Source organism: Triturus cristatus, chromosome 3_2 (assembly GCF_964204655.1).
Source record: "Triturus cristatus chromosome 3_2, aTriCri1.1, whole genome shotgun sequence".
Taxonomy (NCBI): domain Eukaryota; kingdom Metazoa; phylum Chordata; class Amphibia; order Caudata; family Salamandridae; genus Triturus; species Triturus cristatus.
The window spans coordinates 403,474,068-403,546,156 of NC_140584.1; the positions used below are offsets into that span (position 1 = coordinate 403,474,068).

Genomic DNA, 72,089 nt, shown 5'->3' on the forward strand with positions numbered 1-72,089 from the left:
CTAAAGCTTGGACCCCACTGGCAGTACAGATTACAGCCTTAACTCTGAGATATGGGGTTAGGGCTTGTAATGGGCGAACCAATTCTGACACTCCGAGCAAACCGACGTTCAACCGCAAAGGCAGCGAATCAAGATTAGATTACATTCTAGTGCAACTATCATCTTGGACACATGTCATAGATTTCAGGGTCACCGATAGAGAAGACAGTGACCATAATGCCCTGGAATTGGATTTTCTCCTTCCTGGACTAGATCTCGGGGAATTAGAATCACCCAAAACAAATCCCGATCTAGTCCTCGAAAGCAATAGGAGAAGAATCAAGTGGGAAAAAATCGCAGCAAGTTCAACCAAGCTCCCGCAGTTTTATAAAAATGTTATTCCTATTTTAGAGAACATGGCGTTTTTAAATGATGAACCAACCAGAGGGGATACCCATAATCAAATCTGGTTGAACCATGAGGAAGTCGTAAAGAGTCTGTCTACAGACTTATTTATTAATGGCCCACGGAGGGGGGATGGAAGGAATCAGTGCATATGGTATAACGCAGCGTGTCGCAAAGCCAGGAGTGAACTATTATTGAGTATTAAGAACGGTAAAAATAGGCTGGAAATCCGAGCTAGGCGACGCGAATTTAAAAAGCTGGTTGTCAATGCAAAAACAGATTGGGAGCAGAACAAGTGGGAGGAACTTGCTAGCTCCCTAGCGTCTATGGACTCACGGAAGTTCTGGCGAACTGTTAACCTAGGCTCCGGGGAACTTGCACCGGCAATAGAGCCAAATATTTCTGCAAAGGCTTGGCAGGAACATTTTCAGTCTCTGTATACAGAGGAGCCAGGCCACGGGAGTTCTGAAACCATTCCGTCGCCGCACTCTGTGGAAGGGGACCCCTTCTCACTTAGAGAAGTCTGGGCGGCCATAATAGGCTTGTCAACGGGAAAGGCGCCCGGTCTGGACGGCCTTCCTGGCGATCTCTACAAACAGGAGCCGGACATATGGGCCCCTTATCTCCTAATGTTATTCAATGCGATTCTAGGGGGCATGGAGGTCCCCTGTACTTGGCTTGGCGCAGAGGTGGTCCCGATCTTTAAAAAAGGCTCGCCCCTGCTCCCATCCAACTACAGGCCCATCAGCCTAATAGATGTGTCGCAGAAACTCTTCGGGAGGCTCATTTTAGATCGTTTACAGAACTGGATAGACGAAGCTGCTGTCATGAGTCCCTACCAGGCAGGTTTTAGGAAAGGTGTCTCCACCATGGATCAAATTTTCCGCCTCAATCTTATTTATTGGAGGACAGCATTCGTCGAGGGCGGCAGCTTGTACACAGTATTCGTGGACCTGCGGGCCGCCTTCGACTTGGTGCCCAGATCCAAACTTTGGAGCGTTCTGTGTGACCTGGGTGTTCCACCAGAGATCCTGGCTATTTTGATCAAACTGCACCAGGATAACTTTGCGAGGGTCAGATGTGGCAGGGCGGGGGGTTTAACTGAAAGATTCCCCGTTGACGGGGGGTGAGGCAGGGTTGTGTACTTGCGCCCACCCTATTCTGCCTCTTTGTCAACGGGGTAGTCGCTCATCTGTCTAAGCTTAAAGACATTGATGCCCCCAAATTGAATGGCAGCAGGGTCCCCGCCATAATGTTTGCGGATGACACCCTGCTGCTGTCCAAATCCCCCATGGGTATCCAACGGACAGTGGATGGGTTTTTGGAATTTTGTACTGAGAGGGGCTTAGAAATCAACGCCTCTAAGACAAAGTTTATGATTCTAAACCCTACCCCCTCATCACGCCCAAACCCTCTCCTGGGTATGGTGCGACTGGAGAGGGTCTCCACATTTGAATACCTTGGGGTAACCCTGAACGAGAAGATGACATGGAGCACACACACGAATAAGGCAAACCTGAAACTAACGCAGAAAGTGGGGGGCATCTCAAGAATGATGGGCAAATCCATATATCGCCCACTCGGCCCAATAATACAGATTTATAAATCTCAGGCTCGAGGATCAGTTGTCTATGGGGCAGAGCTTTGGGGCCATGTTCCTGTAAAAAATCTAACATCAACAGAGAATAAATTTCTCAGGCAACTAGTGGCCCTCCCCTCTAGCACCCCAATGTTTCCCCTGAGACTAGATCTAGGTCTAAGGCCAATCGCTGAGGTCTTAAGTTTGAAGCCCCTAGCTTTCTGGCGACGAATATGGAGTAGCCAGGACCTCGGTGACTACAGATGCGAGCTCCAGGAGTTCCTGGCCTTACCAAACGCCAATAACATTCCCTGGCTAAAATATATAAGGTACACTTGTGAAGGTTTAGGCCTCCCGGAACTATGGACTCACCCTGCTAATTCCAGTAGGAGGATCTCTCGAAAGGCACTCACACAACTTTATTTTCAATCAAAGTTGACCACTGACATAGCAAATACACGTGCGGGATCTTTGACCCATACATTTATTCAACTGAAAGATTCTTATCATTTGGAAATTGTATTAGATGGTATGGGTCCTGTGTTGACAAGAAAACTTTACTTACAGTGGAGGTATGGCTCCCTACCTTTGAGGGCTTTTACTAGTTCCTGGTCCTGTACTTCTACGACAGACCAGTGCCCTGCCTGTATACATTCCCGGGAGAGTGATTTGCACGTGGTCCTTTTTTGCAAAGCCTATCGAAGAGCAAGGAGGCTCTTGCCTATCCTTAAGAACATGGACTTTAGGAATTACCGCCCTGCATTCAGAATCCTTAAAACTGACCTGTCACCCCCGACTGTTTTCGCTGTGGCAAAATATCTAACGGCCATGTGGCATGTTCGGTCCCGCATTCTGAAAGTGGGGGGTATTGTATGATCCTTAAGATACTGGTTTATTAATTCTTGTCCTCTTTAATGCTTCACTCATGGGCCTTTTCTGTTGAAAATTGAATTGTAAATGAATTTGTCTAGTGTATTGGAAAATTTTATTTTTAAACAATTGTCATATATTTGTATCTTTGATGATCAAGATGATCGAGAATAAAGATTATTGATTGATTGAGAAGTAGTCAGCGAATTCCATGTGTATGCAAGGATGTTTTGTTCTCACGTTTCAGTTGCAGGTGGAAGAAGCTGCCTTTGTTAGTTAGAACTAACGCCTTTTGTTTTAGGAGTTAGGCATGGAGGAGATGTGCAACAATGTAAGCAACGAATCGATAATTGGGAGCCTGTGAACATTTTTGCATTTTGTATTAGGGAAAGTGCCCAGAGGGAGGAAAGGCAGAAGAAGGAAGGAGACAGGATGAGTTAGGATAAGGGGTTCGAGGATTGATTTGGGAAGAGAATTTTAGAGCGAACTCTTTAGCTTTAGTCATCTGGTTTTCATTGTGAATGTGCTTCTTAGGAAGTCTTCACAAGCTGACACCTTTTTACTGACTTTGTATGGGAGATGCTAAGTAGGGATGTCACCTTAGAGATAGTGTAGGGATAGTCTAATGTTTTTTCATTTTTAGAGACAGATGAAGTCGGACTTAAATGTTGGAGCAGTCCTCGATTGTGTTCTATTTTTAGAGTTGTTCATTCTTTTCATGATCCACTGGAGCAGATAAGTCCGTAGGTTTGGTTTTGTATTAGTTCCTATGTATTTCAACAATCTCGTCTTGAGGTGCTTGTATATTCAGTTGTTTTTGGCATTGTAATAAACCCCCTAAACTGAAGTTGGAGTCTGTGGTCTTTGAGTCCTGGTTAGCACTGGAAAGTTAATTGTGGTGATGTACTGTTTCTCCCCTTTACACTTCAAAGCAGGTAAAAAGAGACATCGAGCTAGGGTTCCTTTTTAAAATTTCCGTAGTGGAACCCAGCCTTATCATGCCCATAAACACAGGGAATAAAGGCTCGAGCCAGGGTGGGTCCAACTGCCAACACAGCACTGGAAAGCACTGTCCCAAAAATAATTATTAAAATGTTACCGAACTGGGACAAAGCCATCCAAAGTATTCTACAGATTATATCTGGATGGTTGAAAGTTGTAGACATATCCTTTAAAAGTTCTCGTGGGCTCAATGTGTATTAACAGATTCTCCACAAGTCTGTTGTGGCAAAAAATGAAGTGACAGTGACACGCAAGCAAGAAAGGTTGACTCAATAAAAGATTTATTGGCGAAATAAACAATACATAAATTAGAAATACATAGAGCCCAGAAGACACATTCAGATCCCAACCACTCTGCTTAATGTCTCACTAAATGTTCTAACATAAAAATGTTGCATGTCATAGTGGAACATCACTTTGTCACAGCTGCAACAAGAAACTACATATACATCACACACTAAATAAAGCTGAGATTAGATATCTCGTATCTCAGTACCATGCTAAAATGTACTCACTGGGACCAGGATCTGTGTTGGTAGCAAGTTTCTAGCCAGTATGTGTAGCAGATTCCAATATATACCACTGGAATTTCAAAGTTTATCTAAATTTGTCTCTCAAAGGTTACAATAGCAAGCAGTGAAGGGTTACTCAATGAGGTGATAAAAGGACTAGAACTTAAAACACAGTATGATTAGTAAACACATTCAATAAGCTCAATATCTTTAACATGTCCTGACTTAAAATAGGGGGTTTAAAATAAAACACCCAAAAATGTGATACTCCTACTCCCCAGCAGCCCAACAAAGATCTTCCAATGTCTCCACACATGCAATGTGTCCTGCAAACTGGTCCCTAAGAGGTCGTCATCATAGTGTCTACAAGAGGTGTTTGTAAAGAAACAGCAAGAAGATTATGTGTAGGCAAAACCTTGAGCGCATTTAAAGCTCCCCCCTCCCTCCCTTTTATAATACCGACCCGTCAAGAAAATACACATGACAGCAACCGATACAAAACAATGTAAAGGGACTATCAGAGTTAGAGACAAAACAGAAGGAAGATTATTTGAAGAGTTTGTTTCCGCTCACAATAAAAGAATAGGAGTACACGGCTTGACCTCACGTAGGCGCGTCAGAGGTCAGATGACGCATACGTCGGGCGACGGCATTTTCAATTTTGGTAGCGCGGGATAGAATTTGTGCTTCCTGAGAAGTTGGGCTGTGGCACTGCTAAAGAGATATCGGCATTTTTTGACGTTCATGCTGCGCGCTCATACCCCGGAGGAAGAAGAGAGACTGACGGGTGAGCGAGCTTGAAACCCCACCAGGGCTGACACCGACAGCTAAGGGCTAGTGAGGTGAGATCTTTGGGGAAACAGCCCTTCACCACCAGGAGCGCCCAAGGGTAATGTGAGCGTAGGACGGAACATGACTTTACGGAAGCAGGGCTTTTTCTCGCGTTTCTCATTCCATTCGCCAGTGCTCATCAGAGTGTTTTTTTCCCCCCGTGTGTCTTGGGAGTTGTAGTTCTGCTAATCGCACTCTCATGTCCAACAAGTTCCGCGACAATTTCGGATTTGATGAGCTGCGCCCACATGGATCCGATTAAGTGATCGCTCGGTGATCCCCTTTGCCTGAAACAATTTACCCATTAGAAACTCTGTTTAACTCTGCTGATACTCATTTATTACCATGATTACATTTCATATGCATGCTTGACGTACAGTCTTCCAATCCCATTCAAACTAACATTGACAGTCTTCTTGCACACGTAATCTCAACCTATTATGCAACTCGGAATCTTGCTTCTCCAAAGGGCATTCCATCTTAAATGTAGGCAGCTACCTAAAAGAACGGGCAATATTGCCGTAATTTTCGAGCGTTAACTAAAACATGCAAACGTTTTTCCATTGTGCCTTTTGCCACTTTCTTAATGTGGTCTTGTTAAGAAGATTCACGCTTGGATGGAGTAGAAAGATTCCTTTATTAACATTACCAACACATGCTCCGACAGGGGAGGAGCGAATGACGACTTGCTAGATCGGCGATCAGCTGTCAACTGTCAAGGAACAGTTGGACAGCTGATGACCTCACTGGTATGGTGTCCGCGCAGGGACACATGGGTGGCAAACTAGAACGGTGTCCCGAGTGGGACATAAGAGGAACGTAACACATCTTCCCCCTTTGCAATCAATGTTAAAGTCTGAAAACTATGGAAAGGTTAACAGGTCTCTGACAAGGTGAGGTTCACTCACAAACAAAGTCTTTGAGCTTAACCAGTGCTCCCAACAACCTCCCTGCACGTGTTCTGCGGACTTGTGGTGAATTCCCTTCAAGCGGTGTAGGTGGCAACTTGCGCCGGTTTCCCTTAACAGCCTGATTTTCGTTTATTGTTATTGATGGTTCCATGGTGGTTCTTGTGTTGCTTCTTCCCACAGTCTTGGGTGTTGTAGGGAACTCATAGTCAGACTCGTAGTCCGAAAAGTCTATGGTTGTCTTGTTGTCTTTGGCAGCTGTACATTGATTATCCATGTAGATTTCTGGACCGGGATCCTTCTTGGATTCTGATTCAGTGTTTGCTGGATACTTGTGTGCCGACAGTGCTGAGAAATGCCACACTCTTCCGTCGCTCAAACGTGCTGAGTTACCATAAACGTACCTTACAGTCAAAGGAGGGGTATATCTATTCTGTGTTTTCCCCACGTGACCACTCCTCCTCACCTTGACAAGATCTCCCACTTTGATTTCTACATTTTTGCAGCCGTGTTTTTTGTCATAGTAATCTTTTGTTTTGTGCTGGGCTTGCATAAGTCTCTCTCGATTGCACTGGCTGACCACTCCACTCTTTTGGCTGCATTTATCCACCCCACATTGTCTTTTGATAGTGGAGTTCTACCGCGCATAAGTTCAAATGGGCTATGACCCGTGGTGTCACTTGGTGTAATGCGGTAAGCCCACACAGTTTTTAACACTTCTTGTTTCCAGTCGAGATTCTTGTTCGCAGCCAATTTGATAGTGCCCTTCAACACTCTATTAAATCTTTCGACTGCACCATTGGCAGCGGGGTGATACACAGATGTGGTTTTATGTTTAATATTGTGTTTTTGTATATAATTTTGAAAAATGTGAGACATGAATTGTGCCCCATTGTCACTAATTATTTGCTTGGGTAGACCTTCCCTTGAAAATGTCTCATCCATAAATTTCACAAGGTTGTGTGCGTCTGGCTTGCTGGTTATCTTTACTTCTGGCCATTTACTGAAGTGATCTTTAATTACTATCACATACCATTGTTCCTGCGCTTCAGTAATGGGGCCCATCACATCAATCCCTATTCTTTCCCACGGCATGGTGGGTGAGGCAATGGGTTGTAATGGTGGTCTGAATGTGACTTGAGATTTGTCTGCGTCCATGCACAATTTGCATTCTCTGATAGCTCTTTCAACGTCTCTGCTCACACCAGGCCACCAGTACATGTTTTTTACCCTGCTTTTCGTCTTAGCAATACCTAGATGCCCTTCATGGCATATTTTAAGAATTTCGGTGCGTAACGACTCAGGTGGTATGAATCTTCCACTTCTGATCAAAAATCCATCCTCCTGGCACAATTCATTCTTGACTTCCCAAAAATGTTTTAGTTTTTCTGGTAGCCTATTCTTTGCTGGCCACCCCCCATTAATTTTTTCCATCACTTGAACGATGGTGTCATCTTTCTTCTGTTCAGCGAACCATTCATCTTTTCCAATCCGACTGTCTTCATCAAAAATGTTAGCAATGCACATTTCTTCATTTACCTCATCAGTCTGCTCCCTATTCTTCAAAGGCATTCTGCTGAGATAGTCGGCCACGACATTCTTCACCCCTGGTATGTAATGTACCTTGTACACAAAGTGAAATAAGCGTACAGACATCCTCGCCAACCTTGAGGATGCAGTGTATAATCCTTTGGTTGTCAGCACTTTGACTAGTGGTTTGTGGTCTGTGCACAGGTGGACCATCCTTCCCCAAATGTAGTGCCTGAAATGCTCCAGTGCCCATACACACGCAAGTGCTTCGCGTTCAATCACGGAATACTTTTCCTCCGCTGGAGTTAGTGATCGCGAGGCGAAAGCCACAGTGTTCTCATTGCCCCTGGAGTCTTTTTGGGTTAGGACTGCACCAATACCCTTGTTACTGGCATCAGTTGTTAAATAGTTTTGCAAGGTTGAATCATATCCTTGCAATGGTAACGCCGTGCACATGTCGTTCTTTAGGTTTTGAAATGCAGTTTCACAGTCCCTGTTCCATTCGAATTTGTTCTTAGTTTTGAGCTGTTGTCTAAGATCATAAGTTTTCAATGCAAAATTTTTGATAAATTTGGAGTAAAACTCCACCAGTCCTAAGAACGATCTTACTTCATCCTTGTTGGATGGAACAGGGGAATCCTTAATTGCTTGTAACAATTCCATTTTTGGGCTAATACCTTCACCAGTTATCTTATGGCCCAGGTAATTTACAGATTTACTTGCAAATTTGCACTTGGCATGTTCTGCGGTAAGACCTTTACTTTCCAAGATTTCGAGAACTTGCTCAACTCTTATATCGTGTTCTTCCTTGGTCTTCCCCATAATCAGGATATCATCCTGAAATAGTAAAATACCTGTTACTCCCTTGAAGACATGTTTCATAAGTCTTTGAAACATAGCTGCCGCTGAGGCCAAGCCAAAAGGTACTCGGGTGAACCTGAAACAACCCTGTGGAGTAATGAAAGTTGTCAATGACCTGCTGTCACGATGTAGAGGCACTTGGTGGTATGCGGCCTTCAAGTCCACCGTTGAAAACCATTTTATACCCTTGGTTGCAGCTAACATTTCGTTTATTTTTGGAAGTGGGTACTGTTCTACGACAATGTTCTGATTGAGGTCTCTTAGATCGACGCAGAGCCTCAATTTTCCGTTGGCTCGTTTGGCAATAACCAATGGTGCAACCCATTCTGAGGCATCGATTCTTTCAATAATCCCTTCGTTTAGAAGTTGATTCAATTGAGATTCTACCTCCTCTCTGATGGCAAATGGGATATTTCTTGCTTTATGTATTACGGGTGTGTTAATTAATTGGTTTGAGTTGTATTTTATGTTGATATCCTTTAAGCTCTCCTACAGTCCCACTAAATACTTTCGGGTATTTTTTGAGCAAGGAGTCTGCGTAGTTCTCGTCATCAAAAAGACTTAGAATGGGATCCTCTCTGCTTGGATCAAGGATGATTCCCAAACTTCCCTGATCCATCCACCCCAATACAGATGGACCAACTTCAGAAACATATAGTTTACTGTCAGAGTCGCGACTTTTGTATTGGAAATTGAGTCTCTTGTAACCACATACCTCAATTGGCTCTCCAGTAAATGACCTTATTTTTATATCTGGTTTCTCTAGGTCATTACCCAGTTTAGATTCAAACTTATCCTTCCATACTTGTTTGTTGACTATGGTGTACGGTGACCCAGAATCTGCCACAATGTCAATATTTATTCCTCCAATCGTCATGTGACAAATTGGTTTTCTTGTTCTGGTTATCTTTTCTGTTGTGTTTATTACATTTACGTTTTCGCCCCTTTCCTCATCAATATTTAGTACGTACATGTTAACGTCATCATAGTCATCTTCATTTTCGCTTGAGTTCCCACTGTACTCCATCATTTTAATTTTTTGCGGTTTTCTTTTGTTGCAAGCCTTTACATAATGACCTTTAACCCCACAATGCGTGCATTTAATTTCTTTGGCTGGACATTTAGGATCATTTGCCAAGTGAGAGGGACTCAAACATCGATAACAATGAATTTCGGTTCTGGTTTCATTTTTCTTGTACACTTTTCTATAGTTTTTTTGATTTACGTTGGTTTTGTTATAGTTCTTTTTCTCAACCACTTTCCCCACGACATCACCTTTATTTTTCTCTTTCGTTTCCGCCAGAACTGCCTTGGCGCAACGCCCTGTAAGTTCTGCCTTTCTGGCAATATCAATTATGTTCTGTAAAGGATACTCTCCTTTAGCCCACAGATTATCTTGTATGTTGGAATTAGATCCTTGCATTACTATCTGATCACGTATAAGTTCATCATGCAAGTCTCCAAAGCGACAATTTAATGCTAGGTTTTTCAATGCAGACACGTAGTCGTCAATAGATTCGTTGTCACCTTGTTTTCTGTGGAAAAATTTGTAGCGGTCTACTCCGACGCATACTCTGGGTTTATAGTACGTATTGAGGTCGTCAATGGCATTACTGAAAACGTCACCTTCATTTTCAGCCCTAATTTTTTTGTTTATAGCATTATACACTTTTATGCCGCCGGCCCCCAATGAATGCATGAGTAGCTTATACTTCCTTTCAGGTTTAACTTCGTCATCTTCTTCCAGTGTGGAAATGTAGTTTAAAAAATAATCTCTCCACTCTTCCCATCTGAGAACTGGCTCATCCCCTGCTCTTAAAAATGTCTCGGGAGGTGCGAGATTCCACACGTATCCAGATGCCATGACACTGAATTATGTAAAACTAGTCAGTCAGAGTATGACAGCAGAAGTGTAAGGCAAGTACACGTGAAGTAAGTTGGTGAGTGTGATCCTTAAAGTAGGAGATGTGAAATGCTTAAATGTGAAGGGAATCACAGTATCTGCCAAACAATAAAGAGCAAAAGGGATTTATATTGTACACAACATGCCAGTAGATATAGTCAATTTGAGGAATTTTGGGAAACACCTACTACTTGTGATGTTCAAATGGAATGTCCTGGTTACACCGTGTAAATCTTCCTCGAACGCGCGCTGCACCGGTGAAGGTTTCGTTGCTAAATTCGGTGCGCGCGTTGAAATTGACTAGAGATTCCAGGATCGTAGCGTAGTGCGTCGTAGGCAGGGCGATCGTCATCAAGGAACACTAGACAGCGTAATGCAGGAAGGAGGGTTTTCCAATATGGCGGCACGTATCACGTGGGAGCGTGATGACGTATGTAGCAGCTGAGATGCAAGTCTGTTGACGAATGACAGTTGACGGATGACAGTTGCAGCGGTTGAGTGAACCGTTGAATGCAGTCAATGAAACGAAGGTTCTCCTCACAATCACTCAGCTACTGCACGATTAGTAGATCAGACAGTTATAATATTGCCAAAATATTTTCTTAACGTGAAAGCGTCACATTGGCAAATATTCACCTCAGATGAAGCTGAATGTTCCTTGTAGTAGTTTATTTTCTCTCTACTGAACACGACCAAGATGTGAACAAAGTTCATAGAGATGTAAAGTTCTTCAATCACACTCTGTACTGGGTGAAATCCTGTCGAAATTCAATTAGTTTTAGATTAGAAAGTCCGATCCATGAAACTGCAAGCCTCTTGTCAGGAAAGTTTTTTTTTTCTTTATCCGACGAACGTGGGTTCCGTGTTGGCACTCGTCGCCAAGTTGTTAAGAAGATTCACGCTCTGATGGAGTAGAAAGATTCCTTTATTAACATTACCAACACATGCTCCGACAGGGGAGGAGCGAATGACGACTTGCTAGATCGGCGATCAACTGTCAAGGAACAGTTGGACAGCTGATGACCTCACTGGTATGGTGTCCGCGCAGGGACACATGGGTGGCAAACTAGAACGGTGTCCCGAGTGGGACATAAGAGGAACGTAACAGGTCTTCTCGAGTTCCACCTAGTTTCACATTTGTCTTCCATTCAAATTTCAACTACAGTTTTGCCAGGCACATTAAGCTTGCCCAAATACACTTCATACATCAACTTTCTGACAGATTAACAATGACTAGTCTAGCTCCACGTCTCCGCCATATTGTGTCCTTGACAACTCCTTACTTTCAACACGCAATAAGGGTCGAATTCTTGACTTCTCATATCACAGACCTTGACAATTGTGTTCACCACCAATTGAAGTTTGCTGGTCAAGATCGTTACCTATCCGATTCTTTGCATTTTTTCATTCTAATTTCCAGGTGCAAACCTGGAAACTCGACAATGTAAACCTTTCAGCTGTGATTAACACTATTTATGGAAATTACAGCAACGCTATTTAATTCATCACACTGTCACCCTCTGTAAATCGGAGGCCCCTTTCTAAAATGAGCCATCATAGTCCAACCACCTCCTCAGTGAACCGGTTGTCACTGCCAAAAGTAATTTAGGAACTCAAAATTCTCACTCAACTGAAAGCCCTGCAAAAGGAATACAGTATAGCAATCACGACTCCTAAAGCGAACACCATTCAAAAATAAATTGCTACTTCTCTGAGTCCCTTGCATTCTCATGTAAATATTCACGCAAATGCCTGCTTCTCTTTCAGTTCTGTACCGTCACAATCTGACTGACCTCAAATTCAGTAAATTCTTTTCTTCTTTAATAATCAACGCTATATAGAACAAAAGCATTCTCAACCAAGTGCACAACCACCAACTCTTTCCACAAACTGTTTTTGTGGTGCACCTAGTCCCAAATTTCCAGAGAATAGTTATCCAACATTATAAAACTACTGAAACCCTCAAGTTATTATCAAAACCTGCTTACTGCAAATATCAAAACGAACGTGCATCTTTTGAATCAATCTGGTGTTTGCTTTTCAGCGCATCATTCACAAAAGGAGTCTAATCCAAAAAGCCTAATAACTGGCCGAATCACTATTTTACTAGGGGGGGGGGAACATGTACCTCAGCCAGTTTGTGAGTTGACAGTCTACCTTGACTTGGCAAAGAAACTTTCATATCAAGCGATAGCACAACCACCATCTCCTTGCTGTTTTCTAATATGGGTTTCATGCTCACTCATATTTCTTGATCTATTATATATGAGCACAGTTGAGCACCACATTTTTAACTACAGCAGAATATGAAATTGTTTTTTCAATAAAGGGCTTGATTTTGTGTTTGAAAGGAGTTGTGTCTTTAGGATGGCAGATAACATTAAAATCCGCCATCCTGACTGTACTAAGTTTGTCGAATTTTGAGATGACCACTGGCTCAGCAGGCATCTACGTAGCCTGAAAAGAACCGCTGTCAAATTATTTTCTTCCTTTCGGAAACAAACTTCCAATGCTAGAGTTTCTTTCTGAAAAATAAAAAAGAAATGACCCCACCACTTTGAAATTTTCTACAAGAGTTTGGGGGGGGGTCTTTTTTTTTTTTTTTTTTTTTTTTTGTCCCTCATCACCAGGCTTTTCCTAGCAGTGAAACAGGAGGGAAAATATCAGTCCACAAAATATACTGGGCAATAGGATGGCTTTACTCGAAGTGCCCAATCTCCATCAGAAGTAAGCTTACGGCCTGCCTATCTCTAATTGAGGTGCACAGAATACCCTGTCTGTATACTCAAAATCTGTCCCGAAGACCTTAATCATTCTTTTCCATCGTTTCTCATTGTTATCAATGAGTGATGATTGGTAGCACATCTCATGCAGTTCATTAATGGTGTGTGGCATAAGGCAAAGACTCTATTTTAGCTCTAACCTTGTTTAACCTTCTCCTTGAACCACGCTGATCTTGAAACTACAGTAGTGCATGTTGGTTAACTTCTTGATGTTGAAGCCTCAGAAAAGAGTTACTTTTAATCTCACCCAACCTTAAAAACCAATGTGACCTGGCAATTCTAATTGAAGTCATGTTGGAAGGTTTCTTCCCGGCCCAAACAACCACAGAAAAGTAGCGGGGTTTTACTTTGGACAATGTTCTGTCATAGTTTTCACCCATCAACAAATTAATTGAAGAGCTCCTACCCCGATTATATTCCTTGCGGATTTTAGCAAGCTAGTGCTGGCAGATATCCCTCTGTCCTCTCTAACCAGCCTAAAAGCTCTTTTCCACTTAACACCCAGACTACTCTCGGAGGAAATTTGACCACTTCTCCGCAAATGAGAAAGGTTTAAATTGGCTAGGAACACCTTTTAAATCTCTTGATTTATAGAGTTCTCCACCTGAAAAACCCACCTCCTGTGGCCAACTTAGATTCTCTGACAGACGGCTGGGCCATAATAAGAACAGAGTCACTGGAAACTCTGAAATTCAAAACCTCCCAATCAATCTTTCGCTATGGAATTATACTGTCGCAGCAAAGAACTAAATCCCACACCCTGTCATCTAATGTGTATAAACTCCAGTACATTCCTTACCTTAACCCCTTCCTGTGCAAAACCGTTCGTAATCTTTGCCTTTTGTCTTTGGTGCTTGGACAAAGACTGTGAGACTGCATCATGTCAATTTTGTCAGTGCATTCACCTCAAGGCCTTGACTGATTCAGACCAAACTTCATATGGCTTCTCCGAAGGTTTTAGATAGTCTTTAAAGCATGGGGCAAAGTCTCCATCCAGTCTGTGGTTTAGGTGTTGTGCTATCCCTCGCCTTAGGACGGGGGCTCACTCGGAAGTGTCCATATGAAGAGAGGAGGCCTTAGAGACCCAAAAAGGACCACCATTATCATCATGCCAAAAAGAAGAGGAGAGAAGCATCATTTATCTACATCCTCTTTAGTGTTGATACCTGCTCTGTAATCTATCCAGCAGGTTAACTTCCTTTACCTGTTGTGTCAGTATCCCAAATGGAGGCTTTTAAGGAGGCTATGATGAACATTTTCAAAGCTCCTCCTTCTGAGCGACCGTTGATGATTTTGTTGATACCAGGTGCTTTGGTACTAGTGGGAAACAGTGATCCAGACGCCGCCTACCTGCTGTGTGACTTCCCTTGTCGCCCTGTGCTGCCGGGGGTCCTATTTCGTTGCTGCCATCGCTTCTGGGTGTCCTCTTGCCTTCTCCCCCCCCCCCCGCCGCTTCTACATCTACGGCCGAGAGCGGGGGGAGACTACAGACCCCAGACTCCACAGCGCGCCCTGACGTCACCTACGCGCCCGGAGGCGCACAAAAGCCAGCGACCCATTCCGCGTCGCGGGACGCGCGTGGGCGGCGCCGGGCTAAGCCCGGGCAAAGGGCGGGCCCTCTACGGCCCTCATCGGCAGGAGGAGGCAGGGGCTGGGCCAGAAACGCTACACGAGCCATCTCTATCATTATTTCTCAAGTAAGGCGAGCCTATACAAGACTTAATTATAGTTGTATTTATGTTTGTCTGAAATATACGTTATAATTATAACAAGCTATGCCTAAAAAACTTGGTGAAGCCCAACAAAACAAGATTAATAATTATCTTGTTCAGACTGTACAGAAAATTAATATGCAAAGGAGGGAGTCCTTGGGGTTGAGCCAATCTCCTGATTTGCTTTGTCTGTCTCCACCCATATTAGATACTACTCTGACAGATGAAACCATTACGCAAAATGCTTATAGCGCCACCACGTATGTTGATATCTCGCCCCAAATTATATCTGGTTCTCCGGATAAGGTAATCCCGGCCTTTGAGGGTTTACCCGCCGAGGGCAATGCAGATAACTACAGTGAAAATGACTTTGATCAAGATACACAGACTCAGGCCTCTGCTCTTGACCAATCTCCTCTAGGTCATGTAGTCAGACACAAGCAACATTGTACAAAGGTTCTCCCTAAGCGGGGTGGTTTACGATCAGGGACAAAGCGGAAGAAGGCTATCACCCCAAAACGCATACAAGTGACTCACGCTGAGGATCATCCTACTTGTCTTATTGAAGAAGCTCTTCTTGATAAAATTGCAGATCTTATCGAGACTAAAATCAGCATCATTGTTAAACCTCTCTTATCTAAGATTGACAAACTGCAAGCTGAGGTTAAGAAGCTGGGTGCTTCTCAAAATATAGTTGCAAGTGGCATTGAAAATATAACTACGTTAGTTACCAGTCTGGGCAATAATTCTAGGGGAGTTGTCGCCGGAAGTGCTTTGGGGGCTGGAGAAGGAAGTGAATTACTTGGGGAGAACTTATTGCCACCAACCCTGTCTGCTATCAGTGATGGCCCTATACTATCATGTCCCCCAATAAACCCAACCCCCCCCCCCCGGCTAAAAATCCCCCAGCGCAAACACAAGCACAAGCCCAAACTTTTACTACGGATCCCCTGCAATTCATCATTGAAGCCACACCTGTGGTTTTAGTGCTCGCAAATGTCCCTCCGCTGGAAAGAGGCTTGGCGGAAAGTTCAAATTCACTGTGTAGCAAAGCCCTACATTGGCTAACTAGTAATATGCGGTTAGCTCCCGGGGGACAGCATCATCTTGCAAACGCAATCAGATCAGCAACTAGGGTTCCCTGGTTGGGAAATCGGCCAAAAAAATTCAAAGGTGACTGTGTGGCTGTGAGCTTTTCAAACCAACACGTTCTTCCTAACATTCTCGCAAATATCCTTCCTCCCCAACGAAGACAAGGTACTGTGGTTCCCCTTACTTTGAAATTCTTTTATGGGGAACAGCAGAATGTATCTATCCCAAGGACTCCTGCCCCAGGGTGGAACACTAATTGGGTCTCGCAACCCAGATGGGGACAAGTTTCAAGGAATAACGCTTCAGTTCATCGCCACCATCCTTTTATGCTTAATCCTGATACCCAGCCTCTGGAATTGTTTAACCGCTTTATGCCACTATCTTCTATGGATCATAATGACTGACTTTTGCCAAGTCACGAAAATGACGTAGAGGGACCACATCTTGCTTTTGGCTCGTCAGCACAGTCCTTTGCAGGTACCAGGACCTGCAAAATTATGAGCTGGAACATCGCTGGGCTTAGATCCAAATTCAAAGACAAGATCTGGTTGGATAAAATCAGGAACTATGATATTCTTGCTTTTCAGGAAACTTGGGTAACGCTAGATTGTTTGGCCTTAGATGGCTATGCTCATTTCTTTGTACCTGCAGACCCAAGTAAAGCAGGAAGAGCAAGGGGCGGTTTGGCTGTATATATTTCACTTGACATCAAAGGTAAACCTAGGCATATCAAGTCTAAATCTAAAAACTGTTTAGCGGTAGAACTGACTTCACCAAATTGTAACCCCATTTTACTTGTTAATTTTTATAATTCCCCGACCAGTCAATTTTTTAACGAGCACTTGTTATCCCTTGAGGACCTCTTATCCACTTATATTGAAAACAGTTCTCATGGGTATGAGGTGATCCTCATGGGAGATTTTAATATTCATCCCTGCCTGGCGGGCTGCCAGAGGGAAGCTGAGAAATTTTCTTTGTATTCCTCCTCGCCACATTTTGAACACACACCTAGCGGAGAGGCTTTGGAATTGCTCTTGGCTACCCTCAATCTTTATGAATCATGTACCTGTTCAAATGATCTGAGGTTACCGACATACGTGGGTAACGATTCTGGCTCAATCATTGATTATATTTTTGTTTCTTTAAGATTTCTACCTGAAATATTTACTTATAAGGTAGAAACTTCTGTTTTTAGTGATCACAACCCTGTGATTTTAGAGGTTTTAGCTCAAGGCGTCTTGGGAACTAGGAAGATTGACACACTGTGTGCGACAGACCTTGTGCTAAGAGATCAAAATCGGAGGCTCAAATGGGAACAAGTTACCCCAATAACTTTTCTACAGGAAACTCTGCCCAAAGTCGCCGGTGAAATTGCTATCTGTCTAGATAATACAAACCCCAGTGTCACTATGGTCGAGGCCTTCAGTGTTATTTGCCACCAAGTCAACTTAGATCTAACTGTAAAGGCAAAATCTAATAAAATAAAAGGTCCTAAATGGTTTGACACAAACTGTTCTAGGGCCCATTCAACACTTCTCAAGGCCCTAAAACTTAAACCTAGAGACAGAGCGCTGATAGCGCTACTGAGGAAACAGTACAATCTAGCTATTAGCAAGAGGAAATCTGAAATAAAAGACGAGGCCTGGAATGATTTATTACTGCCCGAGACACAGAAAGATAGCGCTAAATTTTGGGCAGTTATAAATCACCCATATTTTGTGGGACTAGATAATCAGAGAGCTGATTGCATAATTCCAGACGAACAGTGGGTGACACATTTTAGTAACCTCTATAGCTATACTCACACCACTACAGAACGCGAAACTCCTCTCCTAAAATCGCTAACTCACATCTCTCCTTTTACTCAGGAAGAGGTGAAACAAGCAATTAAAGACACACTCTCCAAAAAGGCACCGGGGCCAGATGGGGTTCCTGCAGACTTCTTTAAGAGCGCTCCTGAACTTTTAACTAATATTTTTAATGCTACAAGGGAATTTATTTTCCCCCCTAGCTGGGCAAATTCGACCATTGTGCCAATCTTCAAGAAAGGACAAAGACAGACCCGGCCTGCTATAGGCCAATCTCTCTTATTGATTCGAGCGTTAAAATCTTAGGGAGAGTCCTCTTAGGTAGATTGACCTTGATTTTAGAAAGTAAGGGTATTTTATCTAATGTACAATACGGTTTTAGAGCCAATAGAGGAACTTTAGACCAGTGCCTTAACCTAGAATTAATTTTAAACAAATATGTAATCGCTAAGGGGGGTTCACTATACATGGCCTTTATGGACCTCTCCTCAGCTTTTGACCTGGTCAACAGGTCAAAGCTATGGGGGATCCTTTTGGCCGTGGGACTCGACCCCCCTTTGGTTGCATACCTAGCTGAGCTACACAAGGATCTTATGACCTCAGTTAGAGTCACTAGGGAAGGAAGATGCACTCGTCATTTTAGGTCAGAGAGGGGGGTTAGGCAAGGGTGTATACTCGCCCCCCTCCTCTTTACTTTATACATAAATGACCTCGAGGCGGTAATGTCAAAATCCCATATTGACATCCCGCGTGCAGGTGAGACAAAGATACCCGTCCTCCTGTACGCGGACGATGCTGTTCTTTTAGCACGCTCCGGAGTTGCGTTGAACAAACTTCTTACTTCCTTTGGAGTTTTCATGTCATCTTTGGACATGAAAATTAATACAGAAAAATCACATGTAATGTTTGCTGGACCTGCAGGTAGGAAAAGAAAGTCGCTAACTTTTTATTGCGCGGGGAAGGAGGTTAAGAGAGTCCCTTCTTTTCCATACCTAGGCGTGACCTTCGATGAAAAGGGCACATGGGGCCCCCAGCTTTTGGTTAAAAGCAGCGCTGTCGCTAGAGCGGCCGCAGGGCTGCTAGGTTTTGCTAAAAAACTGGGCACCCGCCCCATGGAAAGCATCATCAAAGTTTATAAAGCAAAATGTTTGTCAGTCGCCCACTATGGCTCTGCTATTTGGGGATATACTAGCTCTGCCAAAATACAGAACGTAGAAAATAAATTTTTGAGATCTCTGCTTTCTGTTCCCCAATCAACTCCGATTTTTTCATTGCATACAGAGTTAGGCTTGGGCTACATATCTGATACCCTAAAATTAGCCCCAGTGATTGGCTGGTTAAAAACTTGGCTCAACCAGGAGCTTACTCTAAATCATATTATTTTAAAAGATTGTTTAGCCCTGGATAGAGCCCTTAATATTCCATGGGTAAGACATGTGAAAACCCAGCTTACTTTAGCAGGTCGTCCGAAGCTTTTCTCATCTCCGGATGGAATAACCCATGAAGATTTAAATTCAGTCAAAAACACTCTGTTAAATTTATATACTCAGGAGAGGGAGGAAACAGAGCTGAAAAAAATCATGGTAAGGAAACACTGTATGCTTTCCTCTGCCCCAGGAATGGAACCATACCTTTTGTTGGTTACAAACCCTTACCACCGTTTTCTCTTAACAAGATTTCGCTTTGATTTAATTCATTTTATACTGGGCGATTTCAGAACCTGGGCTAGACCTGATGATGCTGAACCATGTGACTGCGATCATTTTTCTACGCAGGACACAATGCACTTTATTATGTTTTGCGGTCATTATATTGAGATTAGAAAAAGATACTTGTTCCCTATTTTACGTAATCAGGGCTTTATTCAGGTAAAACCAGCCCTGCTGTTTTTGCAACTTCTTCCTAACACAAAAATAGCTTTTTCAGTTGCTAGTTTTTTAGTTGCAGGAGCACGTTTAAACAAGCATCGTATAAGGCACAGGCACTTTATCGCTGAAAAAGGATTTCTCTTTTTACTCATTCACTTAAATGAGTTTGTGATTTAAGAAACCCTTCTTTTTAACTTTTTAAAATATTTATGCATATTTTATTGTAAAATTTTGTTTTTCCATAATGATTGTTTGTAATAATTTGTGATCTGATGAAATGGTGACATGTACTTTTGCTCGCTCTTTTATGATTTTTAATAATCGAATAAAGATAATTGACTGACTGACTACTAGTGGAGCTCGCAGCTTTGTCACCTTCTGTTCTGTTGCTTTTTGAAAGAGAAGTGTTCTTTAGTCTTGATCTCTACTTTTAAGATTCTGTTCTGGCTTTGGTCTGTCGATTTTATGAAACCTCTGAGAGCAAATCTTGAGGTTTGCTCATGAAAAAGTCACAGTATGTAGAGAAGAATACTTCCTAAAGCTATAAATATAGAAAAATAAAATTTCTAAAGCTACAAAGGAGTCCTTGTTTGCCACGATGCACACAGTATTTAGCTACAGCATTAAAGCTTCCAAATTCTTTGACTCTGGGTTCAGATGAGATTCATTTAGGAGGGATTCCATACTCCCTTGGACTCTTAATACGTCTTTACTGGTAGATCTTAGGCCTACTAGTTGGTCCACCCTGATCCAGAAGGTTCTGCTTCAGCAAGTGTGCTTTGTTGGAGTTTTTAAAAACGCGGGTGAGACTTTCAGCATAGATTTGTATTTGCAGGAGGATAAGGCTTCTCTGTTAACAGATTCTGAAAGGAAAGCTTACTGTGGATGGTTTTCCATCATTCAATGATTCTCTCATGAGCGAGGCCAAGGAGCCTTGGTCAAATACTACACCTACTCCCCTAGTGCCTGAGGCTGATTTAAGCACATAAGGTGCAGTTCCTTTAGACCCCACTGCCAATCTCTTGGCACATCCTAATTCAGAAAGTGTAATTGTGCAATAACAGCCGCACTGCGCCCATTCCCGGAACCGTACCATACTTGTGTATCTGCCTTACTACACACAGCCAACAGTCATTGTATTTTTGTGGTGGTTGTTGGCCGCAGTTTTATTACTCCTTACATACTTCGTATTCGTACAACTCCCCATGGCACCTTCTTGGGGCCGGGGTCATAAATCATTATCGTACATTATCACAAATTGGGTATCACTCGGTGTCATTTGGACATCATAAATCATGGGTCATAAATCATCGGGTATCATCAATCATTCTGCCGCAATCGGCCATTATTTTGTTGTCCTAAATCACTCTGCCTGCATGGGTAATGGGGTACAACTGGTCCACTGGCTATATACGGGTATAAGGGCGCACGCCGCGACCACATACTTCACTTCGAAGACAATGGGCAGAGGAGTCTACCACGGAAATCACAAAGCATGGCAGGGTATGTTAGAACACCCAAAAAGAGTTTCCCGTAATGCTAAATTAAAGTTCATTCAGGCTATGATCCTTCATAGGTCATATCTCACCCCAAGCGGATACACCGCATGTTCCCAGACGCTTCACATTGCTGCCCCCGCTGTAAAGGGGACGAGGCAGATTTTCTCCACATGCTGTGTTCCTGTCCGTGTCTCCGGGACTACTGGGAGGGAGTACGGCAATCCCGGAGCGAAGTCACACAGCTCCCTGTACCGGATGACGCCCTAACCTGCCTCATGGGCCTCCGTAGACGCTCGAAGGTCCGACTGAGGTTTGTAGACCTTGCCCTCATCTTAGTGATACGAGCTCTCACCATGAGGTGGAAATCCCCTAGATGTCCAGCGGTATCCAGCTGGCAGGATGACCTGATTCAATGGGGAAAGGCCGACTGTGCAGCCCTTCGGAGGGAAGAAGAGAGGGGGCTCCGTAAACCACCCATTTCACTGGAATGGGAGGCCATGCTGCATGAGCTTGAATCACTTGACTTATTACCCCCAAGGGGCACCCCAACCTCATAACACATAGTCCAGGCGTGACTCTTTCATGGTAGGTTTCGGGACTTAGACTCTTACATCGTACTCCATGCTCACTACGGATGCTCCAGTACGGCACTGCGGGCATCCCCCATTAGATTACAATAGACACCTACCGACCGACCAGGAGCAGGGGGGGTGGGTTAGGGAGGGCGGGGACTTGGTTGAACCTGTTTCTTTTTATGATAAATGGAAATGTTACTACTTTGTGATGTATATTCATCTGCCATGACTCTGCAATGATTTGATATTTACATTGTCCACTGAGACCATTTATTCTTCATTTCCTGTTCAATAATAAGGAGATACTATGGCAGCCTCACTAAACATATATGTTGTATCCATTATAAGGAAAAAAAGACTGTTTATTTGTAATTTTCATTGCATCGGCTTTGATGTGAAGGTCATTAATAAAGTATATTTAAAAAAAAAAAAATTAAAATCATTCTGCCTGGTCATCATAAATCAGCAGCCATAAATCACGGTCATAAATCCTCGGGATGTCATAAATCATTCTGTCACAAATCTGTCATCACTTTGTTGTCCTAAATCATTCTGCATGGGCATCATAAATAATCAGCCATAAATCATCGGTTGGCCATAAATCACTGGTTTGTCTTTTGCTCATTTGCATCTCCTATGGTCGTAAATCACCCTGACAGCTCGTAGATTGTTCTTTGTTGTTTTCCACGCACCTTGTGTGTTGGGGGTAGGCTTTCCCCGGAGTTAGGCCCCAACTCGCTACCTTGCTAGTCTCTTTTGTGCTCTGCCGTCTGGCGGGGCTGGGCTGCGGGTGCTGTCTCCGTTTGCTACCCCGATTTTTGTCAGGCATACTCACCCAGCCGTGAGGCATTAGTATGAAATCAAACAAAATTGGGAGATAGTCAGATAAAGCTTGTGGAGGCGTGATACAGCATACATTACTTCAATAACCTCCTCTACTTCACCCATGCTCCAGGCGGGCTCCCCCGGTAAGTGCCACTGCGAAACCAGTAAGCCTGACTAGTATCCGCCAGGCTGTACTACCCACTCCCTGTACTTATTTCTTACTCCTGGTGGGGGGGGGTGGTGGTAAAACCAAAGCACTGCTGGGGGCATGGGGGCCCATACCTGTGCATATATAAAGATTATTAATGTGTTCCTGCAACTCTGGATGGGCTCCCCTCATGTGCCCTTGACCAAGGGTATTCTGGCGCTGAATAACAGTTGTTTATTGTTACCCACTCGATGGTACTGATTTTTCTTTTCTTTTTTTTTTTTTTTTCCTCAGCAGGATGAACAGCTGAGGGGCCCGCCGGGTTTGAACCAGTGGTCCCGAGGCAAGCAAAGGCCCCAGCACCAGGCGCATTAGTCTACTAAGCCACCAGATCAGGTTTGTTGCTAGGCTTACCCAAGGTCTCGCGCAAGTAACACTTTTTCCCCTCTGTCCTGCTCATCGGCGCGGGTGGCACGTGCGCTAGTCCATCTAATAGCATGGGCGCCCCAGGTCTCCATCTTACCCCTGACCTTGGGGACAAGGACACTACCAGAAACTGCCTTTGACATTCTCTATTCCAATTGGACATTTTCTTTACGTACCCCCCAACTCAACTGTCCTTATTTCTTCCTTGGAAGGATGCATTTACGCGATGGCGCCACCGGGTTCCGTGTGCTGCACACTGCTGTGACCAGTCTAAAGCAGCGCGTGCTCTAGCCCCCGCTGTTGCCAATAGCATTAACGCTCAGCCCAGAAAAACCTCAGGTGACTGCTGCATGGTTGAACAGCGCAGCCGTGCCTCCGGAGGGGCCTAGCTTGCTGCTGGCTGGAAACTGCCCACCCCTTCCCCGTGAAAATCTGGAAACTTGCAGTGAGTTATTGTAAGCATTAATAGGGCTATAAACATCCATGTTTTTTTTTTTTCTTTTCTTTTTTACATTCTTACTGGTTGTAATGGGGCGCAGAAACAGCTAGGGGCTCAGGGGACCTAGCACTCATAATCTCGCGTGCTTGTGTGTCACGTTTGTTATAGAGTGGACGTGAAGCGCTTCACCTGTGTGTCAGTTATACTACGCAGGCATGGCATGCAAGTAACCCAGCTCGCAGGTCAGCTGCTTTTGCCTTGTGCCCGTTACACAAACTTCTTAGCCTTTCGTGGACTGGGACTGCTCACGTTGAAGGAGCTGCAGTGCATACGATTAGCTTTCACCTGCTTATTTTTATTACCATAAATATGTTTTCATTGCGCTTTCACAAGGGGGTGGCACAAGGGCCTGGCTCTGTATAATGGGTTCCTTAGCTATCATAACCTGTTACCTAGCGAAGTCAGGCAGGGCGTTGGGGTGCGAGGGTCGGGGGAGGGGGGGGGTCTGACCCTTGTCCTGGGTGTGCCTCTGCACCTGAATCACCATACGTTACCCTTGAGCTACGAAACTTGGTGTGAGTTTCCCACCCTTATCCTCTGCATCCTTCACTGCCACCTTTTATCAGACCTTAAGCATTCTACCGCCCCCCGCTTGGCGATCACAGGATGTTTGAGCCTCCCGATGTCCATTTCCCCTGGCACTCCTGCAAGCCATTAGCATTTGCCGGATGGATTTTTATTTTGGCAGCCTGCCTTGAACGAGCCGCACAGCTGGGGAAATGGCAGGTGAGACCCATCCTCCCTCGCACAATAACCAAGCGAGCAGCTAAGTGCGGCAATTTCCTCATAATGCCATGACCGCTAAACAGCTGGTGTGAGGCCTTACTCTGTCTGCTTTATTTTCCTTTTGGGAGTTTATGTGGCGCGGCCTTGACCTGCCGGTATCGGACCTCTGTACCAAAGCGCCAGTAGCATTAAGACAGACCATCCACCCAGGTCGACCCCTAGCCAGCAACCCAGCAAAATAGAGGTGTGGCTATCTTATCGCCTCAAATATTTCTTAAGCGCGTACAGCTCTCGCACTGCAATATTCAGTCTCCACGCAGGAATACATCCGCTGCAGCGGCCGGCATGGCATGTAGCCGAACAGAAACCGGTATTAGCGCATTGAAACTTGTCAGCATGGCAAGCAAGTCTCATCCCTTCAACTCTCACCTGCTTAGCAATCCTCTTCAACTGGCTAGCATTTTGTGTTGATTTATAACGCTCCTACATTTTGCAGTCGCTGCTTCTATCACATGCTGTAGCTTTTAGCAAGTATTCATTTGTAGTGAAACGTTTCTTTCACCTTAGACAACGATCCTTTTTCAAAATTAATACTATATATATATATATATATCGATGAGCAACAGGTTAGTCAGTAATTGCTCTGAAATAGCCACTCCAACAACATGGATGGCACAAATTAAGGGTTTTAAGAAGTGTTTTACTTGTAAGGCTTGCAAATTTGGACAAAACAAGACTCATTACATTAGTCCTTTTAAATCTGAACCCGTCCTGATCAAGAAAAGGATGACTTGTAAAACAGAATTTGCTGTATATGTGCTGGAGTGTCCATGTGGGCTAAAGTATGTGGGGAGCACCAGGTTACCGGCCCACAAGAGGATACTCCAGCACATTAGAGTAATCACTGGGAGGGATCAGGCATATCCCGTCGCTAGGCATTTTGAGCTGCTTCATGATAGTGACCCTAATCTTCTCCACTATTATGTAATAGACACGGTCCCACCAATGAAACGGGGGTAGGGTAATCGTGAAGGCAAATTACGCCTCTTGGAGACACGTTATATTTTGGAGCTCAATACTAAAAATCCGGCTGGATTGAATGCTAGCGAAGACTTTTTTACCTGTTTATAGTCTCTTTTATACTCTTCTTAATATGGGTCCATACTATGACATATTTGTGATTTAAGACAGTTTTTTTCAATATACAGTGATTAAAGATGGGATAAATGAGATCTGAGGAAATCAAATAAGAATCATTAATAGACAGTAATGTTGAACATCAATATAAATCCCATATATCTTTTATACTGTTTTTAATGGGGAAACTATCTGGTAATTTTTAAGAAAGGAATATATCCTTTTCACATTTTGCACTATTTGCACAAACTTTTCAAGTGGTTATGTTTTAAGATTTAGGAATGGGGTGAATGGCTCAAAACAATGGCCCACTTGGGCTCTATCTTATAGTCGATAAAGAAAATGATTGATTAATACATTGTTTATGAAAGTGTTGGCAACATATTTACTTAGAATTTACTGAAATGTATGCGAACAAATTTAGGGAGTTCTACTTAGATACCTAAATAATTTATTGATGTCGCGATACGCCTATATTTGTTATTACAAAATAGGAATAACATAATTGACAAACACAGAAAAATCTTTTTTTATATATTCAGGTTTTTATATATTTATATATTTTTTGTGTATTTATATTTATATATTATATATTTATGTATGAATAGATTTTTCTATGATATAATGCGTATATGACGATATGTTTTCAGTATTTCTTCTATGTTTATGTAGTTGCCATAACACCTGAAGGCCATTTCCTGTTTGTTTCTTTAAATACCACTTTCTCAGGTAGCAATGTGTCATGTGATCAAGACCCGAGTGGGGGTCGAAACGCGTTATGACGGACTGGCTGGGCAACTAAATAAAGCACTTTGATTGGCACAATTCTTCTGGGTCCGCTCTTCGTCTCTATGTCTGAGAAGGCACTGGCAGTGGCGATTTGCATTCATATATATATATATATATATATATAATCTCCTACTGGCGTCCGCCAGTAGGTAGTTATAGTTAGGACCTATTATCCATAGGAAATCCGCAACATTCTATTTTAGAATAACTTTGGCGCCGGTTGACGAAGCGTCGCGAAATTTTCAAAACTCGTTGCCTGCTCCGCTCCTATCCTGAAAGTCTCGGGGTGATTCGTCAAGTGGGGGCCGAGAAAAAAGGGGGGTCCTAAAACGTGTTTTCCCCATGCAATTTTCCATAGGGACCTTTTAGTCGCAGTTACAACCCGAACTGCTGAACGGAATTACACCACATTTGGCAGAAAGGTAGACCTTGGTTCAGAGTCGTGCCTTTTGCTTAAATGGTGACATCCGTTCAGTAGTTCCTGAGAAAATCACATGTATATCTTGGCGGACCCTAACCACACATCTCATCGTGAGATCTGATTGGCTGTCAGCACTTCATCCAAGAAGTGGTGGCAGCCATCTTGGGACAAATATACATGATCGCACCTCATTAAAAAGCATTGCAGTTAAAATAGAAGGTTTTAAGACTTTAGTTACATTATAAATCATTTGTTGATGGTACCTTACTCATTTTAGGAATTGTGGTATGTTCTAAGGTGATTTTACCATGTGAAAAAGCCTTCTGCTGAGATACCATGAATCCTGTTTGAGAGAGAACTATTTTCTCATGCTTTTCCTACAGAGGTTTGGAAGGTGATCTATAAGCTAAACGGAGAGCATATTTTCTGTAAATTCACATTATCTTTCTCAGTCATGTGAGAATGAAGTCTGACATTCTCAATAAAACATGTACATCCAACAAGGGCAGAGACTGTCAGTTGATTCCTTTGTGTTCTACTGCAGCTTCCCATAGTGTTCCAAAGAACAACTAGAGCGCTAACAGTCCTACTTATGATAAACGTATGGCACACCTGAAGCCATCTAGATTGGAATAAAGTGGTAACTCTTAAAACATTTAATTTAAAAAGGAACAAAATGAGGGGGTTCATTTTGCCATAGAAAATATGATTAGTGCTGCAGAAAGAAAAATTAGGGCACATTTTGAGTGACTTTTCAAATCCTCTTCTATTTCATAAAAAAATTCTGACATGTAGACTGAAACATGCACTTTGAATACCAGCAGCAGACTTCCCTGGTGAGCAGTAGCTTTACTACAGTGATCTTATGAGCAACTAGAGTGCTAACGTTCCGAATTTATGGCAAATGTGTGACACATCTGAATGCCTTCTTGATGGAACCAAAGTAAACAAGCATTGAAAATGCAATAGTTCTCGCCCTCGTTTAAGTTAAAGCAATTCTGTTTGTAATTAGGTGGCTTTTTAGCTTTGCTTTTATTCGTGTTTTTCTAACGTTCATGTACATAACATGCATATGTATGCATGCATTTATATTTGTATTTATATAGATATGCAGAATATATATATATATATATATATATATATATATATTATGTTTATATAGATACATGCATACATATATATAAATGCATATGTGTGCATGTAGAGAGAGGTAGAGAGTAGTAGAGAGAGGTAGAGTGTGAGTAGAAGAGTGTGAGTAGAAGAGTGTGTCAGTGTCTGTCAGTGCAGCTCTGCTGGCCTGGTTCTCTGGCTCTGAAGCAGCTCTGCTGGCCTGGTTCTCTGGCTCTGAAGCAGCTCTGCTGGCCTGGTTCTCTGGCTCTGAAGCAGCTCTGCTGGCCTGGCTCTGAAGCAGCTCTGCTGGCCTGGTCCTCTGGCTCTGAAGCAGATCTGCTGGCCTGGTTCTCTGGCTCTGAAGCAGCTCTGCTGGCCTGGTTCTCTGGCTCTGAAGCAGCTCTGCTGGCCTGGTTCTCTGGCTCTGAAGCAGCTCTGCTGGCCTGGTTCTCTGGCTCTGAAGCAGCTCTGCTGGCCTGGTTCTCTGGCTCTGAAGCAGCTCTGCTGACCTGGTTCTCTGGCTCTGAAGCAGCTCTGCTGACCTGGTTCTCTGGCTCTGAAGCAGCTCTGCTGACCTGGTTCTCTCCCTCTGAAGCAGCTCTGCTGACCTGGTTCTCTCCCTCTGAAGCAGTTCTGCTGACCTGGTTCTCTGGCTCTAGAGCAGCTCTGCTGACCTGGTTCTCTGGCTCTAGAGCAGCTCTGCTGACCTGGTTCTCTGGCTATACAACAGCTCTGCTGACCTGGTTCTCTCCCTCTAAAGCAGCTCTGCTGACCTGGTTTCTCTGGCTCTAGAGCAGCTCTGCTGACCTGGTTCTCAGCCGCTAGAGAAGCTCGCTGACCTGGGTCTCTGGTTCTAGATCAGCTCTGCTGACCTGGTTCTCTGGCTCTACAGCAGCTCTGCTGACCTGGTTTCTCTGGCTCTACAGCAGCTCTGCTGACCTGGTCCTCTGCACTCACGATGCATGCACCCGACTTCGCGAAAATATATTTAAAAATATGTTTATTAGAAGTACAAATATATTATTTTTATGAATATCTTAGATAATCTCTTGCCCTAATATGTATATTAAAGACACCTACATATCATTTTGGAACCTAAATTTTTTTTGCGGGAGTCGCGCACCCAGCGCGCCGCAGCACGTATATGATGTCACACGGGACCCGCAGTGGATCCGTGCTTGGGGATCACCACAGGAGGGCGATCAGTGATAGCTAGCGAAAATGCGTTTGCTTACATTATTTACATTACTTGTACATTATCCCGCAACGTGTGTTTTGCTGGGTCCACTGGCGACAGTGGAGAACGCTTTCCTCTAATTGCTCATGCCGTAAAAGTTTATATTTAAAGTTTTACAATCCACTTATCACCATTTTGTTTCTCTGCTTATAAAGTGGTTTCGAAATGTGCTCAATATACGTGCCCGTTTCCTAGAGAGTGTTCATGTTCTATGCCGCTGGTGGATTAGGTCGCAGTCTCACTGGATTCGAACTTGCGACCTTTTGGTTTTGCCCATGACGAGCTGGACTCGTCATGGAGCACAGTCGCGCTGTGCCCATGACGAGTCCAGCTAGTCATGAGGCATTCCCTAGGGAATCCCTCTGGTGCAGCACCAGAGGGATTCCCTTTCTTCCAAAATAGCCTCGGGAGCTGGGGAAGAGCTTCCCCAGCTCCAGTGGCCCCCCCCTTTCACTGTAATGAAGATTGGCGCGCACGTCTCCCCTTTCCAATGGTACCCCTCCCCAGTGGATCCGTGCTTGGGGATCACCACAGGAGGGCGATCCCCAAGCAGGGATCTACCCACTAGACACCAGGGAGGGGGGAGCGGCCCCTTGGGCAAGGGCCTTTGCTCCCCCCATGTAACTTTGGCGCAATTTAGTCTTTTTAGCCCCCAATCTGCCCCCCCGGGGGGGGCAAAAAGCCCACTAGACCCCAGGGAATTTTTTTTATCAATAAAAATAGGGGTGGGGGCTGCCCAAAACGGGCAGGCCCATGCCCCCACCCCACCCCCCAATTACTACAGTCTTTATGCCCCCCCGGGGGGCAGATGGGGCATTGGCCCCTAATCTGCCCCTTCGGGGGGCAGAAAGCCCACTAACTACCAGGGATTCGTTTTTACTTTTTTTTTAGGGTGGGGGCTGCCCGCAACGGGCATGCCAATGCCCCCACCCACCCCCCAATTATCAGTCTTTCTGACCCCCCCCCCCCCCCCGGGGGCAGATGGGGCATTGGCCCCTAATCTGCCCCTTCGGGGGTGCAGAAAGCCCACTATACACCAGGGATTTGTTTTCTGTTTTTTTTTTTAGGGTGGGGGCTGCCCGCAACGGGCACGCCAATGCCCCCACCCACCCGCCACCATTACAGCCTTTCTGCCCCCCCCTGCGGGGCAGATGGGGCATTGGCCCCCTATCTGCCCCCCGGGGGGGCAAAAAGACCACTAGACACCAGGGAATTGTAAAAAAAAAAAAAAATAGGGGTGGGGGCTGCCCAAAACAGGCAGGCCCATGGCCCCACCCCACCCCCCAATTATTACAGTCTTTCTGCCCCCCCCCGGGGGGCAGATGGGGCATTGGCCCCTAATCTGCCCCTTTGGGGGCAGAAAGCCCACTAAACACCAGGGATTTTTTTTGCGCAATTGTTTTTAGGTTGTGGGCTGCCCGAAACAGGCCCGCCAATGCCCCCACTCTCCCCCCCACAAAAATGAGTCTTTCTGCCCCCCCAGGAGGCAGATGGGAGCTGTAGCCCCCAATCTGGCCCCCCCTGCCCACTAGAAGCCATGGATTTTTTTGTTTTATTAGTGTAGGAGTAGAGGCTCCCCAAAATGGGCATGGGAATACCCCACCCCCATAGAAATTCCAGTCTTTCTGCCCCCCCCCGGAGGGCAGATGGTGGCAGTGGCCCCTGATCTGCCCCCTGGGGGGGCAGAAAGCCCAGTAGGCGCCAGCGAGTACGCAGGCTTTTTTTATGCGTGGCGGTCGGGGCTGCTCAAAATGGTCATACCAATGCCCCCACCCCCACAAAAAATAGCCACAGTCTTTCTGCCCCTTTAGGGGCATATCCGGATGAAACCCCCTTCCCCGATTTTCCCCCCCAGGGCGGCAGAAAACCCACTGTGCTCCGAGTTTTTGTTTTTGTTTTTGTTTTTGTTTTTAGCAATGTGCATACCTGTGGATTTTGAGCCCTAGCGCAGTTGGCACGTAGGCAAACCTAGCAAACCTGTACATTCTTTAAAACAAGACACCGAGGGGAATCCTGGATGGGGTGACTTCACTGGCTCTCACCAGGTTCTGTTACCCAGAATCCATTGCAAACCTAAAAATGTGTTCAAAATATTTTCCTCAATTTCTTTGTCGGAAAGTTCTGGAATCTGCGTGGGTCCACAAAATTCCACCCACCCTGCGTTCCCCAAAGTCTTCAGAGAAAAATGGTACCTCCCTTACGTGGGTAGGCCTAGTGCCCGCGTCAGGCAAGGGCCCAAAACCTATTGAGGAGACATCAAAATTACCTATCACAAAACAGCCTGGTTTTGCAAAGGGGGTCCTATGAGTTTTTGGCCCCGGGCTTGGCGGCCACCTAGGGAAACCTACCAAACCCACATATTTCTGAAAACGAGACACCCGGGGGATTCCAGGGAGGTATGGCTTGCGTGGATCCCCCAACGTTTCCTTACCCAGAATGCCCTGCAAACCTCAAATTTAGCTGAAAAAATCACCTTTTTCACACATTTTTGTGTGGGAAAGTTGTGGCATCACCGGGCTGACACAAATTTCCTACCACCCAGCGTTCCCCCGGGTCTCCCGATAAAAACGGTGCCTCACTCGTGTGGGATTATTATCAAAAAAGGAGGGGTTTGGCCCAAAGGATTAGAGGGTAGGTAGGGCCAGTTATACTACATAAGAAAAAAATTACCTATACCTCTAGTGACTTCAACACTTATTCATATGAAGTAAGATGAACGAAAATTAATACGTTTACCTAAGCAGTAATTTCTGCCTTTTATTTATTTTTTAATTTTTAAATAAATATCTTTGATCACAAAAAGAACACATAATGAACTACACGGAATACCACATTAGTACTTACACAATGAAAATGAATAACGTGAAAAATGTGTTTTGACATACAATTACAAATAAACTCATAATAATCAAACATTGAAACAACCAAATGAAATGTCACAAAGAACAATCATTATATACGCAATCCGAAATACAAAGTTGTCATACAAATTGATGAATTAGACAACTAACACCCTTATATTTGGAATAAATCAAATCCTCTGAAATATCAGGGACACAAGGGAGTATATTTGCAATATTTAACCAAGGAGTTGAGTTCCTTTGTCTGCCGACGCGTTTCGAGTTCCGGTTAAATCAATTGCTGCACTCTCATCAGGGCTGGATTAGTCTTTCTCACGAACAGACTGATTGTGACAAAAAGGGGGGGGGGGGGTTGGGGAAAAAACAGAGTTTGAGTTTTTATTAAAAAAGGCGCTTCCCAAAGCCCTAATTCTTTCTCTATCTGCACAAGTTGGTGGTCACATACCTGCATTATGCCGATTAAATGTAACCATCAGCAATATGTAACAAGCAGTGGTTGCCAATCTGCAATAAAATACATTATGAATAATTTAGCTCATGGGGTGTAATTCTTTTGTCTGATAGCTATGTCTGGGGACAAGGAGGGAAAAAAAGGTTACCTGGTTTTCAATATTGCGTGGCCAAGACGATTTATAAACAGTAGACAGCAATTGCAGATCTTTACTTCTGCAAGAGAAATAATACATGCAGTTTCGCGGTGTCTGTTTAAATGAGTTTAAAACGTGACAACTGAGCACAAATTATTTACTCACTCAGGGAAAGGGGCCCAAAGGCGTGGCCCCACAGAGGAAGTGTTGTAACAAATGACGGTCCATCACTCTCTTTAAAAATAGTTTGTGGCTGCAGGGGCAAAAAAATGTAAGGGTTTGTAAAAATCGTTTTTGGCTGAAAGCACTTGGATTCAAGTGCAAACTATGTTTTGCTCACCTAATGAAGCTTCAGGCTCGAGGTTTCAAGTGGGGATTTGTCTCCATTATTGCTAGCAGCTCGCCGAGCTGATTGACACATCATGTGATGTTGCATCAGTGTCGCATGATGCGTTTCTGACCAATCACAGGAGGGGATGATCTAATTGCATTTGCAATGACTTCTGGGAGATGTAGTTTATTGAAGTTATGTGTCTCAATTCATTTTCCCAAAGTAAAACTTTTCAATATCACAGGTCGGTTGTGTTTTCCAACATCTCGAAATTGATCCCATTTTTACTTTATTAGAGAGATACAGGTCCTGAAGCTGACAGCAGCGCCATATACTTGATTACAGCTCATGAGCCATCTAAGCTCTGTTTAGCTCGCTCATGCAGTTGAGGCCCTGGTTGATGCTATCTAATTTCATAATTAAATATGCCTCTTTCCGCAGTAGAGCGGTCTCAATACATGTAGATTTTGAGTCAATCCATGCAAGAACTGTCCAACGCAGTTCATTTTCGCTGTGTTCAACAGCTAGAAAGTGTTCTACCATAGGCGCTGTCAGGACTTTTCTCCTAATTCGAGATTTGTGCTGTATAATTCTCACATTAACCTGTTGGCTTGTCTTTCCGATATATATTTTATTGCAAGAGCATACCACTGCATAAATGACGTTCTTAGTCTTACAATTTGTAAAACTTTCATGTCTCCATTTTACTCCATTGTGTTCAAATAGACTGCCTTCTATAGTAGCTGGGCAGGCCACACAATTCCCACACTTGTGGTGTCCACAAATGGGTTTTAAATTCCACTTGGTGATCAAATCACTCTTTGGTTTAGGGATGTAACTGTCTGCTCTTACTATCTGCTGGCCAATGCTGGGATTCTTGCGCATGGCGAAAATGGGTTTAGCTAAGGGATGTTACAAACTTTCAAGCAAATGCCAATTCCTTAAGATGATTTGTCTGAATTTATTGGTATGGGCCCCATATGTTGTAACACATACGAGTTTGTCCATTTCTGTCTTTTCCTTTTTCTGCAACAAATTTTCCCTAGGAGTGAACCTTGCTCTTTTTTTGGAATGCTTAAGGAGTTTCTTAGGGTAACCCCTCTTTTCCATTTCCTTACAGAATGACATTGCGTGGTCCTCAAACTCTGCCAGATCTGTACAATTTCTCCTAATCCGCAACAGCTGCCCATAAGGGAGGTTCTCCTTTAGGCCCTGTGGATGCGAACTTGTGTAGTGAAGTATAGTATTCCTGTCTGTCTCTTTTTTTTATAAAGGCTAGTTGTCAATTTTTGATTATGGGGACATACTGCAACATCAAGGAAAGTCATCCTTGTTTTGCTAGACTCGATGGAAAATTTGATATCATTGTGCCTTGAATTCAACCAGTCATAAAAATGATTCAACTCGGTCTGGCTCCCCTGCCACAGGAGCCAGACGTCGTCAATATACCTCAGCCATTGGTGCATGTTGTTTTTAAATGGATTGTTGTTGTGTATAAATCTCTCTTCGTACTGGGCCATATACAGAACCGCCATTTCCGGCGCATAGGGACAACCCATAGCTATGCCCTTAATCTGTATAAAAAATCACCCTCAAACTTAAAATAATTGTTTCGAAGGGATATTTCAGCCAATGTCATGATAAATGATGTGGGTACCCTGTGTGGTCTCTCCCTCAAGTCCAAGTAAAGTTCCATCACTTGGAGTGCCTCATCTTGGGGGATTTGGGTATACAGGGATGTGACATCTAATGTCACCATCATCTGTATGCCATCATCAAATGTTGTTCCCTCCACTTTTGTGATAAAGTCTGTTGTGTCTCTGAGATAAGATTTGACACTGGGCAAGAATGGTTTAAGAAAAAAGTCGATATATTTAGAGACTGGCTCCAAAACAGAGTCACAGCCTGAAACTATCGGTCTGCCTGGGGGCGTTTGACTATTTTTATGTATTTTCGGAAGAAAATACAGTACCGGGATTCTTGGTGGTTTTTTATTCAAAAATTGGAATTCTTTTGGACCCAGGAATCCTTCATCTAAACCATTTTTAGTTATTTGTGCAATTTTGCCCTGTTTTTCACGAGTGGGGTCTTCTCTCACCCGTCTGTACCACTCGTGATTCTCAACATGAAGTTTACCCTCATTTAGATACATAGTGCGGGGCCAGATCACCACTGCTCCGCCCTTATCCGCTTGCTTGATCACAATCGAGGGGTCTGCTTTTAGGTCACGAATAGCTGTTAATTGGCCTCTGCTAATATTGTTCTGTACTCGTGTGGGAGGCCCAAGTTCCGCGACAGGCAAGGGCCCACAACGTATTGAGGCGACATAAAATTGCCTACCTCAAAACGACCTGGTTTTGCAAGGGGGATCACCTGGGTTTTTGGCCTCACTACGTTTTGGGCCTTCCCTCGATGCCGGCCGCACTCTGGTCGCAAGCCCGGCCGCTCTGCCGACTTCGCCCCCCAGCTGCCTCCAGCTGTTCCGCCGGCCTGGGCAGTGCACCTCGATGCCATTGAGCATGAGAGGCGGTACCGGGCACAGGGGGCACCAACACCGGGTGGCAGTACAAGTGGGAAACTCTGTCCACGTGGAGCCTGGGGGAGCTATGCCCGCCTTCTCTGACTCGAAATTCGTTGGTGCTGCTCCCCCAGGTCCCTGATGTAAAGGTGAGCTGCCCAGGGGGAGCCTCACCTTGTATCACCTCTTCCCCCTTCCTCTTCCCTTTGTCTTTGGAAGGGGGGGGGGAGAGGGCCTCGGGCGCGTTTTGCCGCGCGCTATTTCCGGGTGGCGCAAACCTGATCCGTTCCTTGCGAGCTCTGGCGGCTGTTATGGCGCTGGCCCTCGAGGCCCCCTTCGGTGGCGGCCTTTGCTAGATCGGCTAGTAAGCTATAGCTGACCACTATCCTTACCAACCCAACGTACAGGAAGCCCAAGTAGCTAGATGCCATGTGCCAAAATGATTTTGCTTTAGGAAGTTTGACTTTGATGTTTTCCAGCACTATATTTTTGTTGTCAAGATACATATCAGCATTGTGTAAGCCTACTGATTTAGCTATGAATTATGAAAGAGCTGTTGAATGGCTTGTTGCACCATGATTGAGCGGGAGCCCTACAGCAGATTACACAGACTGGGTGGAATGCTGTAGATCCTGTGTGGCACATTCATTTGATCAAAAAGTATTTTACTTCCAAAAGTTTCTTGTTGCTAGAGTATGCCCAGTATGAAATTCACAGAGGGTAACGTGATAGAGCAAACGAAAGCAAGCTTGCAGAGAAATAGATGTAAATTCCAGTGTGCCCTTTACTATGTCCTCCATGGTACGCCATTCATGCAGACGATGCTTCAGTCAAACAAAACACATTAAGCAAGCTATACAGACCACACCCAGTCCTAGTTGTGGTGTGCGCCAATGATTTTACAGGAGAGGGCTTATAGGCTTCCTTCTCTCCATGAGCACAGGTAAAAGTACTGCCACTATAATCTGATGCTGCCAACCATTTGTCTCAATGTAGCTTGGTAAGAAGTCCGACACCACTCTTGATGGTTAGTGCACGCAAGCTTGAGGCTGCTGGGCCCTGGTCCAAAAGTACCTGTTATGCAGGGCTTTAAGTGGGTCGGGTCTCACCAACGGCAGTTTTTTTAAGGGGGCCTCGAAACGGGTCTCTATCGGGCTCTGTTTTGTGCGCTGGCACATACGGTCCTTTTTTTTTTCCGGACTGCAGTGACAGCAGTCTGCCGTCACTGTAGTCTGGTAAAAAGTGCAAGGGCACAAAACAGAGCACGCTAGAGACCCGTTTCGAGACAGCAGGCACATCCATGTACTCTGCTCACAAGTGGAGAAGTTACGGCATGACGTCATGCCCGGTGAGCGTTGTAGGGGAAAGGGAAATCCTTTAAAGAGTCATTTTCTCTTTGGATTTCCCTTCTCTTTTTGAAACTAAGGAGCAACAACATTGTCGTGGTGTCACCAGAGCTTTACGTGTAAGCTTTTTCAATATTCTATACAAGCCATAGTTGCTGCTTATTTATCTTATGCAACTAACAATCATTGACAAAGCCAATAGTCCTGACTTGTAGGTATGATGTTACTTGTATCATATCTGGATGCAATGACATAAACAGCAAAATACACTATGCTAAACACAGATTTTTAACGTACTGTTTTTAAGCCATGCCCTTAATTACATTTCCCATGCCCCCTTGAGAGATCTCCTCCGCCCTCCCCCCCCCCCGTTATTTCATCCCACTTAAAGCCCTGTTCGTATGTAATACAAATTGTTGCCTTCACTGCACAGCAGCACTGTCCTCTAAAACTCCACCAATCCCAAGCCTCTTTTTGAAATGGGCAAATAGCACTTCATACCACATAAAGCCAGCTAACGATTTAGGTGTTGGTTCTAAGCTGTACAAAGTAGTTAAAACAGATGGTGTTATGTTGGGCTCGCGCTCCCCGCACCACGAGAGCTCAAGGACGCTTTGCGCCTCGAGGTCTCGTGGGCAACAATCCAAGAGAATGTCAGGGTTTTGAATGGGTTGGGTGTCAGTTGGAGAAGGCCGTTGCTGCGGGCTGTTGTATTAGCCAAGTGCTGGGGTCCGCCACTTCTGTTATAATTTATGGACAAATTACCTTGCCAGCACCTTTTGTTTTATGCGACCATTCCTTCACAACAGATGGTAACCAGAAATATGTTTTATTGAATGCTAGCTACTAAATCACTTTCTTGATTTGAACCAGTACATGCAGTAAATACCATGGGTGTGGAGGGCCATTCCTAAGAAACGCAAAGCCTCTCTAGAGTTGGCTTTTCTTTTGGCTGCAATGAACAAATGAGATGGGATGACTGACTTTTTTATTTTTGTCTCACGGTTCCTAAGGTTGCGTATTTGAAAATGGTACGTTAACTTGTTTGTATCAGCAGCCAGGGCAGAAGGCCATTGGACAGAATTAAAATGGTCTCGTAGCTCCGTTGTATCCTCATAAGAACAGATGGTGCACAATAATAGGAAGGGCAAGATGTGATTTGATTTATGATTTGTATAGCGCTGAATCACCCCGAGGGGTATCTCTGCGCTTGTAACGGCCCTACTGCACCGACAGACTGATTAAGAGAGAGGTTTTAAGGAGCTTTCGGAAGTGAGAGATGGTCAGACAGTCACGAAGATGTTGTGGTAATTTATTCCAGATTTCCAGAAGGGCTCCTTTACTTTTATTGGGACAATTACAGCACTCCTCTGCAAGGCAGCCATACTTCTAATTGGATAGAGACATGATAGGTCAGGTTTGCTGCTCTGCCTAAAATTGAAGAGTGGCAATGCTTAGTTGCAGCCTTTATAATGGAAGAACATGTGCACTTACCAACAGAGCTGCCGGACTTTGAATCCGCATTTCAGTAGAAATGCTACAGATGAAATTGCTTTATAGCTACATTTCATTGCAAGCCTGTCATCCTTAAATAGGGTTGTGTGCACACTTAGCTGGGCTGTTATGCGTTCTGTGGGGCCAGGAATCGCACTTCACACCTGTAGGGCTGTACTTGTATTACTGCACAAATCCTATTCTGTTATGCATAACAATACAAATGTAATGCTTTCCTTTTGATTAGACATCCTTGTCTCACATTCAACTGTTATCATTATCAGAAATATATACCATTCCCAAAAAAGCTTTATTGTTCCTTGCAGGTTTGCTGACCTACAATGGAAGTCACTCACTCCATCAAGGAACGGACTATTGCAGAAAACAGCCTGATAATACTGCTGCAAGGCATCCACGGGCTTGTCACCACTGTGGAGCTACGGGACGAGAGCACCGCAAAGGGACGCGTCATCAATGTGGACGCCTTCATGAACATCCGCCTCGCGGACGTGACCTACACAGACCGGAAGGAACGCGTTTCCGAGCTGGACGACCTGTTTGTGACAGGCCGGAACGTCCGCTATGTTCATATTCCCGATGAGGTGGACATTATTAAAACAATTGAGAAACAGCTGGACACCATTCACAGGGTTCGCAGATTTGGCGACAAAGGGCGGAAGGAATTCCCTACAAAGAAGTAGAAGTTTTGTGACTTCATATTGAATCGAATGTTGTTGTTTTTTTTTTTATTCTTATTTTAGGGATCCATGTTATTCTTGTACATCACAATGACGGAACCTCCTCCAAAAGCAATTTCTACATATTTCAATAAGATATGCTCAATTTTTAATGGTTTACAGCGCAGACAGAACACAACCAAAGGAGCCTCCGAGCAGCTAGTTAGCTGATGCACGTGAGTAAGTCCTTAGGGGGGTGGAAGACCAAACTCTAGGGTTCTGCCGGGGCTGACAACTATTGTCTGATTTGTGCGAGGAAACAATTAACTGTGTTTACTGCCCCTTCCCTCTTAATTCTTCCTGCTACCGGCACTGCTGCTATGCAGTAGTAAACGGGTGGTATAGATGTTGCTGATTCTAAAATTTCATGGCAAGTTATTTTTTTTACTCATTAAAAGGGCCTTATTTGTAAACTTTTCTTAAAACCAAAACAGCAAAACCTATTTCCCTTGTTCTTTATTTGGATATGTTTAAGGAGGCACTCTATGTATGATCAAAAGTTACTCCTGTCAAGAGTGAACACGTTAAATACATGAGGTGATGGCAGTAAAGTTGTTGCTGGGGTGATCGTTAATTAGACCAGACAGAGTCCTCCTCTTCTCCTGTACCCCCCCCCTCGCCCCCCCGTAGATAAATATTATTTGTATACAATTTTTGTTGGGTGGCAGTCGGCCTTTACTTGAATGAATTAGAAGCACATCCTTAACCATGCATGGGTCATTTTGCAAGCACTTTTGTACAAATATTTTTGGACTAATAAACGCATATTTTCTGTATACAAATAAAATAAAAATACAAGTTGGTGTCCTTGTTTGTATTTTCATTTGAAAAAAGAGAAGTTTGTTACCTGGTGATAAAGTTTTGCGCTCTAACTGTCTTGCACAGTGGCACGGAGAAGCTTTATGTTGCATACCTTTATAGTTTTACCTTCCTGGCTGCGGTGATGATACTCTGATAGATTTCTGTGAATTACTGGAGTGAAAAGACAAATGAAGGTGTGAATATCCTTCCTTCTCTGCATAAGGGCAAACCTTGATCTATACTTTCTTGCGTTGCTTATTTAACTTTGCATGGCTCCTATTAATCACTTCAGTTATCTAAGATGTACTGTGCACTGCACTCAAGTCCCAATCGGAACAAAATGACTGCTTTTGCAAGTGTCTCTTGACAATTTTGAATTTTACATTTGTTTGATACTATCAATGCTCATCATTTTGTTTAAATAATTTGTTGGACAAATTCGAACATTCAGCGTGCACCAGTGTAGAATGTATTCATAATATTATGTAAGTGTTTAATCTAGTTTTTGTATGAATAATTACTTTTAGAAACGTTATGACTATATCACAATTTTGATCCTATAGTTATGTATTTCCTACACAAACAATGCTAAGGGCTTTATTACGTGGTCGGGGAAAGGCAGCTGCCATAGGGCGGTACTGAGGAGCTCCACCGCCATCCGTATTACAAGTTGGCTTTCCGACGAGCCGTCTATGGAGGTCTGACCACCAGCTTCGAGTCCCCTGCAACAAAGGATTTGGGGTGCATACTCGACCCTTTCTTGTTCTTCCAGGCAGAGTTGGACATGGATACCTTTCTCTAGATCACCCATTCATGACAGCATCTTCACCCTGAAGAATACAACCCTGTTTGCGCGATCTATAGGTAAGTCCTTTTTGTATCATATACTCATTGCCTAGATGGGCCGCATATGAGCTGGACTCCGGCAATGGGTAGGCGTTTTTTTTCCACATGTATTCTGCATATGTGTACATTCAGTACATTTGCAATTGAAATGTTCACACAGGCATCGATCTAACTGGAAAAATAATCTCCACCACCGCAAGATCTCTGCCGCCACACCACCGGCACTGTGGTCAACTCGTAATACGGCGGTCTTAAGACCGCCAGCGCTGTGGACTACTAGTGGACGCAGACTCGGTCTTCCAGTGGTCGGACCGCCAAACTCCTAATTCCCATAATCTTCAATTACTGTGATTTAAAATTAAAAATAAACTCCATCCATAATGGGGCTTAAAGTACAATTCTGATTTATTTTTTTGCCTTCAGGTCAAGTTTTGCCCTGGCAGATTACAAATAACAATGGAAACGTTTAATAATAATATGCCATAGATAAACAAATATTTAGCATTTAAGACTTTTTTTTGTTAGAACGACCTCCTTTTGTTTCCAACCATGATGTGAATTCTATTGTTTGTTTGGATGTCACCAGATATTTTATTACTTCTGCGTGTGCTTTCTACGTAGCCTGTCTTTGTTTTAGGGTTTCAGTTTATATTTTTAGGTCATAAGTGTTTTGTGTTCTGTGCTGGACCTCTGGATTAGTAGTAAGCAATTATTTTAAGGCTCTTCTTTCTTCCACTGTTGAAACCTCTTGTGAGTTTCTTAACTTGACTTTGAAGTGTGATCATATATTTCACTATGCAAGGACTTTATTTAGCATTTATATGGCCACCTTCTTGAAGGTAGGCACTGTTAGGTGGCAGTGGCCTCAGGCTTCTGCATCACCATTTGTACCTTAGTCATTTTCTCCTGAGTTAGTTGGTGACATTAACATCTTTTCTGCAGCACCCTCTATTCTATCTGTTCTTTTGCTGCATCTTCCCTAGGAATCAAGCTTTCTTAAAGGTTCAAGCTTGTGTGCTCTGTTGGAGTCCTCCCTCACTGGTCGCTGCTGTTCATACTTGTACACATGGACTAGTCTTCCTTTCAAGTGGAACTCCGGTAATTTGGGCACTGTTATTACTTTGTTTGATTTAGATTGTAAACTTGCAGAGCTCTGAAAAGTGTTGCCTTTATAGACACTTTGGGGAACAAAAGTTGCTGGTGCTAGAATGGGAAAATATAGTTTCAGAAAGGAGTCAGCCGCCCGACCTAAGGGTGACAATGGATTGAACTCCGAATTTATGAAGCCCCTTTTGTAAACGGCACTGTTACATTAGTTCATCTTACGTTTTTTGTACATACTTTTTAATTGAATCGAAGAGATGTTTAATGCTGTGAATACCAGAAACGTTGATGAATTGTTAACTTGTATGATGAACTGCGATAATATCGGATTACGTTACTGATTTGGGAATTTTTGGAGGTGACCAGGATTAAAACAGACTTTTTCTGTACACAATAATAGCACTTTAACAGGAAAGTGAAAAGTTTTGCTCTCTGGCCATTTGGATAGTTAAGGCTCAACTGTGCCTGTTCTATATCTAGTAGTACATTGTGTTTATGATCTATTCTAAAGCCTATGTTAGGTGAGAATTTTATGAACTTCAGATACTTGTTAATAGTATATTTGCACTATGCAATGCACTTTTGTATATAGCCTATATGCACATTTAATGCATGCTCCAATATATGTTCCAATATTAAATGTTGAGCAGCTGGCCTAGCTGTATATTTGTGCTATGCACTGCCCTTTTGTATAAAACCTAATTGCACATGGTCTATATGCTCCAATATATGTTCTAATATTTAATGTTAGGCTGCAGTACAATCTTGTTTTTGTAAAACACGCTTGTTTAAAGTTAGGCATAAAGTATTTTTAGGTTTGTTTTTATATATACATAGTTTAACAAAATATTTAGTTTTTTTGATTAATACGTTTTTGTATATTGATATAATTCTTTTTTTTAACTTTGTAGTGTTTGGTTTGCTTAATTTGGCATATTACAAACCTCAACTTGAGATGCCCAACAGTCCTCACTTGGGAGAACACAAGGCTGGATGTTAATTAACAAAACCGTGTCTTGAGTTTCTTTCCGAGATTTCAGAGGTGGTGATTGGCATACCACGCTACATGAAGAGCATTCCATAGTTTGGTAGTGGTCACGGCACAGGAGCAGCCACCATTCTAGCATTCTAAATTTAGATATTATGATCTTAAAAGCAAATTATGATCTCCGGTCTCTTGTAAGTTGGTCCCATGAGAACTCGTTGCCATTTAATATGTTTGCGCCTGATTGTAGATGCTCTTATGTCAGAGACCCAGTGTCTTCAATCCACACCTTTATTTGGATCGGAAGCCAGTGGAATTTGGCTATTTGGTGACTGGTTTCTATGACGGCTAACGTTTTATTTTCCTCTATCATTTTATTTTTCCTTTTGATTGACACATTAGCATTTTTAAAAGTAACTGTGAAAAGGTGGTTTAAACTACTTTTACACTCCAAGTGTTAGTCTTCCTCTGGTAGCTCAGTGCGGTCTTGTGGAACTACAACACTTTGAAAAAAAGTAATTAGAGTGAAACTGAGAAAGAACCTGAAATCAAAAACCTGTAAAAATATATATTTTTTTATCACATATTTGGTGTATCTTTCGGATTTTTGCAATGAAAATTGGTGCATAAAATAGCTCCCCGAAACCCTGCATAAGCTCACATGTGCATGTATTTCCTTTTCTCTTTTAAAATGAGAAATTTAAATCACTAATTTGAAGAAATCTCACCCAAAAGCCCCACAATCTCCTACCATTTCCTTTAAAATTCCAGTTCCTCTCTACTTCACTTCACCAGAGAAGATTCTCGCAAAACCTAAGATCTCCACTGAGCTTTTATTTATAACTTGTAGACATGGATAAGTATAAACTTTGCAGGGAGAAGTCCTACAGGAGCTTACGACGGAAATGCTCCTGCATGTCCCTGTGCTATGTGTTGCTCAATACAGTCTCAGTAGTTTTTAGATTCGTCCCCCCCCCCCTACCCAATGAGCCTGAAAATCATGCAAGCTTATTGAGAGAGCACTCCCTGTTCAACTGTTTGAGACCTCTGAGCATGGATCTTAGGTCAAGCAGGGATAGAGTGACCTTATCTGCCTGGAATGTGGGAAACTGGTGGTGGCGGCAGGGTAATGCATAGTGAAGTGACATGAATTGTAACTATTTCCTTAAGTGGGAAGACTAGAATCTTTTACAGTCCCCTGTGGAAAAGGTTTTGCCAGTCTTCCTTAACAGTGGTCTTCAACTTTCACTGATATCATGCATGGCAACTGATGAATATGGAATCTGTCTGACCAGATGCCAGAAGGAGGCTATTTCGGTGTGTGTGGGAGAGGGGTGGTAAGGCTATCTAAGAATCTGCTTTCTTGAGAACCTGCAGCTTTGCATTCCTTCCTCCAGGGTTTTGCGATTGAGGGCTGCAGGGCCTTGTGGGCGTGGATGTCCTACTCTTCTTTTTGTAGTTTCTGTGGGTTACCTGTCAGACTACTTTCTGCCTCAGCTAGTTCACAAGGCATTTGTTCTACTGTTTGGGCATAATACACACCTGGACCTCAGCTGATGTGAACCAGTTCACAAAAAGGCTTCTGTTGTCCATGGCACTGGTATGTACTGCTCAACCAGTGGCTGTGCAGTATCTATTGATGAAGCCCCCTAAAAGTTGAATTATTCTACAAAGCTGATTGGTCAGTCCTGGGGTAAGCACTGACCAGCTTGCCTAATTAATTGAACACTTACTAAGGAAGAAACGGTGCCAGAATGCAGTTGAGAATCTGCTTAATTCCAGAAGCAAAGTCTGCTGTGCTCCCTTCAGATTGAAATACTGAGGATGGGTCAATATTCCTACTGTATGACCTGATAAACTGTCTGGAGAATGGAATAGTGCCCTGCTTGATGGGGGAAGAGGTTGCACAACTGTGTCTTAGTAGGGAGAGACTGCCTGCAGCTGTTGTGAGATCATCTGGCCCAGAACAAGAGGTTTGCAGCTGCAGTGTGGGAGAGAATGTATCAACCAATATCTACCGTCCCAGAGGGGTAGAATTAAACAGTGTCTTTTAGTGATTTCCTCTGCTGACGGACAATAATGATGGCATAAAACAGAACAATGAACTTTTGAGAGAGAAGAACGACGGAAGTGATGTGACTTGCCACTCTATGCTTCTTAGCCAATTAGAGAGATTTTTGCTGATTTGAAACAAGAATATGGCTGGACTCATACATTTTATGGTATAACTATTAGTGATAGAATCCATGTTTTTAGAGGAGAGAGACGAGAGTAATCTGACGAGACGTTTGTGTGAGCTGTTCCTTATTGAGATCCTTTAGCTGATGCTGTCTGTAAGCTGACACCTTTATCTTTGCACCTCATACCTTGTGAGGATTGCCCCAGCTTTCCCTTATGGTTGGAGGGTTAGCTTTCAAACTATTAGAATGCTGTACTGTAGTATTTCTATGTTCGTATGAGATTCTGTATTTGCATTTATCTTATTATAATGCACTTTTGACTCTATCCACTCAACTCATGCTCCTTAAGTGAGATATGAATTACTGATTTTTGTGTTCTTGTGAAATGATTCAGATTTGATAGTGTCTGTTTGACCATTTCCATATACTTTACAAAAGAAAAATAGATAAAGTAAATAGAAAAACTCAGTCTATCGTTATTGATTATTGTAAATAATGAGATCTATATATAGTTGTGTGTGTATATAGTGTGGTTTGAATAATATTCCCTTTGTTCTAGGTCCTTATGAGGGGAATATTTATCTAGATCTTTTGCCAAATCCCTGTCAACTCTCCGATCTGTCGGAGGACCTAATGTTGATATGGGCCAAAATTCAGTCTTGTGTAAATGAGATTCATAGACTGATTTTGCGCGTGGTGTAAAATTACACACACTGCTTTATTTAGCGTGTGGCACAGCGGGGGAAAAAAAGGGTTTTGGCTATCAGTTTTTGGTAGCAAGATTACTATGGTTTAGTGTAAATTGATCATATTGGCAATTGATTAAGATGAGTTCTTGTTCTGTTATTAATCTTTCGTACTTTTTGTTACATGTAGTGGTCGTACCGGTTTGACCTTAAAGGAAGAGTGGATTAGAGGAATGACCTCTAATAAAGTGAGTATGGATGTAGGTAAATTAAAAGCAGATTTGGAAGAAATTATATTAAGTATGTTTAGTCCAGAGAGGTTGAGCAGGTATCGGGAAGAAGAGTTATTTTTGTGTAAAATAACGCAATGAGAGTGAGAAAAATTTGCTCAAGTTGCACAAACATTTGGAGTAGATGTAGAGAAATCAAAGGCTTTATAGAAAACATATGGATTAGATTTCAGTGACCGATCTGGAGAGTATGAATGCTTCAGGAAAGCGATTACAGATTAAGGAGTTGATTTAACACATTCAGATGATGGGGTGAATTAGATCGTTGGAAAGGAAGATGGGCAAAAAGAAGGAAGAAACGGTTGCAAATACAGGTGCTTTGCCAATGTTTCCAGTAAGAGAGACAGGTACAGAAGTGACTGAAAGGATATATCCCATGAGAGTGGTACCTGTAGGTGGATATGTACATGTCCTGTGGTCCAGGCAGGATTTATTATCTTTTACAAATTAATTTCCCAGATTGAGAGAGAAACCAGTAGAATGGCACGAACAAGCAAAGAGGTTTGTGAAAGTTTCATAAGTTTTGTGGATAGACTTGGATGTGTGTTTTTTTTTTTTATATTGTGGTTCCAGCCAATTTGTGTACTGAGTGTAAATTTGCAATAGATTGTCCAAAAGAGGACTACCCAAGAGATGCAAAAACTGGAGCACCATCTGATGAAGTGATGAAAAAAATATAATCAGGTCATTACCTATTTGATGGGAAAGATTTCGCCAAAAGAGACAGATTGGGTTAAAATAGATAGAACTAATAAGCAGTGCATGCTTACTACGAAAGGCTTCTCCAAGTGTTTATACCGTATAGTGGCATTGAGCATATTATTGACGATGAAATGGGTAATTCTGTAAATAGGTTTGTGTTTGGATTGAGACCAGAGATTAGCATGATGATCCAACAGCATTTAATTTGTTGGCAAAGTAAGTCTATTGACTAGATATTGCGTTATGCAAAATATTGTAGTGATGATATTGAAATGAGACCTAAGAAGTTGAAAGAAATTAATGTGGGCTCAGATGAAAGCAGAACAGAAAGGTGGTTTTGTGGATTTTTCTCAAACAGGATTTCAAGGCAAAGATCAGGTTGTTCAGGATACTCAAAATGTTACTGCTATAAAGGGTGGTGGTGCGAGAGGTAGGAATAATAAAGAGGATATGAAAACGGAATATCCATGTCCTACTTGCGGTAAATTTGGACATTTGAAACGCGAGTGTAGGAGTCTGTTGAGGAATACAGGTGGTAGTACAGGTATTCATGATATGAATCGGAATCAGTTAAATCGGATGCAAAACCAAATGCTAAATCAGAATTGGATATTAGATGGAAGAGGACAAGGTTCATAAATACCACCCTCTCAAATACCTCAGCCCCTATGCCAAATCAGAATATGAATGGTCAAATACGAAGGTACAGTCCGACTGTGTGTTTTCATATGGATGAATCGGCATAACAAAATGTACAAGTGGTTTCACAATATTAGTTGCAGTCCCAAGGGGATGATTCAAATCCATCTCAATGACGGTGCGTGAGGGGGAGGAGGAGTGCGTGCTTGGTGCATCCCTAGAGGTAGATCAGTGTGGTCCTTTTGTGGATGGAGAAGTAGAAGGTAATGTGATTACATCCCTTGCAGACACTGGCGCTACCCATTCCACTGTGAGAACTGTGGAAATTCCTAACCTACCCCTCTTGGGAGAAAATATCCAAGTTGTCGGTGTGTTAAATCAATTGATCAAAATGCCAGTAACAAAAACAATGAGTGTACAGATTGGAGACTTTACTTACATCGTTTTGTGGTCTGTGATAAAAGTCCAGTTAACCTTTTGGGTATAGATCTGCTATGCAAAATGAATTGCACCATCTACTGTACGCCAGATGGAATAGCATTTCATACCATGGATGAGGATGTTGTTTTTAAGCTGGCAAGGCATCGGACAGAGGTGAATGATTTGCATCATTTATTTAAGCATAAGATTTGACTGTTGAATTGAGAGAAACTGTGTTGACTGATGTGTGGGATTTCACAGGGAAGGACATTGGATTGATGAAAGGAGTTGGTCCTTTTCAAATTTTGGTCGAACAAGGTGCAGAGTTCCCAAAAACACCACCTTCCAAAATGAATCCTGAAACGATTGCAGGAATAACGCCTGTGATTGAGATGATGATTGAACAAGGTATTTTAAAAGAAATGCTAAGCAGTCCTTGTAATTCGCCTATTATGGGAATTAAGAAACCGAGCTGAAAATATAGGATTGTGCAGGATTTGAGGAAAATAAATCGGATAGTAGTACCTTGTTGTCCAATAGTGCCAAACCCAGCAGTAATTCTTTATCAAATTCCATGTGATGCAGAATGGTTCACAGTGATTGACTTGTGTCAAGCACTTTTCTCAATACCCTTACATCCGGATAGCCAATTTTTATTTGCGTTCCTGTTTGGAGAGACCGTATCTTGGCATGGTACCAAGTTCCTCAAGGGTATACTGAAAGCCCCTCAATCTTCAACCAAATCTCGAAGAGGTGCTTAGTCATTGGTAATGCCAAATAACTCCATGTTAGTGCAGTATATATCGATGATTTGCTTGTTGCATCAAAGACGAGAGAAGCTTGTGTGGCAGATACTATTGCTCTACTGAACCACTTGGCAGTAGGTGGGCATATAGTGTCACCAGCAAAATTGCAATTTTGTCAAAAAGAAGTTCTTTATTTAGGGCACAAAATTGAAAAAGGAGTCAGAACAGTGTCACAAGATCGAAATGAATGCGATTTTGCAAATGAAACCTCCAAAGGCGCAGAAAGATTCAGATGTTTTTGGGTATGGTTGGATGTTGCAGACAGTGGATCAGTGAATTTCACTGACAGCTAAGGCATTACAGAAACTGACTCCAAAAGATGTGTCCGATCCAATTCAATTGGATGAGGAAAGTATGAGGGCATTTGTTGAGTTGCGAGACAGCCTTTGTCTTGCACCAGCATTAGGAATGCCAGACTTCAACAAGGATTTTGCACTATTATGTTACAAGAAAGACGGTTGTGCACTTTCAGTTCTAACGCAAATTCATGGAACAGCACGTCGTCCTGTGGTATATTTTTCAGTAACACTTGATTTTGAATCTGCAGCTTTACCAGGTTGTTTGAAAGCAGTTGCTGCTACTTGTGTGAGTTTGGAACAAAGTGAATCCATTGTGATGGAACATCCATTCTAAGTGTATGCATCTCATTCTGTTGAGATTTTGTTGACCAGAACTCTAACATAGCACCTTACAAGTAGTCGGTTGACAAAATATGAGAGCGTGATACTGGGAGCTGCGGATGTTACAGTGACAAGATGTACAAATCTGAATCCAGCTACTTTTTTGCCAAATCCAGAAATGGTGGTGGATGAAGCGGACCATGATTGTTTGGATGTGACTGAGTTATTTACAAAGCCAAGACCTGATATAAAAGATATTCCATTATCTGAATCCGGTTGTGTGATGTTTGTGGATGGATCATGCCTAAGAGATGAAATGGGAACTTTGCGAGCTTCTTATTCAGTTTGTACAGTGGATAATGTCATTGAAGCTTCAAGCTAGAAAGGAATAAAATTTGTCTACATTTCAGAGCTAGTGGCTCTCATAAGACCATGCTATTTTGGAAAGAATTGGAGATTAACAATATGCACTGATAGCCAGTATGGTTTCGGGGTTGTCCATGATTTTGGAAAATTGTGGTCTCAATGTGGGTTTTTGGTCTCATCAGGTTAACCAATTCAAAATGGAGAATATGTAAAAGAACTACTATTAGCACTACAATTGCCCAAAGAAATTGGGGTTGTGAAATGTTCGGCACACAGATATGGCAGTGATTATATCCCAGTCGGAAATAAATACACCGATGAAGTTGCGCAATTTTGTGCGCTAAATTCGGTTTCAGTAAATAAAAGGGTTCAGAAATCTGATGAAAAGGAATGCAATCTGATGTTCTCATCTGTTGAAACATGGGAAGAGATTAGGCAGCTTCAAGAGGAAGCAAGTGCAGAAGAAAAAGAAATTTGGATCACGGCAGGTTGTTCACGTAGGGAAGAAGATGAAGTGTGGCTTTATCCTGATGGAAGACCAATAATGCCAGATAGTATGTTGTCCCAAATGGCGAGGTTTTATCATGGCCCTACACACACAGGCAGAGAGGCTATGATTAGGATGTTTGAAGAATCCTGTTTTATCCCTAAATTCAGGGTCATTGCTGAAAATCTTTGTCAGAGGTGCGTGACTTGTCTGCAGCAAAATGCAGGGAGAAAGACAGTTGTTAGGTGGGGGCAAATTGAGAAAGCAGCAGGCCCTTTTACAAGCTAATTTCATGGAATTGCCAAGATGTGATGGACTAAAATACGTCCTTGTGATTGTCTGTTTGTTTTCTCGATGGGTGGAAGCCTACCCAACAAGATGTAATGACAGTCTAACAGTTGCCAAATTGCTTCTTAGAGAGATTATATGTCAGAACGGAAACACTGATCAGGAACAGATGATCTTATCCCCAGCTCCCTCCAACCAAGACCAGCGACAGACTAGAGTCCGCTGCCTCTGAATTTAGCCCGGGGGGAAAGGGGAAGTGGAAGACAAACCAGAGAGACACTCCTCTGGACACTGGCTCCTACTTCTGGAATTCAATAGGACACCCTGTAAGATAAACGCATCAATTATCTTCTTCTCGGACTGTGAATGCCTCAAACAATCTCTCTACTCTTGCTCTTCTCAAATAACTTTTACCTGTGCCTTATTAGAAGCTAGCAACTCTCTGTGCTGTTTGCCTGTTTATGCGTAATGCAATATCTGATTCATTGGAAGAACCCAGCCAGCTCATGTGCATAAGTAGTTGCGGTATTTATATATAGCACAGCCAGCAGTGAATTATCCTTGAGGTTTTTTTTGCGTGTGTTCTTTAGTCAGTCTCTAGGGTTCTTTTTCTCAGAATAATATTAAAAGAAAAGGTTCTCTTGCGATGTCTCTACAAAAGTTCTTGTCAAATTAAACTCTAATGTTTTTATCTGAAAGAAACACGTTAGTTAGATTCCTCACCTTCGAATATCCCCAGGCGTCAGGCTGGATCCGGAAAGATTTTTCGTCGGCAATACCCTTGCGCGTCACTAGGCGTCGTCTGCGGCTCCGCGTCCGTCGTGATCGCCGGGATGACGTCGTCGGAATACTTAGACGCCGCCCTCGCGCACTGACGTCAGTTCTTCTTCTTTTTTCCGCGGCAGTAAGCGCCGATCCGGGAAGAGCATACCCTTTAGTCACTTTTTGACTAAAACTTTTTGAACTCTTTTGGTTCTATTCTCATCAACATCGACTCTGGTGCCAGTAGGGATGCCTAGCTTCAAGGCTTGTAACTCCTGTCACCGACTGATGTCGGTCACGGACCACCACAGCCGGTGCCTCTATTGCCTTGGGGCCGACCACGATGCCGGGTCGAGGGACCGGTCGCGGAGCCGCAGCCACCACCGCTCGTCGGGGTCCAAGTCTTCGAGATCCGGTAAGTCGAAGCATAGCAAGAAGTCGAAGAGGCGACATCGCTCTTCGGGCTCCCCTCGCCGGTTGCGCGACTCGGCTGAGGGTTCGGGAGCCGCAGGAGTCCTGTCCGACCCCATACCCTCCGGTCCCTGGGTCTGACGCGACTCCAGCGGAGGTCAGTGCCTTCCTCATGGCCATGAGGAATCTGGCTCCGCCTTCGACGCCTGCCGTCTCGTCTTCGGGCCCCGCAGGCTCGACTGGGAAGCCTAGCGAGCCGGCGGCTCCGGCCCCGGCGCCATCGTCGACTCCGGTCCCGACACCGCAGGTCCCCGGTTTATTCCCAGTCCGGGCCCGGCATCGGAGGGGCGCCATCCGGCTCCGCTGCCGATGGGTGACAATTTCATCTTCCGCCCGGCTCCGATCATTCCACCTGTATATCAGGAATCGGATGACGGTGACGACTGGGAGGGGTCTGAGGACCCTCTGGCCCGGCAGGGCCAGTTATCTCAGGACTGGGCAGACGAACTGGGGGATGCCAGTGGTCTTAACACCTCCCCTGACACTGGCTTCATCTCTCCTCCAACCGTGGCTTCAGAGGAAGGTGCTGTATTTTCTGTGGTGCTGCACAAGGCAGCCGAAGCCCTTGGGCTGGAGCTGCCTGCTGTGGCCGTGAGGACGAACCTCCTCACAGAAGTGCTTCAACCGTCAGCAAGCTCCTCGGAGCCTCTGCTGCAGTTCAATGAAGCACTCATTGACGTTCTGAAGGGCACCTGATCCAAGCCCTCCACAGTTCCTCCTATGGACCGGAACGTGGCCCGGCGCCACCGCCCTGCACCGGGCGACCCCCAGTTTTCTGTCCCTCCACCCCACGCCTGAGAACCTGGTTATCCAGGCCTCTACTTCCCAGACCTCCTTCCCGTCCGCTCCCCTGGCTAGAACAATTTTGGAAGAAACTGTTCTCCTCCCTTAGTTTGGGGTTGGGGGTCTATAAACACCGCGTGCCTTTTGGACCGTTACTCCCACTCCCTGTGGGATACGGTGGAGGACGTGCTGCCCCAGTGTCCGGAGGAGGCCTGGACACGGCTCGCCCAGGCTCTTGCCGAGGGGCGGGATGCAGCACGGCATGCAATCCGATGTGGACTGGACACCGTGGACTCGCTGGGCAGGGCAATGTCGATCACGGTAGCGCTTCGTCGCCACGCCTTTTTCCGGGGATGTCCAGAGCACCCTCATGGACATGCCCTTCGATGGCAGTCGCCTTTTTGGCAACAAAGCGGTTAGTGCGCTGGAGCGCTTTAAGGACTCCAGGGCTACGGCCAAGTCCATGGGCCTTTCGTCCCCACACCCGCAAACTTCCGCTTTTCGCCCCTTTTGTGGCTAAGAAAGGGGCGCCCCCTCATGTCCGCCTAGCCACAGGCCGCAGAACCAACCTCCATGCGGACGTGGATTCCGCAGAGGCGCTACAGGGGGACAACGTGCCGGTCCTCCACATCTACCCCAGCAGCATCCGCCTCAAAGCCCTCCTAGTCCGAGCTTTCAGGCCCATTCCACACCAGTGGGCGGCAGAGTTCGCCATCACCTGCTCCACTGGCGTACCATCACATCGGACAGGTGGGTGTTGCAAATCGTCCGAAGAGGTTACTCCCTCCCCTTCGAGGCGAGCCCCTCCCCCCCCCCCCCCCCCAACCCCCCCCCCCTCCAGCCATGCCACTGCAGGGCCACCGAATTTCGGGGGATCACTTGCAACTTCTGCAGGAGGAAGTTACGGCCCTCTTGGCCAAGGGGGCCATCGAGCGCGTTCCTGGTCTAGAAGTAGGTCATGGTTGTTATTCCCACTACTTTCCCAAGAAGGGCCAAGGGGGCCTACGCCCTATCTTGGACCTCAGGAGCGTCAACGCCTTCCTCCGGAAGGAGAAGTTCAAGATGCTCACCTTATCTCAGGTACTGGCTGCCCTAGACCCTCGAGATTGGATGGTAGCGTTGAACTTGCAGGACGCTTATTTCCACTTCCCCGTCCTGCCGGCCCACCGGAGTTACCTGCGGTTCACGGTGGGCCAAGAGCATTTTCGGTTTACCGTGCTCCCCTTCGGCCTCACCAGTGCCCCTCGGGTGTTCACGAAAGTGATGGCGGTGGTCGCAGCTCATCTGCGCAGATTGGGGGTTCCAGTCTTCCCCTATCTCGACGACTGGTTGTTGAAGGCAGTCTTCTCCCACCTCCAGACTATGGCCGACCTCTTGCATTTGCTGGGGTTCTCCATCAATGTGCCGAAGTCGCATCGGAGTCCCTCCCAGAAGCTCCTCTTTATCGGAGCGGTTCTGGACTCTGCGCAGTTCCGGGCCTATCCTCCGGAACAGCGGGTCCTGGATATTCAGGCTCTGATTCCCATCTTTCGGCCTCTAACCCGGGTTTTGGTCAGGTTGGTGCTGTGGCTTCTGGGTCTGATGGCATCCTGTTGGTGCATCACGCCAGATGGCGAATGCGGGCTCTGCAGTGGGACCTGAAGTTTCAGTGGGCCCAGCATCGGAGCAACCTGTCCGACCACGTCCTGATCTCGGAGGGCACTGTGAGACAGTTGCAGTGGTGGCTCACGGACCGCGATTGGGTCAGTGGCAGATCCCTCTCACTACCCCAGCCGAAGCACGTAGTGATGACGGATGCGTCCCTCCTGGAATGGGGGGGCCACATGGGAGAGGCGGAGATCAGAGGCCTCTGGTCTCCGGCAGAGTCCCGGCTCCATATCAACCTTCTGGAGCTGTGGGCGATCCGGCTTGCACTGAAGGCATTCCTTCCCTCTGTCCGGGGAAGTGTAGTGCAGGTGTTCACGGACAACACCACCGCCATGTGGTATTGCAACAAACAGGGCGGGGTGGGTCGTGGACCCTTTGTCAGGAGGCTCTGCGCCTCTGCACATGACTGGAACATCAGGGCATCACCCTGGTGGTTCAACATCTGGCGGGCTCTCTGAATGCCAGAGTGGACAAACTCAGCCGCCGGTGCATAATGGATCACAAATGGCGTCTAAACTCTGACGTGGCTCAAGGCCTTTTTTGGCAGTGGGGAGAGCCTTGGTTAGATCTATTCGGCACCGAAGAGAACGCGCAATGTCAGCAGTTCTGCGCGTTGAAGTTTCCAAGGCGGCACTCCCGCGGGGACGCCTTTCGTCGCGAGTGGAGTTGCGGTCTGTTGTACGCCTTTCCGCCTATACCACTTCTGCCCAGAGTGCTGAAGATCAGGCGCGACCGGGCCCAAGTCATCCTTGTGGCTCCGGATTGGGCACGAAGATACTGGTATCCCGAGCTACTCAGTCTGTCGATCGATTTCCCCCGATGTGACTGCCACTTCAGGAGGACCTTTTGTCGCAGCAGCAGGGGACGGTCCTCCACCCGAACCTGTCCAGCCTGCACCTTCATGCGTGGAGATTGAGCGGCGGCAGTTGATGCCATTTGACTTGCCTCCTGAAGTCTGTAATGTTATTCTGGCAGCCAGGCGTCCCTCCACAAAATCGGTATACGCCTGCAGGTGGAACAAATTTGTGGCATGGTGCACATCAAAGGCTGTGGATCCCCTTCCTTTCCGCCCCTCTTTCTGAGGTTCTCCTCTTTCCTTGGCCCAGCAGGGCTCTGCTCTGGGCACCCTTAAAGGATATCTTTCAGCTATTTCTGCTTTCTTACGGCTTCCTGATCAGCCTTCGCTTTTCAAATCCCCTGATTCTTTAAGGGCATTACTCACACGTTTTCTCCTATCCCTTTCGTAATGCCTCAGTGGGATTTGAATCTTGTATTGACCTTTCTGATGTGCGCTCCCTTTGAGCCACTTCATAATTGTCCCCTTCGTCTTCTGACTCTTAAGATTGCTTTCCTGGTTGCCATCACCTCTGCTAGACGGGTGAGTGAGCTCCAGGCCCTCTCTTCTAAGCCTCCTTTCCTTTCTGTCCATCCGGACAAAGTTGTTCTCAGGACTCGTCCTTCCTTTCTCCCTAAGGTAGTAACTGCCTTTTACATCGGACAGTCTGTTACTCTGCCCACCTTCTTTCCGCCTCCGCATCCCTCGAAAGAGGAAGAGAGGCTCCACTGTCTGGACCCGAAGCGGGCGCTGTCTTTCTATCTGGACCGCACCAAACAGTTCCGGGTGGACGACCAACTCTTTGTTGGCTACGTGGGCGCTAAGAAGGGGCGGGCGGTGCACAACACTATTGCCTGGACAGCCAAGTCCGGAGAGACTGCTTCTTTGGCCGTTCTGTTCTCCAGGACTTTCTGGTGTGATCTTGGTTCACAGGCCCTCCACTGGGGTTGGTATTGCTGGGGTATCTATTCTAAGGTGAGGAATCTAACTAACGTGTTTCTTTCAGATGAACAAGTTACTTACCTCCGGTAACGATATATCTGAAAGAAACATTAGTTAGTTAGATTCCTCACCGCCCCACCCATCCTCCCTGTTCTGTGAACCGATATCTAGGGTTGAGGTCATCCCTTTCAGGGCCCTAGAATTTTTTTGGCACCAGTGTCTGTCTCTTGCATGGCTCTGCGTTCCTGGCGTGGAAAGCTATGTACAAGAACTGACGACAGCGCGTGAGGGCGGCGTCTATGTACTCCGACGTCATCCCGGCGATCACGACGACGGACACGGAGCCGCAGATGACGCGTAAGGGTATTGCTGACAAAAAATCTTTCCGGATCCAGCCTGACGCCTGGGGATATTCTAAGGTGAGGAATCTAACTAACTAATGTTTCTTACAGATATATCGTTACCGAAGGTAAGTAACTTGTTCGATAAGTTAAATTATTAATAAAGTCTGTTCTCAGTCTCAGATAAAAAAAAAATTCCTTTTGTCTCTTGCTTTCTTTCATAAATTACTGCTGTCACTCTTAAAGTCACTCAAGGACTCTGGACTCCTGAACGTCACAGTGAAGAAAAGTCTGGTATCACTCGTAAACGCGGAGCTCTTTAAAATCACAGCGAGTGAATAATTAGAATAAACTGAACACGCTTACTTGGATATTTCGAGCTCTTCTCTTGACAGAAGAAAACTCCCTGAGCGCCTTATCCTTCTGCCTCACAATACGAAGGTGACCGGAGCTGCCTACTCTCTGGTTTACAAATAATGTACTTGCAACTGCTGGGGAGAAAATGTCATTACTTAAACTTGCTCCAAATACTCAAAAAAGATGCTCAATAACAATACTTCCCTCAGGGACTGATTAGCGCTGACCAACTCAAGACTTTCTATGAGGTAAAGGCTTTTGACAGCGAGCGCTGACTGCGAGCCCGCAAACAAGCTCCTGTCAGACGAATTTTCACAGTTGAAGTGCGCCGCGCGCTAGTCGTGCATGCGCATTATTGTCTTTCTTCAATGTCTGAGAGGAACAACCAGACCACGCACCAATACAGGAAGTGGGAACGGTCTGATCTCTCTCCAACATGGCGGATCGTTGTAGTTCAAGTAGCAACAAGCGAAGGGATGATCTCCAGCACGGATTTCGTCTTTTCCAAAGTGTGCATTTTATTTCAGGTAAGAGGGTGGAGGCTAAAGCGTTTCTTTTTAGGCTTCCACCTGGGTCTTGATTGGGGTTCCTGACATTATACCCAGATTTGGTTTTCCAGTCTATTTAGAATCTGATAGGGGGAAACCATTTTAACAATGAAATAATTCAGATTTATTCAGCATTACAAATTGAACAGAAATTGCATTGTGACTATCGACCAGAAGCATCAGGCGTGGTTGAACAGGTCAATGGAACAATAAAATCAAGACTTGCAAAGGTGTGTGCGTCCACTGCACTGAAATGGCCATATGCATTACCCTTAGTTCTGATGAGTCTGAGAAGTATTCCAGATAAAAAAACTGGTTTGTCTCCACATGAGATCATCCTGTGCAGAGCCATGAGACAACCTGTAGTTCCAGCGAATCAACTAATGAATATAACTGATTATTTGGTACTCAATTATTTCAAAGGATTGGCTCATTTGGTGCGTTCTATGTCTCATCAGGTTGGAGAAGTTTCAACCACAACACAGCAAGAACAGGCACACAACCTGAACCCGGGAGAGTGGTTTCTTGTCAAGAAGCACATGAGAAAGTTGTGTTTGGAACCTCTGGCATGGGCCATATCAAGTGATACTGATGACGACAGCAGTAAAGTGTTGTGGCTTGGCGAATTTGATACATGCCAGTCACACACGAAGAATCCCAAGTCCACTTGAAAGTGAAGAATGAGTTCAAAGAAATAAAGAAAAAGAGCAGAAAGAACATGAACAGACTGAGAATCGAGTAAAGTGGGCACCAGCTATTGGGTCTTGTAAGCCTGCTAATTTCGATACAGTGAAGAAATTGATTCCAGAACAAAAAGGCGAAAAGAAAAAAAGAAATCGATTTTTAAAAGAAATATTGAGACCAGTCCTGAACAAAACAATACTGAAGAAGTTCAAAAGAAGAAAGCGAGAAAAGGAGATGTATGGCCAAGAGTGAAAAGACTGAAATACACCTTGAATGAGAGCGTTCCAAAGACAATTGTTGAAATATCTGCACAAAGTGTTTCAGAAGAAGATACAGTCTGAAGAACAAAAAGAGCAAGAGTACCAAGTAAAAAATTCACAGCACCTGAATGGACGTATGTGGTTGCTGAAACAGTTGATCAAGAAAACAGTTGAGAAGAAATTGAGCCAAATCACAGAAATTGCTATGAGCTACCCTAAATGAACTGTGTTAAAAATTTGGGTGCAGAAAATTGACACTATTCTGGAAATACAGAAAAGAAACTGAGTTTAAAGTTGAAACTGTGAACTGGGTTAAGAAGACTCATATAAAAAAAGTGGGTATTGTATCTCATGGAAGAGTGGAGACCCGAGGCCTAAAAGTTTGGATACACACATTTTTCTTTGCAAGTCTAGAATTTTATCAAAAAAAGTTTAGTTGTTTCATTTTTCTTTATCTTAAAATGGCTAGGATTCAGGAGACTGGTAATCAGAATCAGCGATCAACTAGGTGTAAGTGTATTAACGTTTGTTGACTGTGTTTTACTAATAATGATTGTTTGGTTAATATTAATAGTTGTGCCTTATTTTATGTTTCATACTAAGAGTAATATTACTAATGATTTAGCAAATTTAGAAATGAAAGTGGGCGATGCTCTTCAAGAAGACCCACACACTAATATTAAGAGATTAATTGGGAATGACTTGCATCAAGATAATTCTATTAATGATTTCTCGTTTAATGTTTTCACTAAGCTTCTTTATGAATATGTGAATACTATGGATGCTAGAGATTGTGTGCATGCAATTACCATCTTCTGTGTCTGAAGGGGTGACTGATCACCACCTTCCTCTAACATATGGAATTTCGTGTAGTGTTTATACTATGAAAAAGGCCAGTTGCAGTATTATTATTCTAACATGGATTTAGTTTTTTCTGAACTTCCTATTCGAAAGAATATGAATGTAGTAAGTAGTGCAAAGAATGCTAAGTACCTGTGAGATTTTGTTCACACTACTAAGGCAATAGATCCGGTATATGCCCATAGAAATAACCTAAATTGTAGTTTACGGAGTGAAGAGATTCAATTAATTAACGTTGTAGAAGATAGAAGAGAACATCTTAAAAAAGAAAGCTGCTGAGAGAGTCCTATTCCTCCTTGGGATCTTGGAGAAGGAGATTATAAGAAAGGTGAGACATATACTGCAATGACCCTGGATTGGCAACATAGGGGGAAGCTTTGCTTATTAAGACAGAAGACAGATTATAATAATTATCTCATTGATTCTAGTGAATGTGACCATACCTTCCTGATTACAGGAGGTTGAGGCTTGAAGGGTGGTACGGATCCTGTTTTCCCTGGAATTCATTGTGTGTGGTAAAAATGCCTATGATAAGTTACCAGCACATTGGTATGGGTGTTATGTGGGAATTGTCTTCCCAAAAGTTTATCACGTAGATAAAAATCATGGAACCAATGAAAGGAGTAAATACGTAACAAAAGAGGAATTAGTGCTGCAGAAATTGTGGGTGCTATCTATGGAGCATTGATACCTTCAGGTTGAGTAATTTTGAATTCGCACAAAATTAGAAAATTGGCCACAGTGGTTGATTGTTTATCAACAGATATTGCTGGTGGGTGTTTGATGATAGACACTGAAATGGTGGCTATGAGATCAATGGTTTTACAAAAAAGACTTGCCCTAGATGTGTTATTGGCAAAAGAGGGCGGAGTCTGTAGCATGTTGAAAATTCAACAGTGCTGTACATATATCCCTGACAAAAGTTAGAATCCACAGGGATATATTACTAATATTAGGCATTTAAAAGAAGATTTAAATGAACTGAAGGATGATGGTGCTTGGGAGAAACTTCGTAAGGGTTTCTCTTCTATGGGTGATTGGTTTTTAACTTTTGGTGACAGCTTGTGAGGGAGAATACTAATTACAATTACTGCAACTGGAATACAAATGCTCTTTCTAATATATAAATGCTGCAAGTGCAAGGGGAAAATACCAGAAACAAAAAGAGTAAAGAAGCGAAAGAGAGAAAAAATAGAAACGGAGGACAGAAAGAGGAAACTATTATGAGGTAATGAAAGCTATAGATGGGGTTAGGTTGAAACAGATGAGAATCCGTGTTCGGATGCAATCGGATTGTAATCAGAATTTTTTATTTTTTGATGGCTTTGGTAGCCATTAAGGGGGGGATTGATGGAGCAGAGTTTTCCGTAAATAAAACCTGCTCGGATTAAACTTCCCATTGTGTGAAAATCATTAACAAGTTTTGAAATTAACAAACATTTTTACTAGATAATTTAGACGTGGGAAAATGACAGAGTTTGAGTAGGCCATAAATGATTCCTATACGGAAAGTTAATCAAAAGTGCACAATAAGATTTTCCACGACCAAATGTGTTTGATTTTAACGTTTAACTGAACAATATTAATTATATAAAATAACAGTTGAAAATTAGTTGTTTACTAATTGATTAATGAAGATTGAAATGAATTATGAAAATTGAGCTTTTATTTTGAACCAATAACCGATCTGTCCTATTTCTCCTAGAGAAAAAAACTGCACGCTTTGCAAAGCAGTCTTCAAGATGATTTAGGGTTAATTTTGCTTTAAAATATAGAAATGCAGAAAAATTGTGTTCTATTCAGTATAGATGACCATTGTGTTCTTTCTTGTCAAATGGCTGCTACGTGTTTCAAGTATCTGCGGAAACTTCCTAATGTCTGAAGCAAAGTATTAGTTTTGTGGATAACTGAACTAGAAATGTATCCGCCTTTGTTTGAACGTGCACCTGTTGAGGAAGAAGAAGAATTTGATTTCCTCTGCTGAAGGACGATGATGACGGCATGAAACAAAACAATGAACTTTTGAGAGAGAAGAACGGCGGAAGTGGTGTGACTTGACACCCTATGCTTCTTGTCCAATTAGAAAGAGACTTTTGCTGATTTTGAAACAATAATAGGGCTGGACTCAAACATTTAGGGTATAACTATTAGTGATAGAATCCATGTTTAGAGGTTAGGAGAGGAGAGAGATTAGATTACTCTGATGAGGCATTCGTGTGAGCTGTTCCTTATTGAGATCTGTCTGTAAGCGGACACCTTTATCTTTGCTCCTCATACCTCATGAGGATTGCCCCAGCTTTCCCTTCCGGCTAGAGGGTTAACTTTCCAACTATTAGCAGGCTGTGCTGTAGATTTCCTGGGTTCGTATGAGATTCTGTATTTGCATTTATCTTATTGTAATGCACTTTTTGTCTCTTACACTATCCACTTAACTCATGCTCCTTAACTGAGATATTATGAATTACTGATTTTAGTGTTCTCTTGTGTGATGAATCTGATTCAATATTGTCTTTGTCTGACCATTTCCATATACTTTACAAAAGAAAAATAGATAAAAGTAACTAGAAAAACTGAGTCTGTCGTTATTGATTATTGTAAATAATGAGATCTATATATAGTTGTATATAGTGTGGTTTGAATAATATTCCCTCTCTTCTAGGTCCTTATGAGGGAAGATTCATCTATATCTTTTGCCAAATCCCTGTCAACTCTCCGATCTGTCGGAGGACCTAATGTTGATATGGGCCAAAATTCAGTCTTGGGTAAATGAGATTCATAGACTGATTTAGTGCGTGGTGTAAAATTACACAATCTGCTTTAGTTAGCCAAACCCCTTTTTTTCCATTGTGCCACGCGCTATCAGTTTTTGGTAGCCAGATTAGGATGGTTTAGCCTAAGCCTGTTGCTGTGGGTACCTCCAGCCCTCAAGGTATGAAAAACATGACTTACACCTGTGCTTTCAAAGTTACACCACCATTATTAAAATCACCCCCGGTGTGGGAAAAATCTAACCACCGCTAACAGTTGCAAAAACATAGTGCCTTTTGGATAATTCAACCAAGGCACAGGGATCCCAACAGGATTCCCGTGCTCATGCCCTGAAACAGTCTTTTTTTCCCCAACTTGGATGATCTGTCACAGGTGTCTACCATAGGCTCTGGGCATCAGAAGTTGGTCCTTGGATCTCTCTTGATTGCATGAACTGCATTGCCAAGTGATGGAGGGGGCTCATCTGGCCACTTATTTGGGTGGTGGGCTTTTGTTCGGGTCTGAGCACCATCTGCGAGACAGTACAAGAGCCTGGAACCAACTTCTGAATTGCAACAGGTAATTCAGCTGTAAATTATCTTGATGTCAAAGTGCAGGTTAAAGAAGACACATTTTGACACCCATATGCACAAAACATACAGAAATCTAACTAAGCATCTTCCAAGAGGTTTTATAGATGGGCTACCACAAAGTAAACTTTTTCAATATAAGTGGATAATATCTGTTGAAAGTAGCTTTCATAGGGTCAACCGGTGGGGCCTCTTAGACAAACTGTGTGCATCCATCTTACCCAGCTCTCTGGGGCAAGTCAACTTAGAACTTTTTGGCAATTAGATTGTACAGCTCACATTAAGTGTTAACTCCATTGCTCTTTCAGGGCTTTTTATTGAGATATCTACAAAATCTACCCAGTACTGATTTGCATCTTTGCGGGTATCCCTGAACTTCTTCCTATACTCTTGTGGGGGGGGGAACAACCTTTACAACGCAACTTTTACAACGCACTACCATTACAACGAAACTGTTACAATGCAAGTGGATTTACAACGCATGCCATTACAACGCAAGTCTTTACATCGACTTGCGCTAGATGGCGTGCTAACATTACAAATAGTGTAGTTTACTATCGCAACACCTTCCCTACTGTTAAGTGGACTGGAGTTGGAATAGTAAATTACACTTTTCTAATGTTAGCACGCCATCTAGCGCAAGTCGATGTAAAGACTTGCGTTGTAATGGCATGCGTTGTAAATCCACTTGCGTTGTAACAGTTTAGTTGTAAGAGCATGCGGTGTATAGCACACGTTGTAACGTCCTACATCCCTTGTGGGGTCTTGACTATAGCATTGTTCATGTGGTGGTAAGACTCTGCTACTCCTTTGTTTCGGTCAGGAGCCTGTTTCACCCAGCTACTGGAACCAACTTCCACAACAAGGATCCATAGTATTGCGTGCCCACCTATCCCATCTTTAATGCTCTTTCAAAGGCAAACCATGTATTCTCCCCCACCACAGAGCTAGGCACAATTCCTTTGGGCATGCAAGGGTTATGTGACCCTCCTGCAGATGCCTCTTCCCTTTGGCTTCCACCACTATTTCTGGACCTTATACCCAGTATAAATGACCTTTCCTCCAAGGCCAGTTTCTTCTCTGCAAGAGCTTGTGTCTTCTCTAGGGCTGTGAGAGTCATCTGGGCCTCAAATTCCTTTTTTCTGAGGGCCATCTATGAACTATTGGTGTCGCTGAGCTCCTCTCACTTTCAGCCCTAGAAAGTACTCCCAACGGAGTGTTCTTGGACAAGTTATCCTCCACACTCTCCGGAGTGGCTCTTTCTCCTTCTTTGGACTTTTGCCTGTGTCAAGCAGGCTTCTTCTCAAGCTTTGAGGGCCTTTCCATTAGTCCTCCTTGGCATTGTGGTTGAGTTTCAAATCTGTTGTCTCCCAGGTCTTTCGGTTGGGCCACTTTGACAGACTAGTCACATCCAACTCCATGTTTCCTTTAAACTTTTAAGAGGTGCACAAATTTGAATCAAACACAATTTGGAAAAATCAAAATGACTCAATTAAATACTTAAAACCAAATTAAAAGTAAAAAAAAAAAAGTCTGCATTCAGTGAGTTTTAATTGTCTAATTTAGTAGCTGGGTGGTACGGTTAAACACAAATTATTGATCCCACCGCTGAATATCCATCTGAGAAAGTAGATTATTAGTTGAAGTGAGTCGTAGACCTCTTCAATTAATAATGGTACTATTTCCTAATAGTTCCAGTTAAGTTAGCCTAATTTAAACTTGGGCTCAAACCCCTGGTACCTGTAGCACAGAACAGACCGGCTTAACATAGGAAATAAATTAGAAAACAACCCAATACAAACCCACGCCAATTTATATAAATAGAGGACGTTTTCATGAGCAAATAGACACTAAAACAATAAAATACAGATGTAGGGAACTTGAGATGACTTTTCAGAGTTTTAGTTGTTTCTAGCATCAAAGAGCATGAAGTGCCAACAATGGGTATCTGGTTGTGCCAAACCGGGTCAAAGTCAAAAGTTAAGGCTGACTGCTATGGAAATCTGGTTGGATACAGGGACCAGGCTTGGTCCAATGTTAGATTTTACCTTCTGACTTAGTCTCTGTAATGTAAGTTGAAAATCCTCAGTGAGGAAGGCAGTAGGCTGTAACCGAAAATATTTCCACAAGGCTGGATAGCTTTCGAACGAAGTCCCGGTGAAGCCATTGACTCGTCAGGAAAGCTCGGAGTGTAAGAAATTCAAACTTTGTGCCCAGGTAAAGTCCCTCATTGAGCAGATACTTTCAGAGCCTTCTCTGTGAAGATTTCTACCTTCAAACTTAGAAACTTTTCTGTGAGTCACACTTCTTTTAGCGGGCTGAGTAGCAGATTAAATCTGATTGGTGATGCAATGTTGGCATCTGCGTCTTGACAGCAGTCCGGTGGTAGCCTTTTTTTTGTTTTAAAGGGGGGGGAAAAAGGGATCCAGGGCATATCCAGTTGAAACTGGTCAGCTGGGCTCAGTAGAGTCTTGGGCTTCTTGCAGCTTTTGTATTCCTGGAGCTTAGCAGGAGGCTAGCTACTAACCCTTGGAAACCACTCTTCAGTCCTGGTTACAAGTGGCAGCATGTCCAGCTGTGGAAATGTACCCAAAAGTGAGCACACTGGTGCAGGGTCACCCTCTCGTCCACAGGTCCAAAGACCAACAAAATAGAGATCGGCTCTGTGGCTGAAGTGAAATAATTCAAGTTTATTAATCACTCATGAGTAGGACCACGTCCACACAACACTCTCAAGTGCTGCAGGAGGTAGTACCCTGAACTCACAGACCATAGTCTTTATATACTCTTTTTCTGCAATATAAGCATGTGGACAGAGATGGAAGGAACAAGTTTAGAAATAGCTATCAGCAAACTAGGGCAGATGGATAACCACTTGGTCAGCAAATAGGGAGGGGGAGCAGGAATGCTTGTGGCAGCAGTAAACAGTCAACAGATAACATCTAAGACCAGGTGCACCGGCAGCTACAAATCCCCAGCACATACATTGCTTAGCCATGTCAGGAGGTCAACTAAAATAGATGACACAAGCAGAGTGAAAAGGCAAACAGCAGAGTATGAAAGAATTACGAAGGAAACCAAATGGACACCACAGTCAAAATGGCTGTAGCTTATGCTAAGTAAAATATTACACGTTTCCACACAGCCCTTGGGGGATCTCTCCACAGGTTACAGTAGGTGCAGTCCTCTTTCTGAAGTCCAGAGTTCAGCAGGTGTAATCTTTCTGTCTTCCGCAAGCTTTTTGAGAAAGGTAACCAGGGGAGCCACTCTTATGCTTAACACTAGCTTGTGGGTAGGGTTTACTCTGTAACCAATAGGGAAACAATTCCTGGGGTCAAACCTGCACACTTTGACATAATGTCCTGGGGGTCTGGTTCTAAACAATTTCACAGTACTAGACTCTGCCAAAACCCAACAGAAAATGTCACCACTTGGCCAGAGCTTTGGCCACGTCCCTGAGGTAAGTTTCGGGAAATTAGGAACTTCCCTGGAAAGGCCAGTCCTAGGAAATCTCCCTCCCACCCCCAACAGGGATTGATGCCAATTTGGTTAATTGAACAATGGCAGGGGCAGGTCTAGGTGTGATTTACATCTGCCTGTAACGGGCTGCTCCTTTGAAACTTGTACATTTGGAGGTCACATCTCCTCCCAGCTAAGGCCCTTTTGTGTCCTTTCCTGGGAGCAATTTAAACCTCCCAGCAGGCTACAAGGTGACTACGTAAACAGTAATTTAAAATCCGATTTTATCATCAGATTGGATTTTAAATTCCTATCAATTTGAGTCCTTGAATAGCTGTTCTAGCTATTCCCGAACTGAAATCGTGCCTTCTAAAGTGTTCTAATGTAATCCCGTGCTTTTCTATGGGAGATCCAACCTTGCCGCAGTGATAAACATCTTTGTCGATTTTTCGTAATACGTAAGTACCCACATCCTCTTGTTGAAATCCCATGCACCCTGCCCTAGGGGCACTTAGGCCTACCATTAGGGGTAACTTATATGTATTAAAGGAGGTAGGTTTAGGCCTGGTAAAAGGCTTATTTTGCTAGGCAGAAATTGCAGTTTTAAAACTGCATAGCTAGGCTGCAGTGGCTCCAAACTAGTTTTCTTCCTTTCGGAGTTTGGAAGAAATCCAAGAGAAGGTCAATAATGATAATTTAAGCAATGCCAGGATAAATTGGTAGATGTATTCGGACCTTTGGCTTGTATCATAGATGTGGAGGAAGAAGCCCTTTTATATTTATTGTAAACCTGCTTTGAGAATGGAGCCAATGGCAATGTGTGTTTTGGGCAATGATAATTCTAGCCCGATAGCTGAAATGCAGAACGCTGTTTTATTGAGAATCAAGCCAAAGTTAAGGCATATGGCTTGTAAAGAGCCCTTGGCAGGACCTAAAGGGTTGTTAGGTGAATGACTAGAAAACCTATTGGGCAGCTTTGTTTCAAGCTTCACTGCTCATAATAATGCACAGGTGAATATGAGATGCATGTTTGGCAATAGTGTTTTGCAAGAGCTGTCGGGAGGGCACTGGCGTACAGCTGTGGGATGCAGCGGACCCAGTCTTCTCATCAATCAGGAACCAAAAGGGTTCCAAGCATCTCTGGAGTTGTGTCCCAGCAAGGTAGAATGTGGTGGTAGAGGAAGAGTGTTAAGTCGTAAGTTTTTCGCTTTGTAACCACAATATACCTCACCAGTGTTACATTCAGGGAACCAAATCCAATGCTCATGTGTCAAGCACTCATAACCCCATTCCTGAATGTGTTAAATGCTACAAAACAAGCCTAATGTTTTTATCTCAAGGCTTTAATCGAAAATCAATCTATATAATTACAAAGTTATTTATAAAAAAACTTAAAATTGCATCACAAAGTCATAAAGAGTTGTTTTTAAAAAAGGTGCATAGCTAAACAAATAACACAAAAATCGGCAATTTAAAAACAAGGTAAAAGAGAAAAAGCACTCAAGATGATTACATCTGTCATTAAATTGTGCTAATTTGTAGGGGTGGGCGGAATTTGCGTAGTCGTGCTACGCAAAGCTCCACATAATGGTAAACCTCCGCGAGCACGCAGAGTTCTGCGAACACGCGGCATTGCTTGTTCCGCCCGTTCGCCATGCTTTTTTCCTGTTCGCGAACGCTATTTGCGTGCTCGGGGGGAAATATCTCGTGAACATGCATTTTGAAAGCGCGAACAAGCAAACAATACTACGAAGCCGCGGATCGCGGAATCTTTGGCAATTCCCCGTTCTCGTCGGAACGCAAAATGACCCAAATTCTGCTAGCGGAACAGAATTTACCGCCCAGGCCTACTAATTTGTAGGAATCGACCTCAGCGGCACATGAAAATGAATAACTCCACTTCTAATGTACTCGTCTGTTCCTTAAATTTAGCACAGCACAATCGATGATGCGTTTCAGTGAATAATTACGATCTATAACCACCTTCTTAAAGATAACATTTTCTCACAAGAACGCCAATTTTAAAAGACAATTGAGCTGAAAGCAATAGTTTTTCATGCTATTGGTTCAACTGTGGTCCAAATCCAACATTAAAGAAATATGCAATGCAGGATTTGTTGATTTTTGTCTTGTTTAACTAAGCACCTTTTTATAAACAGCTTTTTATGACTATATGTTTTGCAATTTTAGTCTGAAAAGATTTTTGTAAATAACTGTAATGATATATAGATTCATTTTCAAATACAGTCTTGAGATAAAAACATTTGGCATGTTTTGTAGCATCTAACTCATTCAGGATTAGGGTTGCGAGTGCTTGACGCATAAGCATTGGATTTGGTTGTCTGAATGTACAACTGATGAGGTATGTAGTGGTTACAAAGGGAACTTGTATGACATAACAGTCTTATAAGGAGCCCTGTCCCTTTGTATTTTGTGGTCCCTCTCATTGCATTCACTGGTAGAGGAAGAGGCCAGACTCAGGGAAGAGCACAAGATAAGTATATAGATTTCTTTCTTTTTCACAAGAAAAGTTGGAAGGCAGTCTTCAGTTATTCTATCAAAGATGGCAAGAACAAATAAAAGTTCCTTGGGTGTTGCAAATCATAAGAGGTTTCAGAATCGAAATTGTAGTTACTCCAGTTCAGGGGTCAGAACTGAGGCAATTGTTTATGTGTAAAGAATGTGTGTTGATTGGTGTAGAGGTGGATGAGATGTGGAAAGGTGCAAGATGTAGGGAATGTACTTTTTAGGTCGAGCCTAGGCAGCGCATGCGCTGCTCTTTGTGGCATGCTGTATCTGGAAAAGCGGGTTCAAGCACCTCCCATCTTTTCCAATGGCTCCTGTTCCTGCCCTTCATAAATGCCTGCTTTATTTGGTCAGTATGCTTAATTAGTCTTACCTTTTGGTCTTTCTGACCCTCCCAGGAGACTGACCCTATTACATGTGAGCTTACTCTTTTTTTTTGTTCAGTTCCTTTGGGCGCACTCTTATGATTGTTTGCCTCAGCTCGTGTATCAGCACGCCACCCTCATGTTTCGCACGGCATTTTGTTAAAATGTGGACTTTTGTTTGTGTACGTGCGTTCACCCAATTCTGTACGCATGATAATGTGCTGCATGGCTAAATATTTATTTTCCATTTACACCGAGTATTTCCAGCATGGCACACCGCGCTTTCTAGGCTCTTGTGGTGCCCATTTTAAGAGCGCTGCACCTTAACTTCTTGTTTTTCAAATGTGGGCTTCTGTTTGTGTACGCGCATTCACCTGACCCTGTAAGCATAATAATCTGCTGCATGGCTAAATACTAAATGTGGGCTTTTGTTCGTGGACTCGCGTTCACCCGATCCTGTACCCATAATAATGTGCTGCATGGCTAAATACTTATTTTCAATTCACACCAAGCACTTCCAACGTGGCACGCCGCACTTTAAAGACTCTTGCGGAGCCAGTTTTACGAGCGCTGCGCTTTAACTACTTGTTTTTCATTTTTTAATAGTTGGTTTTCCTGCCAATTGGTGACCTGGCACACTGCGCTTTTGAGGCTCTTGTGGCGCCCGTGTCACGAGTACTTTAACTACTTGTTTTTAGTTTAATTCCAGGTGGTTTTCCTGCAAAATGGCAGCCCAACACGCCGCACTTTTGAGGCTGTTGCGACGCCCGTTTCATGAACGCTGTGCTTTACTTACTTGTTTTTCGTTTAAATGTCATGCACATGCCTTGTTAACGAGACGCTTTAACTCCAGCACAATTACTCGTTCCATTTTTTTAGTTTTAGTTGTGCAGCTCAGAATGCACTCACGTAAACTTTCCGCAACTTTATTATTCTTCTTCTTAACCGTACATTCAAACGGACACAGTTAAGAACATTAATCGGACCCTTTCTGAGTTTCCCCATACCCAAAGCAATAGGCACATTCCTAGCAGTGGCTCGGTGCGCTGCTGCTTCTGCCTGCTAAAGCTGAGGTTCAACTTTCTTGAAGTGGGTGGGGCTGCTGTGCAGCTATATTCCACAACACCGGACTGGAGAGCGAGCGCCAAGGCAAGCAGGTAGGAGGCTACAGAAAAGCATGGGGAAATGCTATTGCGAATGCATGAGAAGCTGAGAGAGGCACTTTCACTTTGGTGTGGCTGCAGAACTCTCTTTGAAGATAGTCACATTTCTTCTTCCAGGATCCTGCTGTTTTAATGCCAGTTTCTTCTTCAAAGGATGGCTTTCTTTTCTCCCAGCTCCCAAGGAAGTCTCTTCTCTAATCAAAATGTTTAACTTTGCCCGCAATCTTGTTTTTAGAAGTTACCCTGTCTAGTATCTTCACAAACTGGGCTTGATGCTCCAGTTGAATCTTAGGCACTGATTCCAGCAAATGCAAGAGCTGCTCGGTGCCCCATTCCTCTCCCCTATTTCTCCAGTCTTGTTCCAGCAGAGTCATAACCGGAGTTGGCTCCAGGAAAGGCACAGCCCACAAGGGTATCTTCTTACTGTGGTCTCAGACTGAAAATGGTGGCTAATTGTGCTTTTGTTCACGTGGGTCTCCTGCCAGGAATGCCTTGGCCTCTTGCAACACTTTATCTTCTTCCACGCAGTGTAATAAGAAGCATTAGCATTTGGCTGTGAATGACAAGTGGCCGCCCTCACCCCCCTGTGGTGGTGGCATTAGGTTTCACATGGTGGGCACCATGCCATGGCGCTGTGAACAAGTGCTGCTTTTTTCAGTGCCATATTGAACCAATACTTCTTATTGTGTAGTTTTCCCGGTATTTTATTTTAATGTCAGAGAAACATACAAAATGGGTACATGTGTACAATATGTATGCATGCAGTCATGTGTATATGTTTGCATGTATGTACACATATATCCATGTATATGTTTGCATGCATTCATGTTTCGTCTGTATAAATGTATGCATGTATATTAGTATATGCCCATATATGTATGAGTATCTGTAAATATGTAACTACACATGTATGTACTCGTGCACTTATATTTTCATATGTCTATGTATATGTTTACATGCATGCATTTACTATCATAATTTATACAGTGCAAACTTGTGGAAAGCCATAGTACCCTGCACAAAATTCTAAATTGGTGTTTGTGCAAATACAAATGGTTGACACAGTGCCTCTGTAGTTTAGCCTGACTACTCTGTGCCTAGCTACCATAGTGTGAGCCCAGGTAAACCTAGGTGTGTACTTTACTCATCCTGACTAGAGTGAGGGTTCCTGCTTGTACAGAGTGCATACTGACTGACAGCCAGAAACCCCATTTCTAACAGCTGCAAAGAAAAACACATAGGTAAAAGACATTGTCATTTACAACGCCAATAGCTCAAAATCTCGCTAATACGAGACCTATTCGATTGCATTGCAAATGCTTGTTTTTTTTAGTTAAACAGACCATGTTTGGCATCCAGTAATAAGATTTAAACGGTTTGTCAACAGACATTTCATGGTAGAAGGAGACCATCTTTCTGGAGCCTCTTTCAGGAACACGATTGTTCGGTAAAGTTGGATTTGAAGGAAGCTTTGTTTAGTGTCCTGATGGACATGGAGAATCAGACTTTTCTCCCTTTCACATGGAGAGACCTATTGTATCAACTCCTTTGGATTGTCTTCAGCCCCTTGATGTTTCACTAACGTTTCACACCCAGTTGTAACTTTCCTGAGAGAGAGGGGAGTACATTTGATAATGTATCTAAATGGCCTTCTTTTAACATCTGATAATTAGTCTGAGTTATTGGTTCATTTAGGTATACCAAGAAATCTTTTAGAGAGCTTAAGTTTCATCATCACTGTGGAGACATATTTTTTTTATTCCAAGCAGATTGTTGGAAGTTCTGGGAATTCAGTTATGTTCTTATCAATCGAAAGTCTTGTTGCTGTAAAAGAAGATGAAAATGATTAAAAAACGAAATTTGTTTAGTTTTAGAAAATAATCTAGTGATACTGAGGCCAGTAGCTCGAGTGATTGGGCTTCAGTCATCAGCCATCCACGTGATTTTTGCAGGACCCCTGCATTACAGGGCAGTGCAATGGTTGCAACATTAGGTTTAAGAAGAGAGTTCTTATATATGGGCACACTTTGACAATGGATGCCAGGGAGGAGCTTATGTTGCGGGGAAGCAATTTAAAAGCTTGGAATGGACAAACAAGTTTTGGCTCTACTACGGATTTTGTATTGGAGGCAGATGCATCCAACATGGGTGGGGGTGCTCAATCAGACAGGGAATGGGAAAGATTAAAGATAAAGAGTTGTGCAGAGATTTGATAATAATTGTTTGAAAATGAAGGCAGGGTTGAATGCTCTGAGGAGTTTTAAGGAATCATTGATGAGCAAAGTTGTTTTTAATGCTCATGGACAAGGTCTGCAGTGATTTAAATAAATTGTTTAGGTGGGGGCAGGTCGAAGAAAGACATGGAAAGAGACTTATGGTATGTTTGTTCAGCACACAGGATTAGTTTACAAGCAGAATATTTACCTGGAATAGAGAATCAGGTTGCGGATTGGAATGCAGGTACTTCAGCGATTGATGGTTGGACTGTTATTACTGCAAGAGGATTGTACAGGAATGGAGCCGATTACTGGTGAATTTGTTTAACATTTCAAGTGAGGAAATAGTGTAGTTGGGGGGGGGGCAGTTTCAAAGACACAGTGGCCGATACTTTCTAGCGG

At 43.6% G+C, this 72,089-nt stretch overlaps 1 protein-coding gene across 6 annotated transcripts; it reads left to right on the forward strand.

The window, feature by feature from the left end:
- The first annotated feature begins 5,006 nt into the window (after nt 1–5,006).
- Nucleotides 5,007–39,716, forward strand: LSM10 (LSM10, U7 small nuclear RNA associated). 6 transcript variants are annotated; one of them, XM_085647930.1, is made up of 3 exons: nt 5,007–5,134; nt 22,988–23,086; nt 38,499–39,716. In XM_085647930.1, the coding sequence occupies exon 3, from the start codon at nt 38,514–38,516 to the stop codon at nt 38,871–38,873; it is 360 nt and encodes a 119-aa protein (XP_085504056.1). In that variant the 5' UTR covers nt 5,007–5,134; nt 22,988–23,086; nt 38,499–38,513; the 3' UTR covers nt 38,874–39,716. The 6 variants fall into 6 exon arrangements, with proteins under 6 accessions (XP_085504056.1, XP_085504054.1, XP_085504058.1 ...); XM_085647928.1 differs by having other exon boundaries at nt 5,015–5,134; nt 22,985–23,086; XM_085647927.1 differs by having other exon boundaries at nt 5,052–5,189; nt 22,985–23,086.
- The last annotated feature ends 32,373 nt before the right edge of the window (nt 39,717–72,089 follow it).

Excerpts from the sequence above, each read along its gene's own strand:
- LSM10 (XM_085647930.1), top strand. The coding sequence starts at position 38,514 with ATGGAAGTCACTCACTCCATCAAGGAACGGACTATTGCAGAAAACAGC.